Source organism: Triturus cristatus, chromosome 7 (genome assembly GCF_964204655.1).
Source record: "Triturus cristatus chromosome 7, aTriCri1.1, whole genome shotgun sequence".
NCBI lineage: Eukaryota > Metazoa > Chordata > Amphibia > Caudata > Salamandridae > Triturus > Triturus cristatus.
Window position 1 is genome coordinate 781,906,887 of NC_140590.1, and position 60,948 is coordinate 781,967,834.

A 60,948-nucleotide genomic window follows, 5' to 3' on the forward strand; every position below is an offset into this window, starting at 1 on the left:
GTTTCAAAATTGCAATTGACTTTGCTGGTCCATTCTATCTTCTTCCCAACAGTGAACGCTACATTGTTGCACTTATTGACTATCACTCTAAGTGGGTTGATTTCGATTTTTGTGATTCTCCTAATTCTCTTGCTGTTATAAATTTCCTCAATAGAGTTTTTCAATCAGAAGGATCTCCCAAAGAAGTTGTTACAGACAATGGCTCACACTTTTGTTCCACAACTATGCAAGATTACTTTATAGCTCACGATATCAAACATTTTAAGGTGGCTCTTCACTCCCCTTCATCGAATGGTCTCATTGATAGGATGAACAGATTTCTAAAAGAAGGTATACAATCAGTTTTAGCTTGCATCCTTCCTGTTGAATTATTTTTAAGGAAGAAAATTTGGTCTTATCTAGTTTCCCCTACAACAGGGATTTCTCCTTTCAGGCTGCTTAAAAAGAGATATCCAAATGGAAACATTTGTCCAAACTGGATAAAGCTTCTCAAGAAAGATGATAATTCCTGTCTGGCTTGTCATGACAAAGTCATCCTTAAGAAAAATGTAGTCATCAAACGGAATGTTCAAAATAAATATTTTGATTCGTCATGTTCTTCAATCACAAAGGACTTTCAAATTGGAGATTGGGTTTTGCTTAAGAACCCAACATGGTTAAGAAAGGGGACTCTAAATTTTCTTCGCCTATTCAAGTTGTCAAAACCTCAAAAGGTTCACTTTTCTTGGAAAGGAAAGGGTGGTGGAGTAGGAGAGCTGTTGTTAAGATTTCACATGCACAGACCAATAGAATGCTTAGTTGCAAGAGTTCTACTACAGATGACTATGACTGTTCACATTTTCCTTTAGGTTCTTCATCTGACAACGCTTTCACTCCTGATTTATCCTCTTCAATTGTCACATCTACTTCTTCACAAGCGTCACCTGTGATTCAACCTATTGTTCCTTCTTCAACTACGACTTCTGACTTACATAAACCATATCACAATTGTTCTATTCCTGTAAGATTCAAAGATTACTATATGTCTTAACAATTCCTTTTATTTTTAGACTTTCTTTTCATTTTATGGGAAGGGAGATGATGTAAAGGGGTTGGTCATATTCTTTTGTTGTTATATGTGTCATGATTATTGCAGTGTTTCTTTTATGTTAATTACTGTACCAAGGTTCTACATTCCACGTTGTTGTAACGCTGCTGGAGAGTGTATCTTCAAACTTGTTTATGTTTGAAGATGCATCTCTTGTGCTGCGGTTTCTCAGCGAGGTATACAACTGTTTAATCGCCATTCAGCAGTTGAACTTCGTCGATAACAGCGGTACTCCTGTGATCTACTGATTTACAGAATAAAACTCTTCCTGGATTAAATTCAATCCTCTTCTTAATTACTCAGAATTCATTGGATTATTCTCCTCTTTACAGTTCATAAGTCTTGGGCTCAATAGAGGGCCCTGGGGAGATGGAAGCCCCCCTGCGCCACAGGGCCCTGTGTTACGCTCCTTTGAATAGTAAAGGAAAAAGCAGAGAACGGAACTGTAGGGTAGAGTAGGTGTTAAGGTAACAAGTCGCTCTTTCCCTTTAAGAGCGACTTGTTATTCACGTGCTGATACTTATGTTCCTCGAGCGTCTTCCCCATGCTTTGTATATGTTTAATGTGTCCCGTTCATTCCACGGTTCTCGTTGCGGCTGCCTGTCACTGTTCATTCAGGCAGTTGCTTCGAGAGCTGTTGAATGACCGGTTGTGGGCTGCTTTTCTCCACGCTACGCTACTTCAAATAAACACTTAATTAATTAAGTGCATCTATTCAAGAGTGTTTCCTTGAACTTCACACTTGGCAATGACGGATTCATCAAAGCCCACTGATCGTAAACAAGATTTAACACCTTTTTAAGCGGAAAAGTCACTGTGTTTTTATGACGCTGCAGCAACCTCTCGCTTCCATCTCATGAAGACTGATCCCTCACCCGATGCTGGATTTGGCACCTCCCCTTTGACGTCGTGACGCTACTCGCGTACACGGCTAGAGGGGTGTTATCAAGCATTTCCTCTGTTTTGGGATGAAGTGCGCTCCGTATACCAAACGGAGGAGTAGGTTGCCTAGCAACACTACCAACAAACGTTGTTTCTCCGTTTTTCAGGCGATTTGCATAGGAGCTTCATCCTGTTTTCAACGTGAAGATGATTTCAAAGGCGGTAAGACTTGCCTATTCATCGGTGATGGGCACACCATTTATTTAATTCATTTTACGAGAAGTTTGGCAGGAGTTCTAACCCATATAAGCTAAAAACATAAAAATTTGGGGTTAACAGCATCTATGCATTCATCTCTGCCTGTACTTTCAGTGACAGGCACTCTTTAAAGATATTCAGTTGGGAGTTTGGAATTAACATTCACAATGGCATCAAACAATCACCTGCTGAATATTTCTGACTTCTTACCTTCACCAGGTAAACCAACTATTCCCTGGAAACATTGGCTGAATCTATTTCACAACTACCTAGTGGCTAATGACCCAAATGAATTTGATGCAAAAAGAAAGTTTGTGCTCCTGTATGGTCATTTGGGGTTTGAAGGTCAAAAAGTATTTAACAACCTACCACAAATGCAACCCCCAGCAGGAGCTCAAGAAGGTTGGAATGTGTATTCTGAAGGTTTTGTGAGACTCTCAAGAAAGTTCACCGAGGAACCTAGTATACTTCTTGAACGTTTTAATTTTATGAAAAGAAAGCAACATATAGATGAAACTGTAGAAGATTACATTTCATTGTTGAGACATTTAGCATCCACATGTAACTTTGGAGCCGTATTAGACACATGCTTAAGAGATCAATTTGTGTATCATTGCTCGTCTAAAAAAATACAAGAAAGACTATTAGGGTGTAGAGACCCAACGTTGAGTGAAACAATTGAAATAGCAAAAGGGAAAGAAAGGTCCATGATCTCTTCAAAGGTTATCTCTAATGATCTTCCTTCTCCAAGCCCATCAATAGCAATAGTTTCAAATGATGTTGTTCAAATTTCAGCCATTGACACCAGAAACAGATTTAACAAGGTTCTCTTCAGAAAACCTAATAATTTTTGTTTCAGATGTGGATCTTGAAATCACCTAGGCAATAACCCCAGTTGTCCAGCCTCATTTAAACATTGTACAAAATGTGGTAAATTAGTGCATTTTATGTCAGTATGCAAATCTGGTAAAAACATTGTCAGAGTAAGTTCAGTTGAAGTCACACCCAACACGTGTGCTCAAGATTTGGGTAAGATACTTCTTACAATTTCAGATAACGACATAGAAGATATTTCTATAAAGGGACCATTTTGTCAAGCAATTGTATCTGATGTTCCCATTGAGATGATGGCTGACTCAGGTGCACCCATCACGATCATTTCTGATGATTTATTCGAAGAAAAGTACAAAGATAGACAACTCACTCAGTCTTACGTTCATCCTAAAGCATTTGGAGGTCAAAATATTGATATATCAGGTTATTTTATTGATATTCTTTCATGTTTAGGTAGAAAAATTACAGCAAAAATATATGTAGCTATTAGAGGAAAAAACATAATTGGTTGAAAGGACCTAGCTAGACTAGGTATTATGCTTATTCCTGGTGCCGAGAACCCAATTGTCCTTGCAGAACAATCTATCAACTTTATTGAGAGTGAAGTTGAAACCAATGTTGTTAATGTAATCAACTAGTTTAGTGAAGTATTTTGCGATGTCATTGGCAACATAAAACAATTTGAGCACCTGATTAAACTTAAAGAGAATGCATCTCCGGTGGTACACAAAGTAAGGTCTGTCCCTCTTAGTGTCAGGCAGGATCTCAAGATCCTAATTGACAAACTTTGCAAGGAGGGTATTATTACAGCTACTGATTCATCAGAGTGGGTCAGTCCAATTGTCATCGTTAAGAAATAGACAAACGAGATCCGCTTATGTGTGGACCTTCGCACTCTCAACAAAAATATCATCATTGATTGTCATCCTTTACCCAAGGTTCAGGATCTTTTAGCAAATCTGGGCAAAGCAAAAATATTTTCACTATTTGATCTTAGATCAGCGTATCACCAAATACCACTTGCCAAAGAGAGCCAAGACCTGACAACTTTTATCTCACCTTTTGGCGCATTCAAATATTTGCGCATGCCATTCGGTCTTGCCTCTGCGACGAGTGTATTTCAAAAATTCATGGATACCATTCTCAAGGGCATGTCTGGGGTACAAGCATTTCAGGACAATGTTCTCATTTTTGCAGAAACTAATAGGGAGCATAATCTTATTTTAGAGAGAGTGTTGTCTGTGTTCAAAAATGTTGGCATTACTCTTAGGAAGGAGAAGTGCAGATTCATGGTTGACAAATTAGATTACCTAGGTCATAGTATCTCAAAAGATGGCATAAGACCCAAACTCTCTCTTATTTCTGCTATCAGAGATAGTACTCCCCCAAAAAACAAGGACACTCTCCGATCATTCTTGGGACTTTGCGAGTATTACTCTCGGTTCATTCAAGGTTATTCTCTGATAGTTCAGCCACTGAGAGAATTGTTGCGCAAGGGAAATGTTTTTGTTTGGTCTGAGGAAGCACACAAATCTTTTTGTGAAATCAAAACTTTAATTACCTCTGCACCTATTTTAGCACCCTTCATTTCTGGTCAACCTTGCTATGTAACTGTAGATGCTAGCCAATTAGGTTTAGGTGCTGTCTTGTCACAGGCAAAGAACACACTATTGCTTATGCTTTGAGATCTCTCCTTTCATCAGAAAAAAATTACAGCACCATTGAAAAAGAAGCACTTGCTTGTACATGGGCAATTGAGAAATACAAAACATTTCTTTGGGGAACTCATTTTTATATTTTCACTTCCATAAGCCTCTTATTTATATGCTCAATGGAAATGGCTCAGGCAAGGCTTCAGCTAGATTAGTGAGAATTCTTTCAAAATTGCATGAGTACAATTTCTCCATCAAATACTTACCTTGTGGTAAGAATGGACGGGCAGATTGCCTCTCGAGAATGCCCATTGATGATACTTCATCAAGTATTCATGATGAAGTGGAGTGTGTTGTGGCTCTTATTGGTGACATTTTAGATGAGAACTCTTTGGTCACTAAAGACTCATGGTTGGCCGCACTTTCTGATGACACTGTTCTTCAAACTGTCATGTCTTATATTAGATCAGGTTGGCCTCATGAAAGAAATCTACCTGCGAACATTAAACCGTTTTCTCAGGTATCAGATGAATTGTCCATTGTCAATGAGTGTTTACTTCGACATGACTCTTTGGTTCCTCCCATCAATCTTAGATATCTTCTGTTTAAGAAGAGTCATGAAGGACATATGGGTGTGTCTGCCACCATTCGTAATCTTAAACAGTTTTATTGATGTCATGGTCTGGATTCGCAGGTGAGAACGTGGATTTCAGACTGTAGTACCTGTCTTATCTCTGATAAGCATTGGAGGACATTTGAGCCTAACATTCATATGGTCCCATTACCTGATTCGCCCTGGGAAAAGGTTGCTTTAGACTTTGCGGGCCCATTTGATCTTCTTCCTGCAAGTAAAAGACATCTTTTGGTGCTGATTGATTATTTTTCAAAGTGGGTCTACTTTGATTTTGTGTCTTCTCCTGATACTAACGCTGTCATCAAACTCTTGAGAAACGTGTTTGATATTGAGGGTCCTCCAAGACAAATTGTGATGGATAATGGAACACATTTCAGGTCTCATCAGATGTTAAAATTTGTGGAGGATTTTCAAATCAAACACCTTACTGTGGCACTCTATTCTCCTTCCTCTAATGGTCTAGTTGAACGCATCAACAGATTCTTGAAGGAAGGAGTTCAGACTGCTCTGTCTGCTGGTTTACAAGTTGAGGAATTCTTAAAACAAAAACTGTGGACCTATCATAACACCCCTCACAGTACTACAAACATATCTCCTTTTAAGCTACTACGCAACAGAGTACCAATTTCACATCTGTGTCCCCATTGGGTTAAAGACATTACTAATGCTGATGTTGCTCATCAAGGGAATTTACAGAAAATTCAAGAAGGTGTCAAATGTAAACATGATGCTATTTCATTACATCATCACGATTCAAAGCACACCAAAGACATTCCATTTTTTGTTGGTGATTGGGTCCTCATTAAAAAACCCAAGAGAGTAAAGAAAGGAGAGTCCAGATTCACACTACCTGTCAAGGTTATTCAAGTGGCAAAAAGTGCTATTTTATTAAATGGAAGGGGGGGTGGAATAGGAGAAGTCTTGTTAAAATTACACATGATCAGGCTTTAAAAATTATCTTTACAAAGAAGAAAAGTTTTTGCGCTTCAGACTTTGATGGACTTAACTCTGGCATGGACTTCTTCTGTGACAACTTTCCCTCAACCACTTTGGACAGAAACAACATTGCATCTGGAAATTTTATACATAATGATTGTCCCACTGTTATTGGTTCAGAAACCTCTTTATGTCATGACCCCTTACCCAGTTTGCAATCTTCACCCAACATTCCTTCTGCAACGGTCTCTCCTAAAATTATACATCGTAATGTTTCTGTTCCTCAAAGATTTAAAGATTATTACTTAATGTAAGTTAGTTCGCAAAGTAATAGGTCTTTTACTGCATTAGTCCAATGTTTGGTTCCTTTATGTTAATTATCTTTTTTCTTATTCTTTTTGTGATTTGTTATCTTTCTTGTTTTTGTTTAATAAAGGGAAATGATGTTAAGGTAACAAGTCGCTCTTTCCCTTTAAGAGCGACTTGTTATTCACGTGCTGATACTTATGTTCCTCGAGCGCCTTCCCCATGCTTTGTATATGTTTAATGTGTCCCGTTCATTCCACGGTTCTCGTTGCGGCTGCCTGTAACTGTTCATTCAGGCAGTGGCTTCGTGAGCTGTTGAATGACCGGTTGTGGGCTGCTTTTCTCCACGCTACGCTACTTCAAATAAACACTTAACCCCTTGCGTGCTCATCACGGAACCACGCCGTCATGAGCCACGGGCGGCGTGTGCTCATGACGGCGTGGTTCTGTCATGCTGCGGCCGTTGGCGGCCGCTCCTCCCACGCGGCACTGATTCCCCACCTGTGCGGGCGGAATAGAGAGTGGGCGGAGTCGTGACGGAACCACGCCGTCATGAGCACAGCTCGCCCGTAACTCATGATGGCGTGGTTCCGTCATGAGCATGGCGGCGCAGCACTCACCCCGCACCCCCCCAGCGCTGCGGCGGAATTCGCGCCGCAGCAAAGGGGTTAATTAAGTGCATCTATTCAAGAGTGTTTCCTTGAACTTTACAGTAGGGTAGGACAGGGCACGTCATGCTAAGCTACATGGCGTTCGTAGTGGAACTGAAGGGTGATGCAGGTAAGGACTGAGGTGCCTCGGCAGGGTTACCTGTGACCCTAATCCTGGACCAGCAGTGGATGAGGCAAGTCAGGACTGAGTGCATTAGCAGGGCTGAATGAAACCTTAGTATTGAATGAGTGGGGCGCTGGGTCAGCAGTGCACTGGTAGGTCTGTGTTGTAGGTTTCAGGGCTGGGACAGCAGGGGCTGTGGCAGGTGACAGTAAAGATGCGCTGGAAGGGTTGCGTGTGAGGTCAGTGTGAGTTTACCACGCTTATTACGTTACTTTCAGTGCGCGACACAACCTCACAATGGAAAGCACGCTCACGTGTACGTGGTTATTGACATCAATTCATAATCACCTGAGGTGACGAGGTCCTGTTGTCTGCACCTAAAGCAGAAGATGAAAGGGGAAGAAGAACTATTGAAACCCGGCTCTTCCTCAAACAGAGCTCAGTTCGACCTTCCTTCATACCATGGAGATTTTCACTTTTAACCTCGTGATGTCACGCGCGGGCATCCCCGGCCTGTCTGGTTCTGAGAGATGAAGGCAAAGCCCAGCCCGCCCCGCCCCGCCCCGCCCCGCCTGGGTTCAAGTCTGCCTCAGACATGGCCAGGTATAAAACCAGCTCAGCCGGGGCTGGCACGGGGAGTTTGAGGAGGGCGAGGTAAGCGCCATAGCCTATGAGGTAACACCACGAGCTATCCTGAGACACAGAGGACGGACTGACACAGCCTGTCAGGTCCTAGTTCGCAGACACCGTGACAGCACACACCTGCAGGGTATGTTCTGTTGTCGCTACGATAAGTTTACATTTGACATTGATATATGTTATTATTGTTACTTTTTCCATAACGTGAACCCCATTATTACGCATGTTTTCTTTTCACTATGTAACATGTATTTGTATACCGTATGTGTACCATTTAATGGTCCCGCGTTATTTATTTAATAATTCTATAAAAAGGGAGCCCGTCCATTCAGGTAGCGTGGCATTGAAGAAAGTATTATATACAGCAAGAGAAAGTGGTGAGCTCTGTGTATGAAATGCTAGCGCGCTCTCAGTCTGTTAAAATGCGGGCACTTTGTTTTTCCATACATTAATACACATACCGATGGGTCCGATTCAGGCGGGAGTCTACCGAGCTTTGAAGCTAAAAAAAGCTTAACTTTAGCCGCCTCCCGCCCCAAATTGCCTGGAAAACTTAATACCCCGATTTTTTTTCAAAATCTCCTATTTTCCAGTTTTGAAATGTTGGCTTGTTTGTACATTGTAAATTAATTCAGAGTGTATTGCAGAAAGAAAAAGCAGATGGGAGCAGTTAACGCTGTGAGCAGTGGCTAAAAGTCTGAATGAAACCAAATATCTCGTCTGCTGTTCTGCAAATTAGGCAGTGTTTGACACATGAAGGGCCAGATGTATGTGCAATGTATTTGGTAAAAAAGTGGTCGCAATTTGCGCACCAACTTTTATAGAATTATTTGCAATTTTGAGGTCCCTAGGGTATTATTTCAGTTGGGGAATGGGGGTACCATCACCTTTGAGGTGTTGGTAAAGTATTAATGTTTTACAACCGAATATCGGTCTCAAAACATTAATACATACCGTATGGAATTGGTATTTTGAGGGGACACTCTAAACCAGGCTTCTCCAATGAGTAGCTTGTGAGCTACTTGTAGCTCTCCAGCTCCCTGAAAGGAGCTCTCCTGTGTGCATCCTAGTTATCTAAATCCGAAGCATATGATGATTTGAATTTACCATATGTATACCAAATCTGGAAATCGTGTGTTGGAAATGAAAATGTGTGTAATTTGGGAATTCATAAGTTGATGTTTGAACATCCAAATTTCCAAACTATAAGCTGATATGTGAGAGATAAAAATCAAATAAACACACACAAACAGGAGATGACTATTCATGTTTTTCCCTTGGTGCCAAGGCGTTGCCGTTATGGCTTTTATCTACCATCCATGTGACGAAGCATTTTTTACATTATTGCTGGCAACCACGCCTGAAGCACAGAGGTGATCTTCCATACGGTGGTCACCTATGAAATCTCGTCTGATGTGGTTACTACGGCATCTCTAATAATATCGAAAGCTCAGGACAATTTTCATTGAACACAAGTAGGTCTTACTACAGAAAAGGTCGGAGACCCTGGCTCTAAACACACATCTTCCAAATACCAATCCAGGATGGTTTCCTAAACCCATTTGGAAAAGCTTAGTAATGGGCTTCGTACATTTGGAAAAGGGTTTTACTGTTTGAACCCCTCTGATCTACTGATTCAGAGGGTATGTGATGCAAAAACACGTTTGTATGGCCCTTAGTTCCAGACTACATTCACCAGGGGTCTCATTTAGCGAATAAGGCGAATAGCAAGTAAAGTAGTTAAAGTGTCAATGTTGTCCCTGCAGTTGGGAGTTATGCAAATGCCACTTTATTTAAAGACCATGAGCCAAGCGGTGCTAAAATATGAGGTAAAATAATACAAGTGTTAATTCTGTGTCTCATTTTCTACATGTTCTCCCCAAGTGGTATTCTGTACTATCATCTAGTAATTACATTGACAACTGGTCAACAATAGCGGTGTCTTAGGACTTACTTGCGGAATTGTGAGATATTATGTTATGATATTTTCATTTGTATACCTCTATCTACCGTTGTTGTGCGTGAAACTTGCTTCTTGCTGGAAAGCTGGCCGACAAACATTCCAATAGCAGTTGAGTGCATGCTACGCCTGTAGCACCCTGACCCGTAGGCCTCGCAGCCATAATCCAGAGCAGTATGGCCCGTGAGAGGGCCACCTTCCCCTGGGCTTCACAGCCAGGGGCCACTGCTGCAAGGCCCAAAGAAGTAGGGTGGCAGAGAGTAGTATTGCTACTCCTTGCTTTTTGTGCATTCTGCAGTGAGCTACTGTGGGACGCCTAATGTCCAACATCTTGCTCACCAAGGAATTTATGGGTGCTAACAGGCTAATCGTTAGGTGATGTAAAACAAAAAGCATGCTGGGAAGTCTGGAGCTGTCCTGCCAGTGGGATGTCCTAGCACTGGCACTGGGAACAACCAATGTGCAGCGGTGCAATGGGCCAGAGTTTGATAACATAGTAACTAGAAGGGAGAACTTGCAGCATCAGAGGTGACCTAAACAGGCCACGTTAGCAAAATGTTTACCTTTAGAGGTGCTAAAAAAGAGGATCATAAAAGCTGAGAATGAAGCAGCACTAAACCAGAGGCACCCACGCAAAAAACTTTAGGCAGATTCAGATAATAGCCATTCAGCCCGTGATTTCATGGCAGATAAGGGGACAAAGGTCCTGGGAGAAAGGGATTTGTCCAAGATCAAACAATTTGGTCAAGTAGGAGAACCAAGACTACAATACAGGACTTCGTGGTTTTAACCCTGTTACTATCCCACTATACCTAATTTTTCTATTTAAAGATGATAAGGGATTAAACCCCCAAAACAACTTTTGCTAACCCCCATAAGAATCTCTTCTTGGTGAAACCAGGAGTATGCAGTGTTCTTCAAAGTGATAACTGAAAGTGTGCTGTTCCACAGGGAAGAAAGCCTTAGGACTAGGGTGGGCGAGGTTTTGAACCTGTTAGTCACTTTTAGATCTTAGTGACAGAAGGCCCTGGGGTGATTTGTGTAATTAAGGGGTTTTGCCTTGGCACAGCACCCCCAGACCCAGTGGAAGGAGCTCTCTCCCTGAGGTTGGATAGCCATGGTCAAGCACTGCGAGAGCCAGGAGTGGGGACGCTAGGGGGGCCTTTGATTACTTCTGAAGTTCAAAGAATTGTTGCTTCCCCATCCAATTGGTGCACAAAATGCCTCCAACTGTTGGCTGCAAAGTGACTTTTCAGATTGTACAGGGCCAATTTCTGTTCAACAAAAATCCTTTTGCGTGAAGGAGTATCTAATCATTTGCTATATGCTTTAACAACCCACATGCTTTTACTGCAAATGATTGACTGAAATTGTGCAATATATAACTTATTGAACCTAGCATGTTATCTGGCTTTAGTTGATGGCATGGATTGAACAGCAGAACTATCCAGTCTTCCACTTCCCAACTTTCTTAATATACTTTTCCTACATGGTCTTCAGCTTTACCCTTGAGTTCTCACTACTACTGCACCACGTTCTTATTACTTGAGATTTTTGTTGTACTGAGAAAAACGAAAAGTAAAGTGAGGAATGCTTAACTGGTATTTACCTGGCCAGACTTCCAGCCCATATTTGGGTTCACTGTGTCACTACTGTCAGGTACAAGCCTTATACAAAGCAGTCTTTGTCCTGTCCAGATAGCAGCAGTCCACCGGGACTGCTATGTCAGATCCCCTCTCAATGGGTACACAAGCATCTACTCATTGAGGTGCAGAAAGTGTCCCATCTCCCAGTGAGCTGCAGGGCCCCTGCATGGGCACGTCCACTATATTTCAGGGGTTTTACTGAGAAGAAGAAAGAGGTGAAGGCTGGAATGCTTGACTTAATTTCAGCCGGTGGTAATTATTAAGGTTGCCATCTTTCTCAGAGAAGATTACTGGGCATTTGTGAATGTTTGGAGTTTGGGTCGGTCAAAGAGCCGATACTGGAACAACGGTTGCTGTAAAGCGTGTACGGCTGCAATCCTGCCTCGACTTGCTTTAAAGGCCATTTCGGAATAGTGTAAGCAGCATTCATATTCTTTGCCATGTTTTCATCTTGTATTGTTGCTATCAGTTTATATTTCAAAGGGAGGAAATATTATATTCCAATGAATTTTGTGAAATGTTTACCTATCTTTGCATGAGAATAGTAGCCAGGCCAGTAAAATTCTAGTCAGGTGGCAACCTAGGTAGTTACTTTACTTACTCTAGTATACACTCCAGTCGTTGTTTGTTAGTGCTAATTCTGCCACAGACTATGGACAACCATATCCGCATCAGCCTTGGTCCCCATGTATAAACATATCGGCTTCTGCTGCTGCTTCCATACTTTGTGCTGGTTTAGATATGGAAATACTGGCCATGTCGTTAAACCACTGGAAGATGGAAAGTCTACGAGGCTGGCCTTCCTCTCCTGTGCCTCAAAGCCATGGGCCAGCATCGTTAACCGTACAGAAGGGGTCCAGCTAGTCAGGCAGGCTCGCAGTCGCATTTATTTGCACTGGACTCGTGCTTTCCAGGTGAACTGTAAAATTGGAAAAAATCATTGTTTCGAAGTTAATTGAATCTGCATTATGCTAATTTACAAAAGAAAATGCACATTAGAACCACCTAAATGTATGCTAATAGTTTTAAAACTTGTAAAGGCCACAGAGGGTTCAATAGGGAATGAGACCATGGCTCTGGGCATGTCACCAGGTACCCCTCTTCCAATACAACATTGTATTCTGGGAGATGGAGTTTCAAATTTAACAAAAAAATCCAGAATGGAAATCATTGTTAAAGGAAACCCTACCTAACAACACTTTGTTTCTACAACATTGTAGTGCGCTGTTGATTGGCCTGTGCTCCATAATACTTTCAATTTAAAAGGTACATGTATCAGAATTCAGATGTATCTCGTTACATCCTGTTCCTTAATTGTACAGTGACCTGAGTGATGCCTTTAATAGAAATCATGGATTTTTATGCTGTTACTTGATCTGCTTTCATATCCTCAGGGTTCAAATATCTTCTGCACTGCTTCCTTATCTTGATTTGGGTATCTGGGAAACCCTCCCATTCCAGGACTGTGTACCATGCTCCATTTTAGCATGTTAATCTTGCACTAATCTGCAAACAATTAGTTCAGATTTGAGTAGAGATGTCAGTTTTGAACAGACCTGGGGCTGGTTTGTTTTTCACTCAGTGTGAGTAATGTAATGTTTTTGCACTTAATAGCGTTTCAAAATGTATGTACTTCTTTTATTAGGGTTATTAATTATGTTTTCAACTTTTTACTGATAACCGCTTACAAAGTTGCTTTAACCACGTCAGAGGATTAATGGTCAAGTGCTGTCACTTACTCTAAAGTTTCATCCCTGGAAAATTAGAGAAGTCACAAACATCCCCTTTCTGCCCAGGACTCCAAAAAACCTACAACCCTGTTATGAAGTACCCTCGAACCCTGGGTATATGGAGTGGGGGAAGCTTAGGAATGAGACTTTGCTGAGTTGGGGTAGAAAGCTAGGAAGACAGGGTATGTGTGACTGGCGGGCGGGATAGGGTGGGCAAGCCAGCAAATTAATAGGGCGAGCCAAGTGGGTATTTCGGCTTGACTCTGAAAGCCAAAGTGGAGCTGACCCATCAAGTCATTTCGCATGTAAATTATGCAATGAATGGCGCACAAAAATATGATAAAAACTATAATAATTTAAAGGATGTTTATTTAAAATTTGAAAGTGTTTCAATCAAGTATGTGGCCTAACGACTAGGGTGGTCGACCTCAAATCTGGGGAACCAGGTTCGAGTTTTGGCAACAAAGCTCAACATCCTGTGATTCTGGGCAAATCACTTAATCTCCCCGTGCCTAACAAAAATAAATGTGTCCTTGAGTAACACAACTGGTGCTCATGTAAGGCGCTCTGATACCGATACCTTAGGGGCAAGTTCGCGCTATATAAAACACTGCAAAAAAAATAAAAGTACTTTAGATTATATCAATGAATTTGGAGACACTGATGAAAAGTGAACGCTTCTAAGCCTGATTTTAAAAATGTTCATGACCCCTGGTTAAATAGTGTGCAGTTTAATCATCAGATTGATATCAGCGCCTTTCCTTGGCTTAATAAATAGAAGCATTTGGAGAGTGGCTCAGGCAGCACCTCACTAAAGGCAGCTACACAGAGAAGCAAGCAGGGGTATGCTGGAGAGCCCACAGATGTGGCTGCCCTCTTCTTCAATGAGACACATAGAGGTGCTCCTTTGCGGACAGTAGTTTGTTTACATGTATGTGTATGTACTGTCGAAAAAAGCTAAAACATGCCCTTTTAAATTTTATGTTTGCAATCACCAGCCCTATGCATAGCAATTTGCGCTCACCTCTTGATTCCCATGCCTGGTTGACAGTTGGGGAAACCGCAGGATTTCCCACAGTGCGGCCTCAGTCAGCTTCTCTCTGGAAAATCCTTAGCCAGCCACCCACATCACACTGACTCATCAAACTACAGGGGGAGGTGGGGGGTTAACCAGTACTGGTTACCATGATTCTGAGGAAGACCCAGTGTTTTTAAGCCTGTCTACAAAACAATTACATTATATTCAAAGTCCGCTAGATAGAATGATGCCGCTATTTTTAAAATGCATCATCCAATCTTGGGGATGTCATGTATGGTGTAGTCAAGCCCAATGAATGAGAGGTGTTGACGTTTCAACTCGACTTAGGCGATGAGGGTGTTTTTAAACCTCCACATGCGGGTCTTCATCAGGGCAGTGGAAATTAAAGAGACAACCATGGTGGTTGCCTGACCAGGCAAAGCGGGTCCATTAAAAGCTACAGTAGCATCATTCTATAAAGCAGACTTTGAATATAATGTAATTGTTTTGTAGACAGGCTTAAAAACACTCAGATCATGGTAACCAGTACTGTTTTTGCAAAGTTATGATATTAAGACCTATTACTGTTTTCTTTCTGATTTTCCCTTCCTCTATTCACCTTGCACCTGAGCACTTTTCCTTGAATATCCTATTAGAGCAACTGTCTATTTGATATCTTTTCATATGTTTCACTGAATATGCTATTTGCATAAGTAGAAGAATATAAAGAGGATTCCTTTCTCCAGGATTTTAGTTGTTGTCTCTCTCTCTCTCTCTCTCTGGTGTATTGTTGAAGAGTATTCATTCTCTGGTATTTGGTGATTATGAGAAATCCTTCTTAGTAACATAGGGCCTCATGTAGGAAGCCAAATACCGGTCGGTAACGGCCGATTTTCGGTAATTATACCGTTACCGACCGGTATTTTGGCCATTGGTATGTAGGGGGACAAACTTTGCTTTCGGAATTTACCGAATCGGTAAAATTACCGATTCGGTAATAATACCGAATCGGTAATGTTACCGAATCGGTAACTTTTCCGAATCGGTAATTTTACCGATTCGGTAAATTCCGAAAGCAAAATCGAGATGTAGGGGGAGTGTGTGTGTGTGTTTAAGAGTCGGTATTTACCACCAACTTATAGTTGGTGGTAAATAATGAATGTATGTGTAAATGCATTTTCACGCGCGTAGCAGTGTGCAATGTGGCATACATACATGCCCTTAGGGCATGTATGTGTGCCACATGTGCACACATGGCCGAATCAGGGGTGCAACAGGGTGTCAATGTGACACCCTGCCACCCTTGTATGTGTTCCCCCCATTACCGAATCGGTATTTACCGATTCGGTAATGAGGCATACCTTCCCATCAATGGGAAGGTATGCCTCATTACTGAATCGGTAAATACCGATTCGGTAATTGCCGACTAGTAACGATTCGGTAAAAAATACCGACTCATTACCTACATACCAGTTACCACTTCTAAAATACCGATTCGGTATCGTTCGGTATTTTAGAAGTGGTAACTGGTATGCTACCTACATGAGGCCCATAGTGAGTTAACTCCAAAAGTAATTTCCTCTCTGGTTCTTCCATAGAGGTTCGTCAGGACCAATTGTTGTTCTAACTGCATTGTACCCAGGTCCTTTGACGTGTTCTGGGCTACCCCATTAGTTTGTAATGATCAAAATACATCAACACAAGGCTAACATCAATTAGTACAGTACTGTAACCCTGTAAAATTTTGCAATGAAATATTAGTGCATCCCTAATGTATAAGTCCATTCATAATACAATATAAACAAGCACTGGCAAAGTAAACATTTCTGGCCTTCATTTGTGTAATGGTTATGTTTTTCCAATGCACGCATATGTCACAAAATAAAGTACAAAAAATGCTGCCACCTAAACATGGCTGCGATATGCTCATAATGCATAGCAATTTGGTGTTTACAAAAACCGCATTAGGTAAGTTAAGAGTCCGTATTTGGGATTTCTGTCTGGCTGTCTTTAGATGAGCCAATCACCATGGTCAAACGACAAGCTAGAGCAAGACAATTGGCTCAAGTCTGTCTCGATCCTTGCTAGGCCCACCCACTAAAAGGTGGAGTGCAACGGATGTGTCCGCTACTCTGACTGCAATGGTTGAAGCTGCCTTTAACCCTGTGAAGCTCACACATTTTCATAAAAACTGAAGTTAGGAGTCTAATGACTTCACAATTGTGTCCATGCCTTCGTATAGGATTAGTACCTCCCATACAAATACAATCTACAATAACAATTAAATGGCAAATTATTTTTCACAAGTCACATCTCCTGGTTGTAAAGGCGGCTGCAGCTGCTCTGCCCTGCCTGGGGTTATACAGAGTGGAACCTTCCACACCTACAGGCGAGGGAGGGCTCGGCTGGGATGCTCAGCTGGGGCTGGCTCAAGGGACAGCCAGTCTCGGACTCATAGGAAGCTGGAGATGGGGTTGGCCAGCCGAATGAGGTTGGTAGAAGGTTAGGTTGTTGATTGTGTCTTGTTCATTGAAGAGAGGCATCGTTTGTGGCTACAGCTTTGATGACATCATCCACCAAACATTAAATAGCTTCTAGACTCTCTGCCTATTCGATTGTCTCATCTGAAGCAAGGTCAAGCAGTTGATGTATCTGGGATATTTTTAGAAATTCACGAATGGGAATTAAAGATAGCGGCGGCTCCTCCATTAGGGCGGAGACGCGCCGCTTCCCCGACACCACCCTCGAACAAAACGATAATAAAACGGGTTTTATTTTAATCCCCTGGACCCGCCCCCAGGACTCTGATGAGTTTTGGGCAGTGGTGGCTGGTGACATTTGAAAGTGGTGGGGCGTAAAAAAAGGGTCTAAATGTGTTTTGTGTCATAGCGAGCCTGATTGACTAAAGGGGAACTGCAGGACCCTCACGCCAAGGAAATTTTGAAGAACAAAAAAAAAAGGCCCAAAGGATGCAGGTTAAACCACATTTCAGAAAGCAAGAATATTTATAAAAGTAGGTAGGATATGTAGACTTGAAATAATTAAACACATTTAAAACTGTCCCATATCGTGCTTCATTCCTGCTTGCACCCGTGCCATCCATTTAGCCTGACTGCATTATTTTAAAAGAATAGGGAACATTGGCGTTAGCCGCCTGACCTTATTGCCAAAGAAAGATGAACTATATGTCACCTCAGGTCTCCATTAGGGCCAAAGATTGGGTGGCGAAAACAGTGACCAAGTCTCCATAACCACACTCTCTCAGATGCATTGAATTAGTTATATAGCGCCACTCATACCAGTGCAGGGTGTCTGAGCACTTTGCATCACACGCATATTACACACAGACATTCAATCATACATGTGTAAATCACTGTGTAGGAAATGTTACGTAAGCCAAAGGACTAAAAGTGTAGGAGTCACATGTCATCCATACTGGTAGGCAGCATAGTTTAAGAGTGCTTGGTGTGGAGAAGCACAAACTCAGAGTCGAAAAAGAAACAGCATAGTTGGGAGTTTTCTTTAATAATAAGAATCGATTTCTAGCCAAATTAACCCTTTTTGCAACATTGATCAATGTTCTGTACTTTGCAGCGTGTATGCAGTTCTAGGATGAAAGTTAATACCTCACTATTCTATATTAGGACTAAGGACTTTAAATTATACATTGCAAGTAACCTGCTGATCTGTTTACATCTGTAATCTACATGGTACACGTTCTCTGCAGCAGGCATATTAACCCTCTGCACTAACTTCACCTAAGTCAAAACCACAACTATACAAAATGCTGATCTCTCTCTCCAGGAAGATAATTAATCACACGAGTTATCTTGACATTTATGTGAGGCCTGGTAATTGCGGGGTGAAAGAAACGCTGCAGCAGGTACTTTAAAGGCATAATAAACTTTCAAACACGGCGCCCCCAGGATTCCAGCACCCGGTGCGGTGGCACCGATCGCAACGCCCTAAAGCCAGCCCTGACTGGCATTGATACGGCACCGGAGGGTCTAAAATAGTAATGAATGTACATAACTATTTTAGGCCTAAGGAGGGCCTAAAATAGTTTTGTACATTCATAACTTCACAGTAACGGCCGGCATGATGGGGGTCGTCACGGGGGGTGGAGGCGGGTGGGTAAATGAAAGAAGATTATAAAACTTACCATCCTCGTCCTGCAACATCTTCTGGATGCGTTCCAACTCCCGCTCCGTCCTGCAACACCGCAGCTTCTGGATGCGTCCAAACTGCCGCTCCCGCCGTCCTGAAGCTCTCGTCGTCATGTCGTCATGAATGAAAGGCAGCCTCCCTCCCTCCGCTCTGCCAATCACAACGCTGAGGCGCAGTAGAGAGCGCCCCAGCCGGGACCATTTTCGCTATGTAGAGTGGGCGCCGTGGGCGGTGCTGCTCGAGGGCATGGGGGGAGTGGCTTGCCCAGTGTTGTGCATACGGACTGTTTGATCGGCCCCAGGGCCGGCCAAACAGTCCCTATGCACAACACTGGGCAAGCCACTCCCCCCTGCCCTCAAGCAGGACCGCCCACCCCCGATCAGGCACTTCTGCTTTCTCGCAGTGCGAGAAGGCAGAAACATAAATGGTAGTTATTACCATTTATGTTTCTGCCTTCTCGCACTGCGAGAAAGCAGGGGGGCGGCGCCCAAACGCCCGTATGGAGGAGCCGCCACTGGTTTTGGGGGCGGGTCCAGGGGGATGACACTGCTGGTTTGGGACTGGTGGGCATTGTTACAGTGTGCATGGCGGTCTGGCTGGTCCGATGTTTGGCCGGCCGTCTCAGGCCGGCCAAATCGTCATGCTCACTGAAGCTCCCTCCAGCCCCAGCTGCGTTGCTCGGGCTGGAGGAAGCAGGCAGGGGCTCCCAGTCTGCCTGGGAGCGCAAGTTGACAGCGCTCAGGCCAATCCTGGCGCTGCTTTCATGCAGCATCAGGATTGGCCGCAGTGCGGTCGGGAGCCTGTGCCCAGAAGAAGACTGAAAGTGCGCAACTCGGCTAGGCGGCTTTTGGGTAAGATATTTTCCTTGCTCTCGCTGCATAGGCCAACTCGGCGATGCAGCGAGCGCAAGGTAAATAGTTTTATTTATTTATTTACTTACTTAACTCCTGGTCGTCGTATGTCTGACTTCACTATCCCCCACCCTGCCCCTCCCCCGCCCACCTCACCGCCCCGCAGCACTCCCTCTGCGAGCCGCCACTGCCTGCAAAGTACAGAGGATAGTGGGGGAGACGACCGGAGGCTGCGGTGGAGGGCCTGGAGCACCATCACCAGGGCCGCTGAAACAAGTGGAAGACCAAATCATGCAGCAGCAATGCGAAACGATGTGCCAAGGAATGGTTGAGTCTTGCATTGAGGCAAATAAACAGCATATTATTATTACTACCCTTTCCAACTCCCAAAGTGAAATAGTTTGCATAAATTATATGCTGTGTTCAGAAGAAAACTCATCTAAACATACACACTTATTGTAACATGAGAATAAAATAAATTTCTCTTTTATTCTTTCTTAAACTGTTCTTCAGTTTCCGGTTATTCTCTTTTAACACTATTGGCCCTATGAAAGCAGCTCTTCCAAGCAAGAAACAGTGCAGCAGAACAGTGCTGTACACTACTTGCACATTACGCAAATGCCTATCTTAGAAGCACTGCAATACCTTGAAAAGAGATTTAAAATATTTGGATTTTTTATGATATTACTGCTACTTCTGGAACATAATAGTAGTTGTGGAACAAGTAAAATTTGCATAAATAATGGAAAAAATTCTCCACAAAGACTAATACTCTTAAGCAGGGGTGAATTATATTTTTATATCTAAGGATATGTTTCTTGCTGCAGGCAAATGTCTTTCGCCCAATCAACCCACAGAGGACGTCAACTATATGTGGCAAATTGTTACCTCCCTAGTATTTAAACGGAGCTATACACAGCTAAAAAAGGACAATTTCAGTTATGCAAAGTGTCTACCACTGCATTATTTGCATGTTAATTTTTATTAATTACTTTTAATCTGTTGAAGCTAAAAGCAATATTTTTCGCTTAAATCTATAAATTGGACACTGTATGCTGGGTTATGTGGCAAATACGTCTACATCATATTTTCACAAATCTCTCTCTCTCTCTCGTTTCCCACAGATGCATTTTTTTGTGCGTTTTTTGCTCGCTTTGGGCCTTTCTGCTGTTTCACTGGAAGGAAAATGGGAACTGAGAGAGAACGGTAAGAAACCTCATTAATGTTAATATGTTAAAAGTGCATTAACAGTACAGAAACTTTATAAGCATTGTGGGGCCCTGGACCGATATATCTAACGGAAAGACTCCACCAATGCATTCCCAATCGTGAACTGAGATCATGCTCTAAATCCCTGCTACTCATTCCGAGGATAAAGAGAGCACGGATGGGAGGTAGATCTTTCTCCTACCAAGCTCCGCTGGTCTGGAATCAGCTCCCCCTTCCGCTCAGACAATGTTCTGACTACCTCATGTTCAGGAAGATTCTGAAAACCACTATGTTCACAGAATAACATCTCTTTTATGCTCTTGCACAGCCCTGCCAGCGCTGAGAGACCCCCTTGGGGGTGATTCACGCGCTCTACAAACTATTTAACATAACATAACATAACATAATGCGGGTTGCGAACAGATTACATGTACATTACCCACAGAATTTGTGTGCATTACCTTTTTGCGCATATAAAAGATAATTTCGTGCCCAAAAATTTCATCTGGCCAAGTAAATTAAATATAATGCCTCACACAATCAGGATTCCCAAATATTTATGGGAGAAGGCGACAACTGTAATTGTGGCGGTTGCACCCAGTGCCTGAAGTTTGTGTAGTCCTACGCAAAGGTACAGGTGAAAATGGGTGCAAAGGTGCCAAACAGTCAGAAAGGCACAAGTTTCTCGGTGTACACAAACATTTTCAGTTCATTTCCCACCCCAACAGCCCCTCTAAAAAATGGGTGCAGGGGGTGCAGTTTGTGTATGAATAGGCTTGGAACCCCTCAATATTTTCAAAGTTTCTCAGAGAAAAAAGGGGGAAATGTGCAGTGCTTTAAATGAATATATAGAAGTGCATGTACTGACTATTAAGAGAACCTGTTTGCTATTGAAATGTGCTGGTATACTCCCATTAAAAGCACTGGAGCAGTGCTGGTAAGTGCAGGTACTCTCCCATTAAAATCACTGGAACAGTGCTGGTAAGTGCAAGTACTCTCCCTTTCAGATTAAAGAAGTGCAGGTACTCAGTGCCGGACTGCTCCTGCCCATTTAAAGCATCAGAAATGTGCAAATACACTTTTCGCCTACACCCACACCAGTGGACCATCCACAGACATAAAGCTGGGGCTTGGGAGTGTATACAAGAGAATACATGAAAGACAGATTCTCTCATTTACAGGTGAGTGTTAACGGGACTCCCACTGTAAATATGTACATGTATGTACCACTGCGCTCACCTCTTGATTCCCATGCCTGGTTGACAGTTGGGGAAACCGCAGGATTTCCCACAGTGCGACCTCAGTCAGCTTCTCTCTGGAAAATCCTTAGCCAGCCACCCACATCACACTGACTCATCAAACTACATGGGGAGGTGGGGGGTTAACCAGTACTGGTTACCATGATTCTGAGGAAGACCCAGTGTTTTTAAGCCTGTCTACAAAACAATTACATTATATTCAAAGTCCGCTATATAGAATTATGCTGCTATTTTTAAAATGCATCATCCAATCTTGGGGATGCCATGTATGGTGTAGTCAAGGGCAATGAATGAGAGGCGTCGACGTTTCAACTCAACTTAGGCGATGAGGGTGTTTTTAAACCTCCACATACGGGTCTTCATCAGGGCAGTGGAAATTAAAGAGACAACCGTGGTGGTTGCCTGACCAGGCAAAGCGGGTCAATCCAAAGCTACAGTAGCATCATTTTATAAATCAGACCTTGAATATAATGTAATTGTTTTGTAGACAGGCTTAAAAACACTGGGTTACCTTCCTCAGATCATGGTAACCAGTACTGTTTATGCAAAGTTATGATATTAAGACCTATTACTGTTTTCTTTCTGATTTTCCCTTCCTCTGTTCACCTTGCACCTGAGCACTTTTCCTTGCATATCCTATTAGAGCAACTGTCTATTTGATATCTTTTCAGATGTTTCACTGAATATGTTATTTGCATAAGTAAAAGAATATAAAGAGGATTCCTTTCTCCAGGATTTTAGTTGTTGTGTCTCTCTCTCTCTCTGGTGTATTGTTGAAGAGTATTCATTCTCTGGTATTTGGTGATTATGAGAAAACCTTCTTAGTGACATAGTAAATAAACTCCAAAAGCCATTTCCTCTCTGGTCCTTCCATAGCGGTTCATCAGTACCAATTGTTGTTCTTACCGCATTGTACCCAGGTCCTTTGACGTGTTCTGGGCTACCCCATTAGTTTGTAATGATCAATATACATCAACACAAGGCTAACATCAATTAGTACAGTACTGTAACCCTGTAAAATTTTGCAATGAAATATTAGTGCATCCCTAATGTATACGTCCATTCGGTAAACAGACATAATATCGAATTCAAAATATCGATAGGACAGAATATCGAGTTTTTAATATAGAATGGACAGAATATCGAATTGCCAAAATATAGTGGTGAAGAATATCGGAAATCAGGTGAGAAATAAAATATCGATTTAAATAATATAGAAGTAAGTAATATCGACAGTCATAATATAGTTGTTCAAAATATCCAATTTTTTTTATAGTGTTTTAAGTGTTAGTATATGTGTTAAAAGTATGTATACATTTTGGAATGTATGTTTGAATATTTTTAAAGTAATGAATTTTATGTTATTTAATTTTTGTGTAATTTAATTCCGTAGCGGGTTGTGGGTTTGTAGGGGATTAGGGTGGGAAGTAATTTAATTATAGTACATTACATAATAATTTTTAGGAACTATTAATTATTTTTAATTTAATTTTTAGTTTTACTTCTGTAGCGGGTTGTGGGTTTATAGGGGAATAGGGTGGGAAGTAATTTAATTGTTATTAGGTAATTATTAATTGGTATTGAAAATTAATTGGTTGTTGATTAATTATTAATTGGTAAATAATTAGTATTAATTGGTAATTAATTAGTATTAATTGTTTAATTGATAATTATGTTAATTGTATTAATTTATTATTTGTAGCGGGTTGTGGGTTTATAGGGGAATATGGTGGGAATTAATTTAATTGTAAATAATTAATTATTGAAATAATTTTTGAATATTGCTAATTAATTTATTCTTAATTAATTATTAATTGGTATTAATTTTATTTATTAATTTTTGGTATTGAAAATTAATTGGTTGTTAATTAATTATTAATAGGTTATTAATAAATAAAAACATTGGTATTTATAATAAATTAATTATTAAATAGTGTGTGATTGGTAATTAATTTTAATTTTTTTATTTGTTATTAATAATTTATTTATTTTTAATAAAATATTAAATTATTATTGTCCCTACTATTGCACTCACTGGAGTGTGAATAGTAATTCTTACCCCTACGCTATCCAACGCTTTCCCTACTATTGCACTCACTGGAGTGGGAATAATAATTTTTACCCCTACGGTATCCAACGCTTACCCTAGAGTTGCACTCACTGGAGTGGGAATAGTAAATTTTACCCTCCCGCTATCCAACGCTTTCCCTACTGTTGCACTCTCTGGAGTGGGAATAGTAATTTTTACCCCTACGCTATCCAACGCTTTCCCTACTGTTGCACTCTTTGGAGTGGGAATAGTAATTTTTACCCCTACGCTATCCAACGCTTTCCCTACTGTTGCACTCTTTGGAGTGGGAATAGTAATTTTTACCCTCCCGCTATCCAACGCTTTCCCTACTGTTGCACTCTCTGGAGTGGGAATAGTAATTTTTACCCCTACGCTATCCAACGCTTACCCTACAGTTGCACTCACTGGAGTGGGAATAGTAATTTTGACCCCTACGCTATCCAACGCTTTCCCTACTGTTGCACTCTTTGGAGTGGGAATAGTAATTTTTACCCCTACGCTATCCAACGCTTTCTCTACTGTTGCACTCTCTGGAGTGGGAATAGTTTTACCCCTACGCTATCCAATGCTTTCCCTACTGTTGCACTCTTTGGAGTGGGAATAGTAATTTTTACCCCTACGCCATCTGACGTTTTCCCTACTGTTGCACTCTCTGAAGTGGGAATAGTAATTTTTACCCCTATGCTATCCAACCCTTTCCCTACTGTTGCACTCTCTGGAGTGGGAATAGTAATTTTTAGCCCTACTCTATCCAACGCTTTCCCTACTGTTGCACTCTTTGGAGTGGGAATAATAATTTTTACCCCTACGCTATCCAATGCTTTCCCTACTGGTGAACTCACTGGAGTGGGAATAATAAATTTTACCCTCCCGCTATCCAACGCTTTCCCTACTGTTGCACTCTCTGGAGTGTGAATTAAATTTTTACCCCTACGCTATCCAATGCTTTCCCTACTGTTGCACTCTCTGGAGTGGGAATAGTAATTTTTACCCTCCCGCTATCCAACGTTTTCCCTACTATTGCACTTACTGGAGTGGTAATAGTAAATTTTACCCGCCCGCTATCCTACGCAAAAAATATTGCTTTTTTAAAATAAATATTACGTTAATATATATGTATTATTATCTTTTTTTTTTACTTACATTAATTATTTATTAATTTTAAAGTAATTTAAGTATTTTTAAGTATGTTTCAGTTAATTATATGTTTTATTTCATTAATTTTACATTAATTTTAAGACATTTAAAAAAATTCGATATTGTGACTAACTATATTTTTAACAACGATATTTAGGATTCTATATTTTTGTACTTACCTGTTTGGAGATAGGGCTTCGATATTTTGGCATTCTATATTTTTCCTTCGATATTTTGGCAATTCGATATTCTTCTTCTCGATATTTCGTCAGTGATCCGTATATTCATAATACAATATAAACAAACACTGGAAAAGTAAACATGTCTGGCCTTCATTGGTGTAATGGTTATGTTTTTCCAATGCACGCATATGTCACAAAATAAAGTGCAAAAAATGCAGCCACCTAAACATGGCTGCCATATGCTCATAATAAAAAGTTTAAAATTAAAAAACATTCACTTAGGTGACAACTTTACTAGTAATTTTAAAAAAATAAAAAGCATGTCAGTTGTGCCATGCATTTTATTAATATTATTTGTGAAGAAGACAAGAACAAATAACCCCCCAAAATCAAATACCCAAATTGTAGGCAGCTACAATGTCACAGTATCACTCAAACACTTTACTACAGCAGCTTTAAAAGGAGACGTAAACTAAAGCGTTATCTAACTGGGCACCCAAAGTGCAGGCCAAATAAATGGCAAGTATTTAAAGGATTTAAAGTTAATATAAAACATTAAAAAAATAAAGTGCACTTTTGTCAATGCAGAGAAAGGAACGATTGCTAGGGGAATGTGAACAATGTGCACAGGCTTTTTGCTGTCACTCAAAGTGAAGGGAGCCAATGGATAAAAGGGACTGACCCACAGCCCATACTGTATGCTGCAAGTGGGCGGATGCAAAATGTGAATGACCATTTAAAGTACGTTTCAAGAGGGTGCTAGGACAAATATTGATTGTTTGTTGATATTTGCGGAGAAAATTCCAGAGACAGCAGTTGCAATTTTACGTGAATATGTTTTAATTGCGATTGCATGAGGTATTGTGACTTTCTTGTGGATGAGCAACAAGAGAAGTGCAGTTAACACGTGTTTCACCCCATTAAATTGGCCATCCGGCCTGGGGCTTCCTCAGGGCATATGTAAATCCGTATGGACTCCTGGGTCCTGTCAAAGTATTAATAAGCAAAACGTCCTTGTACCTATTGAAGGCGCATCACCTTGTGCAGTCTGTCCGGGCGGTCGGTAATGGCCATTGGGGCGGTGAGGCGGGGCGGGGCTGGGTGGGGGGGGTAGTGGAGTGTGACATACCATGGCAAAGGTGAACGTAAATAAATATCAGCCGTCGTATGTCGGAATCCACTACCCCCCCTACACCCACTCAGCCTCACCCCCGCCTCACCGCCCCACAGCGTTACTTCTGGCAGCCGCCATTTCCCTGAATTCTTATTGTTCATTTGCTTCCCAAGGTACAAGTGGGCCCAGTTAAGTGCAGCACAGAAAAGTTCAGTAGTAGCACACAATAGTGCAATACAGAGAGAGAGTGAGACTAAAAGAGTAAGAATGATTAGTAACACATTCTTAGCACACTATTAGGCAGGAATCAGATATTCAGGGAAAATGTAAATTAAATTTTGCTTACCAGGACACGATATTAGTGGTAACAGGACAGATGTGGCATTCTGACAATTTGCGTACATATAGGCCTGGATTACAAGTGCAGTGTTAAATTGAGGCACTCGTCCAAACCCCGTGTTGCACGGGTGTCACAATTACGACAGGATTGAAGTTTTCATGCAAATACTGGCAGGTCCAACTTGACGGTATTTACTATGGAAAAAGTCCAGAAAATATTTAGAGAACCAGATTTTGGTTAATAAGCATACACAAATCTGCATGTTGTCCTCTATTATTGCTGGAAAACAAAACTCGCAATAGTCACTATTTATTACACCCAATAAATACCCATCCCAAGGTCAGTGTTATTTATGGGGTGTGATAAGTATTGTACCAGTACCAAAACACACATAATCGGGGCCATTACTCTTTTTTTTTTTGCATTTGGCAGGGATGGAGTGTCTTCAAGGGGGAAATATTTATCCTGTGGGCAAAAAAGAAAATATATAATATATATACATATACATTTAGTCATGTGAAAATAGAATTCATAAAAGAATTTCTGAAGTACTCCTTGGAAAACCATGAGAGTCGCAGCTTCCCAGAAGTACTCGTGAAAACCTTAGTATGTAAAAAAATACATCTTGTCCAAACTTACGAGGAAACCTTGGGGAGTAGATCTATATTGTGTTTTGTGAATCGTGTATATTATGTATAAAGTAAGTGAACTTCAGAAATAACATAATACGAATCATCACGTTCCATGGCCACGTCTGCCTCCTTTGGAACCCCCAAAATGTTGAATCTGGCAGCATTGCTACTGGGTAGTGATTAGAGGTTGTGTTTCCATAGCAGAACCTGCCTCTTTCACCCTGTGTTTTGTTACTCGTTGGTTGCGTTCTTTGCATTAGTTTGAGTTCGGGTGGGTGTAGGTTTCTTTTATTGTTGGTCATCATGATACATTGGATTGAGGACTACAGTGTCTGGCAAAGGTAGGGTTGGGCGCTACAGGTGTAAATATATAGCCTTGACACTTCTGACCTTTCCCTCCACAATTCCAGTTTTTGTTGTAGATCTGGGTAAGCAGGACTACGAGAGTGTGGAACTTGTCTGTGGCGCTGCTGCAGAAGACACCGCGAGAGAGGTAGAGTGGAGGAATGGGCGGAAGTTTGTGGGGCACGGCAAGAAGCTGCACGTCACAATTAAGGAATTCCCTCATGCCGGAAACTACACCTGTCACATTGGCAAGGGACCGGCTGTCGGCTACACCTTTCTGTACATCAATGAACCATTCAACCAGCTGGGAGAAGCCAGCGGCATCTTGAACGAGTGGAGAGGTAGTAATGCATGTGTATGTGATTAAACACCGCTGGCATCTGCTGACACGCTTTGTTATGTGCATGTAACCTGGGTGTAGCTTACCATAGGGACTCTTGGGTAGAACCTTTTGATCTAGACCAGAAAATTGAAGTTAGTGGTGAGATAAACTTCCCTACCTTCACGACAGTTCACTCCCAGGGAAGGTGGATGAAATCTGAACAAAATCTGGAGAAGGAGAGTGTATGAGTAATGCCATAGACCCTAAACCAGAAAAATGACAGATAAAGCAGGGCCCATGGTACCTTAGTACAGCAGTGGTCTATGTGCCAGCAGGTGGCTGGATCTGAGCTTCCATAAGCTCAGCTTTTTCCAGGTAAAAGACAAGCTTGGAGCTGGAAATATCCTGATCCCACAGCAGGAATAAAGTCAAAACAGAAGGGCTGCAGGCGGTATAGAGTGTAATCCCCATCAACCAATCAGACGCAGGCACTCTTTACATGTTGGTCTTCCTCTACCACATCTTCCTCATATCTCGAGGCTGAAACAGAGCATGTGCATCTTTACATGAGGTTTGGAACAGAGGATGGAGTCACCAGCAAAGAAAGAGGAATGCAGTGACAACCACTGGCACAGTACATCAACTGCCAGGGAGGTGACCTTCAGTACAGGCCAGCAGGATGAGTCCAAAGGGTTAGGAAGCTCAAGAAAAAAAGGGTTAATATCATCATTGAAAAGTGAGGATGAGTAAGCCTCAGCTCCATTCCATGAGTACAGTGTGCAAGCTTCCTTCATAAACACTAGATCTGTGGTTCATAATCTGTGGACGATGAACCCTTGGGGGCCTACAACACCTCCTCCGGGGGTCTGCGACTATTTCAAAATTAAAGGACACGAGAAGATTAATAAAGTATACAGAATGAAGCAAAATCGAAAATGTTACTATGTTCTGCAAATGTGAAGGAATTTGAAATTGAAGGCTAAAAGTTAAGTTGGAGTCCTTTTGGGAGCAGCTCAAGTACATCAAAGAGAATATAGTACGGACGGAGATCAGCCTCAATTTAAATACAGACAAAAAGAGAGCATGCGTTAGGAGCAAAAAAGACAAACATATACTCCAGAGTCTAGCATATTCCTTCCTCATTTTGAATTAAAAATCAAAGTTAGAAATGCTCCAACTTTCCCTTTAAAATTAAAACTTTTTTTCTGTTTGGGGATTAAATAAAATATTTCAGAATTTGAGTATTGGTCTGATTTATGCTTTTTCAGTATTTCTGTGTATTGTTCTGAGGTTCAACTCATAGAAATTGCTTAGACTGGGGTCCTTGGCTTCCAGTAATGACTTAATGGGGGGAGGGGGTCCCTGGATTCCAGTAATGAGTCAATGGGGGTCCACAAATGTCAAAGGATTAAAGACGGCTGCACTAAATAGTTTAGGCAATGCTATTAAGCCATCAACGCCACGCACAGTGTTGGACAAGGTAGAGCCGTTTCATCAGGCTACTGGCAGTCTCCTAAGAGGGGTACATGAAACCACAGGAACGACGCCCCAGAGTTCAGGCTGGTACATGTCACCGATGTCAGCGCTTTTTACCATTAAAAGGGCAGATTGGATCGACCGGGCCATTTGTTAGTCCTATAGGACAAGAGCCCTAAGCATAAAAAACAAAATTACAAGTAAACCCAGAAAATTCACACAGGCAAATTCATACAGGAAAAGATTCCAAAGTGCAAATCATGAAGGTTTATTTAAAATTAAGAATCAATACTGAAGGCACAGTTAAATGGTTAGTCAATCATTTCAAATCAATGGGATAGTAACATAAGCTACACCATCTCCATGAATATTCTAAGTATAAGATCAATGAGCACTTTGACAAGGATTCTGCCTCCAAAAGTATATGGAAAAGCATTCAAAATCTTTAGGCATGAAATCAAACAACAGTCTACCATGGACTCTGTCTCTTTGAGGAGGGGGACAGGCATTGCACCCATCCCAAATACAACGGTTGTTATAACATTTTAGCAGCAGAGATTGAAGTCCTGGCCACGGTGTGAAGTAGCACCATGGGCTGGACTCCTAAAAGGGAAACAATACAAGCCAATCATCATTTAAGAAGTTTCCTTAGTGTAACAGGCTCTCTATGTAAACCCTCCCAAATGTAATAGACAAGTTGGACTTTTAACCAACATGCAGTGACAATGTCATTGCATTACTAAACAATAGTTGCTTGAAAATACGAATATGACACAGTACTACTAGTGAAGACATCAATAAGTGATGAAACATTATGTGTGCTTCTCCAGCAAGACAGGAAAATCTCCTCTGCCAGCTCACAAATGTTTACGGCAAAAATAATCATCTCCACAGAGCAAAGCATATTTCGACTATTTAATGAAGCAAAGGAAAAACACTGCGGGGCAAATTTATTAAGAAATTACGCAGCGCACCAAGTCATCTTGCTGCGCTGCGTGGTTGGGAAAGGGTAGGAATGTTTCGTATCTAACATTATGCGGCGCATTCCTGCCTTTTCCCTGTGCTGCTGCGCAATGTGCTGCCTAGCGCCAATGCAGGCACCCTTGCACCATGGTGCAAGAGTGCTGCCTGTGTTGTAAGCAGGATTGTTTTTGTGCAGGAAGGAAAACCTTCCTGCACAAAAACATTCCGGAGAGGCATTTTCCTCTTTCTATGAATGCTGCAGAAAGAAAGAGGAAGTAATGAGGAGAAATAAAGAAATGTCTTTCCCAGTTAATCCTCACCTGGGAAGGCGTAGCATTTTGATGCCTTCCCATAATGGTTAAATCTGGGAATGCACCAAATTCCATGGGTGGATGCGTGGGAACACCCAAGCTCCACCCGTGGAACGCCTCCCTGGGGATGAGTAACTCAAGACAGTGATTTGTGCTGCATTGCGTTACTCTAGATTTATTAAACCATGCAGGGCTTCATTAATCTAATTTAAGAGTTCCGTCACTCTTGTGCCCCATTGCGTGGCGCAAGGGCGATGCAAGTTTTTGGCATATTTGGCCCTGTATGTACGAACACATGAACACAGTGCACAGTGTAACTTTTAAAAGTCACATTTTCAATGCAACCAGCCTAGGCCCAGTAAACTAGTTTTGAGACCTATTTATGCCAGCTTAGACAAGTTTATTATGTTAAATACTTATATTTAAGCTATTTGTGAACCATCCATGTTAATTGAAAACATAAAATGTATTCATTCTCCATTAGCTTAATCACCAATTCTCTAGCCCACGTAGAGCAGAGATGGGCCCGCAGTCTTTAGATCACTGCTCCCAGAAGCCCTTGCGCCACTCCAACCCCAGGTGTAACTGTGCAGAGCAGAACCCACTCACACTTCTTCAGAAAACACAGGCTTTTGCTCCGTATATCGCTTCGATGGCTCACACACGTGTTTTTTCTATTGCTTATGGATCAGATGGACATTTCATTGACTGTGAGGCCAAGAATTACAACGGCACGTTCTACTGCTCGTGGCAGCTGAAGAGGCGAGAGGCGCCGCACTTCTCTTTCGAGGCGCAACATGGGTAAGAGACAGATTCTGGCAGTGATTGCTGCTGCCTATGTGAGAGCTGGCAGATACTGCTATGCAGCACAGGTGAGATCTAACCGATGCCGGCAGCGGATCCTGCAGCACAGGTGAGAGGGGACCGATACCTGCAGTGGTTCCTGCATTTCAGGTGAGAGCTGGTAGATACCAGCAGTGACTGCTGCAGCGCAGGTGAGATCTAACCGATGCCAGCAGCGGTTCCTGCAGCACAGGTGAGAGGGGACCAATACCAGCAGTGACTGCTGCAGCGCAGGTGAGATCTAACCGATGCCAGCAGCGGTTCCTGCAGCACAGGTGAGAGCGGACCGATACCTGCAGTGGTTCCTGCAGCACAGGTGAGAGCTAGTAGATACCAGCAGTGACTGCTGCAGCGCAGGTGAGATCTAACCGATGCCGACAGCGGTTCCTGCAGCACAGGTGAGAGGGGACCGATACCTGCAGCGCAGGTGAGATCTAACCGATGCCAGCAGCGGTTCCTGCAGCACAGGTGAGAGCTGGTAGATACCAGCAGTGACTGCTGCAGCGCAGGTGAGATCTAACCGATGCTGGCAGCGGTTCCTGCAGCACAGGTGAGAGGGGACCGATACCTGCAGTGGTTCCTGCAGCACAGGTGAGAGGGGACCGATACCTGCAGTGGTTCCTGCAGCACAGGTGAGAGCTGGTAGATACCAGCAGTGATTGCTGCAGCGCAGGTGAGATCTAACCGATGCCAGCAGCGGTTCCTGCAGCACAGGTGAGAGGGGACCGATACCTGCAGTGATTGCTGCAGAGCAGGTGAGAGCTGACAGATAGCGGCATTGATTGCTGCAGCACAGGTGAGAGCTGACAGATAGCGGCATTGATTGCTGCAGCACAGGCGAGAGCTGACAGATAGCAGCATTGATTGCTGCAGCACAGGCGAGAGCTGACAGATAGCGGCATTGATTGCTGCAGCACAGGCGAGAGCTGACAGATAGCGGCATTGATTGCTGCAGCACAGGCGAGAGCTGACAGATAGCGGCATTGATTGCTGCAGCACAGGCGAGAGCTGACAGATAGCGGCATTGATTGCTGCAGCACAGGCGAGATCTGACAGATAGCGGCATTGATTGCTGCAGCAGAGGCGAGAGCAGACAGATACCAGCAGCGATTGCTGCAGCACAGGCGAGAGCTGACAGATAGCGGCAGCGATTGCTGCAGCACAGGTGAGAGTTGACAGATACGAGCAGAGATTGATGCAGCGCAGGTGAGAGCTGACAGATACCAGCAGCGGTTGCTGCAGCGCAGGTGAGAGCTGACAGATACCAGCAGTGGTTGCTGCAGCGCAGGTGAGAGTTGACAGATACCAGCAGCGATTGCTGCAGCACAGGTGAGAGCTGACAGATACCAGCAGCGATTGCTGCAGCACAGGTGAGAGCTGACAGATACCAGCAGCGATTGCTGCAGCGCAGGCGAGAGCTGACAGGTATCAGCAGCGATTGCTGCAGCGCAGGCGAGAGCTGACAGGTATCAGCAGTGATTGCTGCAGCACAGGTAACATCTGGAAGAGTTGGCAGGTGCACCGAAAGTGCTATATGCATAACTGACTGGTGCATATTCCTTTGATCACTGCTGTACAGTACAGAGTGCCATGAAGTCTATTGTGATTCCTTGGATAGGTGATTTTGAAACCATGTCTCTGGAACCAATTTACTTCTAATGCAGCAACTATCAAGCCAGACTCTCCTCTGGATCACATTCCACCTAAGTTTTGGAATCAAGTGAGGTAGACTCTAGCTCAGCTTCTGTTGGAGGTTTGTAATAATTCTTTAATCAATGCTTGGATACCGACATAGTAGAAAGGGCATTCAATGTCTCATTTCGAAAAAACAGAATGCAGATCAATCCGTTCTTGTCAATTTTCGTCCTATCTTGTTAGTTCCTTTTGTGGCCAAAATCTTGGTGAAGTCTGTCCACTCGTTGCTTTCAGGTTTTCTGGAACAACACCATATTCTCAAGCCGGTACAGTCTGGCATCCGTCTTGCCCACAGTTCTGAATCTGCCTTATTTGCAGTTCTAGATGATCTGAGCTGCCAGCTGATAAGGCGGATCTGGTTGCTTTAGTTCTTTCAGACATTTCTGTGGCATTTGATACAGTTTTACATCCCACTCTCTTCACCAGGATCAGGGATTTTGGAATTGGAGGAACAGCCCTTAAATTGTTCAGATCGTATTTAGAGGACAGACACCAAGCTGTCTATCTTCCTCCTTTCAGGCCATTTTTCAGAGCTTTTGGCCAAGGAGTTCCCCAGGGGTCTGCCCTTACCCCCACCCTATGTAATATTTAAATACGTCCATTGGCTACTTTAATCACGTCTTTTAGTGTCACCTGTGTGAATTACGCCAATAACACTCAACTAATCATTGCCTTGGGCAAGACTGGGGCAGGCCCACTTGGAGTATTTCATCAGTATATGTCGCTGGTATCTTTTTGGCTTTAATCCAATGACTCGAAGTTTAATACTGACAAGACGGAGGTTCTGTGGGTATCTCCGTTCTTGTTGGCCAGACCTTTTCCCTTTATGTTTTAGCCTCCTACCGGATCCTACTCCCTTCTCCCAGTTCAGTCTGTGAAAAATTTTGGTTTTCAATTTTTACGAGAATCTGACGAAGCAGACAAATCATCTTGCCTCTTCCTGTTTCCTCCTCCTGAGGGCTCTCAGGAAAATTGTGTCGCTGCTATTGCCATCGACTCAATGGCTGGTGGTTCAGGCAACTATCCTCAGCCATCTTGATTATTTTAATCCTCTTTTCTTGGACGCTCCACAAGGTGTGCTGAATAAACTCCAGTATACTCAAAATATGGCAGCCAAGCTAGCTATTGTCGTCTACTTCTGCACTGTATACGTTACATTGGCTTCAGGTGGCTAAAAGTCTTCTTTTTTATCTCTTTAGATTATACACCATGCCATTCATAATTCTGTCCCACTCTATCTGAGGAAAAGGTTAAAGATCTATGGACCAGATGTACGACTATTTCATTTTGTGAGTCGCTAATTGTGATTTTTTGCGACTCGATATTAGAGACTCGCAAAATGAGATGTACTAATGTGTCTCAGACACATATAGCGATTCCCAACGGGGTCGCAAATGACCTGCCTCATCAATATTCATGAGGCAGGTCCTAATTTGCAACTCATTGTGAATGGCCTGCACTCACAGGGATGGTGGCCTGCTGGAGGAAAAACGGGATGCATTTAAAAAAGAAAAATGAATAGTTTCCTTTTCATTTTTTATAGGTAGGCAGCACTGCCTGTTCTTAAAAAGTGTTGGCGCCCACATTCAGAAAGGGAAAGGGGTTCATCAGGGACCACTTCCCGTTTGTGAATGGGTTACCACCTCCATCACGGAGTGGGTAAAATATAAATGTTTTGCAACCGCATTCCAGTTGCAAGACATTCATACATGCCACTGCGACTCGCTATTGGAAAGGGACGCCCTTGAAATGACACTTCCTAATAGCGACTTGCAAACCCTATCTTGCGAGTCTGTTAGGTTACTGAATTGCAAAATAGGGTTGGTACATACTGACAGCCGTTGTATCAGTTGCAAACGCCCGATTCTCAGTTTGCAACCGCTATAAACTTTCGTACACCTGGTTCTATATCCCAAACAGGTCCCTTCGCTCTCTGGGCGCCTCTCTTCTTACAGCCTCTGCATTATATTGCGATCATCCTGGCGGGAGGGCTTTTTGGTAAAAGCAGAATACTTTATCACTTTGTGGGAAACTTCTACTCATTTGCTTTTTAGGAAGGGTTTGAAAGCTCGGTTGTACAGCTTGGAACTATTTTCCAAATGGGAATTAGGTGATCAGCTGATTTTCTTGATGGGAGTTTGTGTTTTATCAGGCCTAGGAGTGATGAAGTAGCTGTAGTTTCTCTCAGCGCCAGGACACCTTTTTTAATTTAAAAATACTTTAGTGGTATTGGAAAATGCACAATGCCACGACATCTGTTTGGGTATTTGCACTCTTATAAACTCTTAACATACCATAACATAATTTGATGTCTGCACCTTCCTGTGGGCAATTCTGTGATGTTCATTTTCATGCATTTCAACTCCCTGGGAAGAAAATGTCATCTAGATGATAACTATTCATTTTATGCTGTAAAGGTGTCTGCCACCATCTCTCTGGATCTAGTCAGCGCTTTATAAAATTAAAAAAAGAAAACAAATACATCTGTTTACTTTTCTGTCTGTTGATTGTGGTCGAGCAGTCAAGAGTACTCTGGAAGATGGTTAATGGCTTGGGTCTATGTATATTCCTATATGATTAATTAGACGTAATAAAGGTCAGTGGTATTTCCTTAGAATGGAAAACAAATGTATTGCCCTGTTAGAAAAGTAGAGCTGTTAAGAATAAATGCAGCAAAAACTAAAAGTATCTCGTAATTACGGTCGAAATGTGGCCCAACAGGTCTTCTAGCTTTAACAAATTGAAGCAGGAGTAAACCACTCTTTTATATGGAAATAATAGCCTGATCATGTGAGGACTCATTCGTTTTCTGGATCTCCTAAGTCCTTTCTCAGTGGAACTTCGAGTGATAACAAGTAACCTTTGAACTTGATGCAGTCTTGATAACAATATGGGGTCACCTGGAAATGTTCATGGCTACTTGCCGCTAACAATTTTTAGTTCCACAGGACAGGCACTTATCTCGAAATGAGCCTGAAATTGTTATATTTTCTCACTGCCCCATAAGTATAGAGTGCCCTGTAGGCCAGCTGGGAATTGTAAGACCTACTGGAGAAATGTCAAAGCTCCCATTCCAAGGTTCTCGTTTATTGGTAGAGGGTTTGCTACCTTTGCTGGATCACCTTTATGGTTGTTATTGTTGCATCTCTTTTGCATCTTGGCACTGTTCCTCCACCATTTCTCCTTGCTCCTTGGCTGTATTAGCTCCCATCTGGGACAGGGCATGCAGCTGGTCTCCTTTACGTTTACTGGCTTCCTCTGGCTGGTGGTTTCAGCAGGTCCGCCAGCCAGCAGTAGGCACTCGAGCAGAGCTTACCGCAGTTTGGTGATAGGCTTAGCTATGGTGATGGGCGACTGCAATTTTTCATCGTGATAATAATCACGACAAAGAATATCCCCATGCTAAAAAGAAGTGAAGAGATCAAGGAGTGAAGGGTCTAGGTTCCAGTTTACATTTTGTTCTGCGACGCTGGGCAGGATTCAGCTTCTAATTAGTGGCGATGCCTATTTCAGATCTCTTGGCTGGGACCAGTCAGGCCAGAGATGCCAGCTGACCTTTGGATATCACAATATATCGCCTGTTCGCACCTTGCGGGCGCTTTTATCCTTACATGGGATGTTCATCAGAAATAGCTCTTTGCTAGCTTTTATGGTGTTGGAAAGGTCTAATGACCCGTCAGATGCTTATCAATCAAATCATGGTTTATCCTTCCTGCAATTTCTAGCTTATTTATTGTGTTTAGAATTGTAATTTGTAATGATGTTTAGGGGTTTTATTGACTAATAAAGGAATACTTAACTGTAATCATGGTTTATAGAGTAAATAAGAACAACTTCCCAATTTCCTGGTGTTGACCCACTTTCTTTCCCATTTATTCTCCGTTTCTCTCCACTTTAATCTGTTACATTGCTTTTCTGGTCAACCTGTATGATCTTCACTAAGGGACAGCAGAGCTGGCTCAGTCGAATGTTCTTTCAGGTGTGATTAGTTTAGGCGTTTTGTTACTTGCTAATGAATTGATGGGATTCGATGAATAATGCCACGCGATGCCGCATTCAACCGGAACTTGGTTTTTACTGGGACACTCTCATAACTCACGAAAGTCTTACAGACTGATCAAGCATTTGCACCTTACATTACCTCGCTCTGCTGATCTCATATTTTTATTATTCTCATTAAACTTCTTTTAATCTATGCGTGTATTATGTGGAATGAACTTGTGGAAATTTGTATGCACACTTTTTAGACAAATTCTTTTAACAATAACTGTTTTTAATGTTCTGTAGTATAATATAATGTCTAATATGCTGTGTCATCACATTCTTATTGAAATTTTGTATCCAAAGATTCATTACCGTCGAATACATGTTGTTTTTATCTTTTTGTACAACTGTCGAACAATGCTTTTATGATACATGCTATCGAAATAAAGCTATTGATTGATTGATTGATTGAATAATGCCACACCCTCCTTTGTATCTCGTTTCAACCAGAACAATAAAGTGCACGGATCACAAAATTATGGATGGTTCTATATACACCATCACGTGCATTCATGCTGAGGCCTGTCCTTATGGAGAAGACCACAAACACATCAAGGTCTTCCTGGAAGCTACCCAAGGGAAGAAGTACAGCAACTACACCACCACCTTCTTCATCAAAGACATCAGTAAGTACCAAGACCCGACCAGCAGACATCCTTGAATTAGGGTATGGAGGGAATACGAATATGCCACAGAGTCAGAAAGAGGTGGAAGGAAACATTAGACCACATCATAGTGGACAGTGTCATAGGGATCTGCAAGCGGTAGAAAGAAAATGACAATCCGAGAGTAATGTTACATGGAAGATAGTGTTAAGAAAGCGTCACGTATGATGAGGAAGGGCTGATATAGTTTGGGTGGGTGCAGAAAGTAACAAAGGTGTAACGGAGAGAGAGGCAAATTATCACCAGAATGAAAGGGTCCCTCCTGCATTAGGGTGACAGTAACAGGAGAATATCTCCCACCAACCCCACAGAAAAAGGAAAACCCTACAGATTTTATTTAATCATTTTGAGTTCCGTGCCTTCAGAATGGGGGTAACATGGTAATACCACACATTTCCCCCTCATTGAAAGATGCAAAATCAAATCACAGAATTATACGATTTTTCCCACATGATTTCCACCAGGTCTTAAATGGTCAAAATCACCCATGCAAAAACCTGGAAGATCCGTAATCGCCTCTGAATATGGATCCCCGATGAGGGGGAATTTCCTGTCTGCATTTGAATCATGATTCTATTGCGTCTAAAAAGAACAAGATATCTCTTTTGGGAAGGCTATAACTACTGTGTTAGAAGTTGGCACTGAAGTAGGGGCTTCAAAGTCTAACTTTTTCCTCTCAAGCTTCTTGACTACATGTTACTTTCACCTGTGCTCATTTCTTTTGAGGGTTCTCATTCTCTTTCTTTTTGAGTCTGGCATACAGCCTCAGCCTCATGTTTTCCACAAAAACATAATAAAATACATGAATACAGAGCTACATGCAGGTGCCTTTCGTTGGGCCTCTTCATCCATTGGTCTCTTCATGCACCAATCACATTTTGCATCCACGCACCACAGTACATATCATGGGGCAATTGGTTAACACACTTCAGTCATTGGGCCTTTTTAGAGTGAGTGATGGCATTTTCCTTGTGCACGTGTGCACATCCACCGGGAAAGTAGTCATCTTTAGTCTTAGGGCTGGTAGGTCAAACCTGCTTATATTTCTGCTTTAATTTCATATTTGTATTGATTTTTGCAGTGGGACATTATTTACGTCTTTCAAGCCTTCAGATTTCTTTTGTTAGTTTTACACTTTTAATGCCTATTGCATATGTTTGTAAAACTGATTTGCTGGCTTGCCAAGAGCAGACCTATTGACTTTGCCAGTGCTTGTTTTCTGAAGGCAGGGTTGCCTGTTATATCTGAATGACTGTCAGCCCTTTGTTTTTCTTTATTTATCTCACCACTGCCACCGATTGCTGTCCCTTCTCCAAGTTCTCAGTCACCCAGGAGTGATGGTCGTCTCAATGTTTGGTGGTTTTGATTCTTCCCACTGTCCCCGGGCCCTGAACATTGTTGCTTGCAATGAGTACTCAGATTCCATTCCTTTTTTTGACTCTCTCTAATGGAACTGTGGTGGAGCAGTTAAGGCTTATTCTAGACGGCGTTAAGAGATGTTGATAAACATCTCAAAGGAATGGGAAAGAGGTTGCACCTCAAACACTCCCAACTAATACTGCTGTCAATACGCTACCAGGGAGGTCACACCGTAGCAGGATGGAACACAGGCACGTTTGGTGCTCCCTGACTGTGCAGAGTTTATCTTTTCATCTGGATGCACCTCTGAGGTGCCACCTGGGTTGTCTTTGATGTCTATGCCACCGGTGAAAAGCTTTAGAAGCAGGAGAGCCCAGAGGTGAAGAAAGTGACTCGTGTCAACAATATGGTGGATGGTAGGGCAATAATATCCCATTAACCATCACTACTTTTTTGTTTTCTTTTAACCCTGTGATGGTGGTTCTGAATAAAATGTAGAGCACCTCCAAACACTATTTGGTGTTTTGGGTGTGGGAAAAGTCCCATGATGAAGCATTCCACAAATTGTGGGTGAGGGCTGAGTTTTCCTAACTGAGGGGTCTCTGTCATCCGTTGGCTCATATTTTCTATTAGCTTTTGGCACTCTCTAATCAACATGTGTACTGTATGGGTTGGTAAACCTCTCAAAAGTACATTAAAGAAGTTGTATCTCAACTACTTCCAACTGATACTGCTGCCAGTCCCCTGCCCGAGAGAGTACTCCGTGGGAGCATGAAAGGAGAGCGCTCTGGGCTCTCCTTGACCATGCAGAGTCTAACTTTCCATCTGGCAGCACTGTGGAGGTGCCACCTGGATGGTGTGTGGCACAGATACCACCAGGTGAAAAGCTTTACGAGTAGGAGAATTCAAAAGTGAAAAGGGTGCAGGACAGTAAGGCTGTGACCGGGAGCCCCGGGCTTCTATCCTTACACTTGCATTGGGTGAAGAGTGGATGAAGCTGATAGAGAATAAATTCTGGTCCATCAGCGTGCAGGTCTGTCTCAACCATGTAGAGTACAAGTCATAGATTGCTGTAAATCACCCAGTACTGTAGCTCACAGAGGGAGGGCAGCCCTAGATGGCAGCTGATGTTGCCTCCTTATTGGTACAATTTGTCGAGCACATTTTCTTGTCACATGAGGTGTCTTTCTTTTTTATTTCTAGTAAAACCAGACCCACCCGAAAATCTGCAGAAAGAGGGAGACTCCATAACATGGCATTATCCTGCATCCTGGAGCAACTGCCCCTCGTTCTTCCCTCTGTTGTTTAATGTTTCAGTGTCTGAAGCAGAGCAAGGGCAGCGCCACAAAAAGAAACACAGTAACCTGCCCTGGGTAAGTCAAGGTGCAAGGAAGTGATGCCCTGCAAACAGAGCCTAGTGGAAACCAAAACCAGCCCTGGCAAAGGAATTCAAACCAGCCCCATGCTGCAAGACTAGAGGGGGGCATGATTGGGTCATGGAGGCGCCTTGTACTCTGAAAACAGCTCCCAAGTCTGCAGCCCACCAGGGGATTGCCAGAGTGCCTGTCCCCTGCGGCAGATAATCTGAGCCACTCTGTGCCAGGCACACACTGCTCAAGCTGCTGGTCACCATACATATACAGTGCCACGTACACACACGCTAAGGCATATACTCATGCAGGCATTAATGCACACTACTACTACTGGCATACCCCTAGTCACCACAAGCACACATTGAACCAAGTCTCCGAGATACACAACCAAACTTTTGGGCATCATGCACAGAGGTTACTTCAACCACACAAACACACACACATATAACCATATGCATACATTTAAGACTCTAGTTCCAAGGATCCTTCGGGTGTTCATTTCCGTTCTAAGAATATTAAACGTAAATAAGTAAATACATGCACAGACGGATAGGTATGAACATTTTCTGTGCCCTCTTCCTCCACACGAAAGTACGCTGATAGGCATCAGACACTGTGGGACCCATGCCCTGAGGAACATCTGACACATGGGGGCATATTTAGAAGGGGATATCGCCACCATAATATTCTGGTGCCGATATCCTGGCGATATCCCCTTAACGCCGCTTTGTAAATAAGGCCCCTTTTCACGCTTCAATTAGTGTGAAAAGGGCGTGCAATGGCTGTTACCAATGTTGGCATAACATCACGTTCCGACATGTTATTGTGAATATATCCCTAGTGTGCCATACACAAACGCACACAAAGTTCTGGGCATCACACATACAGGGGCTTATTTACAAGCCCCTTGCACCGCCCGTATGTCACATTTTCCCCATGTTAAAAGTGACGCACTGACTGCGCACGGGGCTTGTAAATAAGCCCCACAGTGTCCCACATTCTGCTTGTGCGGCAGTTGTAGTTTTCTGGCTGTCTTCTGATTTCTCTTTGCTTTGCAGACCCTCGCCAACAGCACCAGCCTGCGCATGCCGCACGTGAAGAAGTTCTGCATCCAGGCCCGGGATAAGTTCCACACCTCGTCCTGGAGTGAGAGGAGCTGCCTCTCCGTGTAGGTACGAGACTCTAGCCTCAGCGGCAGAAAGAGCCGCGGGTACCCTGTACTCGTGGGCATTCAAGAGTTGCCAGAAGGGGAGGGAATGGGGGGCTCCAGTGACATAAGAGCACCAGTTACAGGGAGGGGGCTGCAGGTATAAGTGGCTCTGTGCTCCACCCTTGGAGATGCTACACGCAGGCAATGGAACGGGAAAGCTGCAGTGTCTGCGAGGTGCAGGCGGGCGGGGGCTGCTGCTGCTGGGGAGCTCTGACACTGGGCACGTGCACATATCTGGGAGCTGCTGCTGCTGGGGAGCTCTGGCACTGGGCACGTGCACATACCTGGGAGCTGCCGCTGCTGGGGAGCTCTGGCACTGGGCACGTGCACATACCTGGGAGCTGCCGCTGCTGGGGAGCTCTGGCACAGGGCACGTGCACATACCTGGGAGCTGCCGCTGCTGGGGAGCTCTGGCACTGGGCACGTGCACATACCTGGGAGCTGCCGCTGCTGGGGAGCTCTGGCACTGGGCACGTGCACATACCTGGGAACTGCTGCGGAGCTCTGGCACCGGTCACGTGCACATACCTGGGAGCCGCTGCTGGGGAGCTCTGGCACTGGGCACGTGCACATACCTGGGAGCTGCTGCTGCTGGGGAGCTCTGGCACTGGGCACGTGCACATACCTGGGAGCTGCCGCTGCTGGGGAGCTCTGGCACTGGGCACGTGCACATACCTGGGAGCTGCCGCTGCTGGGGAGCTCTGGCACTGGGCACGTGCACATACCTGGGAGCTGCTGCTGCTGGGGAGCTCTGGCATTGGGCACGTGCACATACCTGGGAGCTGCTGCTGCTGGGGAGCTCTGGCATTGGGCACGTGCACATACCTGGGAGCTGCCGCTGCTGGGGAGCTCTGGCACAGGGCACGTGCACATACCTGGGAACTGCCGCTGCTGGGGAGCTCTGGCACTGGGCACGTGCACATACCTGGGAGCTGCTGCTGCTGGGGAGCTCTGGCACTGGGCATGTGCACATACCTGGGAACTGCTGCTGCTGGGGAGCTCTGGCACTGGGCACGTGCACATACCTGGGAGCTGCTGCTGCTGGGGAGCTCTGGCACAGGGCACGTGCACATACCTGGGAGCTGCCGCTGCTGGGGAGCTCTGGAACTGGGTACGTGCACATACCTGGGAGCTGCCGCTGCTGGGGAGCTCTGGCACCGGGCACGTGCACATACCTGGGAACTGCCGCTGCTGGGGAGCACTGGCACTGGGCACATGTACATACCTGGGAGCTGCCGCTGCTGGGGAGCTCTGGTACTGGGCACGTGCACATACCTGGGAGATGCCGCTGCTGGGGAGCTCTGGCACAGGGCACGTGCACATACCTGGGAGCTGCCGCTGCTGGGGAGCTCTGGCACTGGGCACGTGCATATACCTGGGAGCTGCCGCTGCTGGGAAGCTCTGGCACAGGGCACGTGCACATACCTGGGAACTGCGGCTGCTGGGGAGCTCTGGCACTGGGCACGTGCACATATCTGGGAGCTGCTGCTGCTGGGGAGCTCTGGCAGAGCTCTGGCACAGGGCACGTGCACATACCTGGGAGCTACTGCTGCTGGGGAGCTCTGGCACTGGGCACGTGCACATACCTGGGAGCTGCTGCTGCTGGGGAGCTCTGGCATAGGGCACGTGCACATACCTGGGGGCTGCTGCTGCTGGGGAGCTCTGGCACTGGGCACGTGCACGTACCTGGGATCTGAGGACGGTGCGGGCTCTGAGTAGCTGCAGATACTGGAGAGCTGTGTGCAGCAGTGAGCCCCAGGCCGATACAAGAACCACACAAATGCTGGCACCGTGGCCCAGCTTCTGTCTTTGCAGCATGCAGTACAATACCGATGATATTGAATTAGTGGACACCTTCACAAGCAGCGTTTTTGTAACCAGCCACCAGCATTGACCAATGCCCCTCGCACACAGGGTAGAACTTAATGCATCATACTAATTCCAATCTGAGCACTTTTCTTATGGAGTAGAGGCTTTACGGTGGTCAAGGTACTACTACTGATGTAGACCCTTTTAATCATTGGATCACCACCACCTCTCCCAGCAACTTCATAGATCTTTATAAATTGGGTGTACAAAAAATTAATGGGCCAACAGACAATGTGTCCAACACCACTAAGGCTACGCAGGGCATAGCCTGCTTTCTCCACTATTATCCCCTCAGGAGTCACCCTCTGTGGTAATTTTTCAGATTTATTTTACAATAAATTAGACTCTGTTAGTAAATTTTTCCAAATCAGTGCTTAATTTGAAACGGTGGTTTCTGGTGCTCCGCGCAGGCACTTAATTATCAGCACTGGTACTTTTGACCAGGCGCGCAACACCCATTGGGCTCACCGGGCTTCAGCCCCGCCCGTCATGTTTGTCAGCCCGGCTGAGACAGCCTCGCGGGCTGGCGTCCGTCTAATTGTAGCCGCACCCGAGTACTTCACAGGTCTTTAAAAGACCATTTACTCGTTAATTAGGCTTTTGTTGTGTTTTCACCCCTTCTTACAGCCACTCTGCCTATGGCTGGAAGACTTAGCCCCCCCCGAAATCTTTTTCAGCCCCCCCCCGAAATTTGGCTCTAGTTGCCCGCCTGCTTTTGACAGTCTACCACACAGTGGATCTGCTTGTCTAATTTTGAAACAAGCACAACAACAGTTGTTTATTAATTCAATAAATCCACAATCACCTGAAGATACCCGGCTCCATTTCAAAGTCATATAAGGTTAGAACCCTAGGAGTGTCGCCCTGTATAATGGACAAACCAAGTGTTTGTTTGTTAGACCATCACCCACTTTAGCAGTGGTATGCTTCACCATCGGGTCTCAGACTAGTCCCTACAAACCAGAATGGGCTCGATCATACTCCAGGAAGCATTTATGGTATGAATTGCACCCTTATTCTCAGAATAAAAATCCCTAGGGCAACCAAGGTATCCCTTTTATTGACTGTTGTTCAGATACGGTTAACAACCAATAGGAAGGGGTAAGCAATGGGATGTAATGCTCCTATTACACTAATATGTTTTTTACCCATGTTTCAGCCCATAACAATTGGCCTCTATTGGTCCAGGGCTTTCATCAGGACAAACAAGTGCCCCAGAAACTGTTAATCATGCTAATCCAGGGGGGGCATGCAATCATGCAACACAAAAGTTCTTGTGTATGATAGCTCATGAGAAATGTTCAAACTTGATTCCTGTAAGAGAAGGGCACAGCATAATGTATAGCATGTATACATATGTTCAGGTGAACTCATCATCCACTGTGAATCATGTGCTTTCTAGGGGTGGGCGAAGAATTCCCCTTCACTGGTGGAGATCGCAGAGTTTTGCCCGCTCCGTGCGGAGTTCCGAGAAACTCTGCGAAGTGAAGCGGAGCTGAGTTTTTTCTCTCAAGTTGCTCGCCAACGTTAAGTTGCAAAGCACTTGGGAGGAAAGAAATCGCTTGCTAGGACTCCTCCCAGCGAGATTGCTGCTCGCATTGAGGAAACTGTCACTTGAATAGAATGTCTACTCGAGCAGCAAAAAGCAGCAGCGCCCACTAGTGTGACGCGTAGTGCCGTTCGTGCTGATTTTACAGCATGGGACAAACTACCGGCACTAAAAATCAGTGCAAGAAGCGTGAGTTAATAGACTCCGCTGCTGGCAGAACTCTGTGGAGTACGTGGAGTTTTTCCAGCACTTCGCTGAGTTCCGCGGAGTAAAACTCTGTGAACTCCGCCCAGGCCTAGTGCTTTCCCACTGGGATTCTGCAGGTACACGTGACACTCTTAAACCGTAGCACACACATTAGTCTTCTATTAACCAAAATTGCTGGATTTGTAACTCAAGTGTAGCCAGTGGTTCCATACTGTGAACAGGTACATAGACATGTGCTGAGACCAAATTTGTAGGCAAACGTGAGATAGAGACATACAGTGCACACTGTTATATGACACACATGAGAAAACACAACAGACATCCATTCTTACCCATTCAAACCTCCTGTATGACCTGTAGAGACATTTAACCTTTCTTCTGTCCGCCCTGATTTGGTCCTAAAACTCCCCCAAGCAGCTCTTAGAGGCCATCGGGGTGCCCTCAGAAACCTTCTACAGACCCTCGAAAGACCCTTGTTTCATCCTCAGAGACACTCAGAACCAAACATTAAAGTTTGCCTCCTTGCACAACCCGCTGCCCTTCCAGCCAGTCTTCAGAGCCCCCTTCTAGCTATTCTGCTTCTCTTCCAGCTGAGGGAAAACCTATCCAGGAAAAGATCACATCCATCGACTCTGGCCCCCCTTGCCACCCCTGTCCTAGAACATGCAAAGGAGCTGGTGACTAACGCCTCAACCACTCTGCGTGGCCATTGCTTTCCTACTGGGAAAAAATGGATTGGTTGCTGGCCTTGAGAAAGGAAGAACACCGAGGAGTTCTCTGTATTCTCTTATGATCACCCCATCTCTCTCATGCCTGGTCTCTTAGCCCCGCACAGTGTGGTCTCTACCAAATCCCCCAAGTTACACATTCACTAGATGAATCCCTGGCTGACCTAGGAGCGTCCCCTGACACCGGAGCTGTCCTGGTCTCAGTTTTAGTCTGTCAGGTGAGGGTGGGACCACTACCCGGCTGAGGAGGGGACTAGCACCCTCACGCTGCTGGACTTTTTAATGGCTTTTTACATGGTATTTCTCCTCATTTTCTGATACCATCTTCACGTGAAGGGGGTAAGGGAATGGGCCCTTTTCTGGTTTCACTCCTTTTGTCAAACTGTCTAAGCTGTCTCCCTTCTGCTGTTGTTAAAATCCACCTTTAAAATCCCCTCGTGGCGTTCGCCAAGGCATGGCTCATACCTTTTTTTCTTTTTAATATTGCTTTTTCCTTCTTAATTAGGTCATGTGGTTTCGCTTTCTTTGTATATGTGGATGACATGAAGTCCATATGTCAGTTACAGCCTCAGCAACCCATGTTCCAATTAATGTATACTGAATTATGAAAAAATGAAGGTGCTGCTTGTTGGGGTTCGCCTAGTCTCTGGTTATTGAGTCAACGACAGACCATAACCCCGAAGCATTACCTCAACCTGTCACCAATGTCCGCAATGTAGGCTTCATTTTTTAACCCTGTCTATCAGAAGAAAACACAATCAACATGTTCACCTCTACTTGCATTTTCCTTATTGACATCTTCCAGACATGCATGCTCTTCTCTGTACTTCCTTCTATAAAACCACGATCCAGGCTTTGTTATTTTCCTGCTTGCCCTAATGCAATTCCCTTGACCTCAGGCTACCTTTGGATCTCCTGTACAGGCACCTTGAGGGTGCAAAATGCTGACTTGAAACAACTTTTCGCTCAACCACAGATAATTTATTCTTAATTTCCTTGTGTCGCCACTCCCGTCTAGACAGGCAGGCCTTTCCTTGCTTAACTATAATAATGTGAAATGATTTCCTCCTCCACTTAGATCTGTGTACAATCACTCTATGTTTTGCAAGAAACTTAAAACTAGGATATTTGCTTCCCCTAACTACCCCGTCCCAGTTTTTAGCGTCTCCCTCAGCTCCTCCTCTGATAATTGAAGTCAGCGTCAAGAACCCTAATGAGGACCGGGATCAGCCAAGACCTTATGAAGTTACTATAATTACATATAATATGCTGAATTCTGGGGATCTCAGTGAGTCCTATTCATCCATTGGTCTGTTGTTCTGCCATTCACATTTTTCTTTCGCCCACTACAACAATCAGAATGGGGCAATGACTGTTATGTTATGTTATGCCGATATGTATAGTGCACCACTAACCTGTGATGGTACCCAGGCACTTTGACAGGTTTGTAGATGTGTGATCTTCGGGTCTTCATCTTCTTGTGGAATTCAAAAAGTGTGGGGGGGCTCTGATGTGTTGAGGGAGGTCATTTTGGCCGCAATGTAGGAGAAAGAGAGACCTCCTGCTCTGCTTTTGCAGATACGGGGAATGTGTGAGTGAGAGTGAGGCAGGGCGTGGGTGACTCAGCCCACTTAAGCCACTTGCTAACTTCACAGATTAGTGACCTCATTCTGCTCTTTCAAAACCAAACTAAATAAACCAAAACAAAGATCAACATAGCCCAAAGGCTGGCAGTTAAAGCCCAACTTATTGGGGTTTCCATTGTTTGTTCAATTAAGCAATGGTGGAATACTGCTGTCTTACATTTTTAGATCTGGCATGAGCCAGGCCCTTTTGTTTTTATTAAAAATATATACACAATACGTACTTACAGAGGTTTTCAGCCAGCCCTCTTTATCCTTTTGTAAACTGTAATGTAATTAAGGGGAGGATGTGGCATAACAGCCTTAGCTGCTGACTTCAACGCTGGTAGTAACCAGGTTCAAGTATCGGCGTTGGCATCAACATCCTGTGATTCTGGGCAAATCACTTAGGGCCTTAGAATGATAGTTGTAGGACAACGGCCGCCCCCGCCAACAACTCACAGCACTGGCGGTCCAAAGACCGCCATATTAGGAGTTGACCACGGGGCCGGCGGTGTGGAGGCAGCGCAGCAGCGTTAAATACTGTTAGATGCACACATATGCATATTATATGTGGAAGAATACCATATACCCATTACCGAGGTTCAGACCACATGTGGCCAGTCCTGACAATGAATATATGGTTCGAAAAGGACTCACCTGTAGATCACCACAAACAGGATTGTAATCCTCGACATGAAGGTCCTGCTGTGAATGGGGGTCCTGGAGAAAGGGATTCACATCGGAATCTGCCTGGAAGAAGAAGAAAGGGGTGAAAACGCACCCTAAAACCTTAGTCACCACCACCTTGAAGCAGGCCGTTGTCCGATCGTTGAAGTGTTAACTCATAATACGGATAGCGGTGCAGCTCCCCTGTACCACCCGATGGTGGCTGCCTTTCCCCGACCGCAAACCCTGCGGTCGGCAGACCGTTGGAGGTCTCAGCGGTCCAGCGACAGTCTTCGCAAAGCCGATTCGCCCAACTTGTAATATGGAGTTTGGTCCGCCGAGCTTACCGCGTTCGGACCGCCAACACCGATACGGCAGTCCATGGAACCGCCAAACTTGTAATAAGGCTCTTAATCTCCCCATGCCTACAATTCAGCGCCTTGAGACCCTCGCGGGTGATTTGCCGTGCTTTACCAATCCTGAATTTATTTATTCATATTTTCTTCCACCCTAGCATGTATCATTGGGTACAGGTCAGCCCACTTCAGTCATTGGCTTACCTGACTGTGAGTAATGGCGTTCTGCTCTTGCACAATGTGCACATCTGCAGAATACTAATCCCTTTCAATTCAAATATTTATTGGGGCAATGTGTGCTTTTACACTACAAAATTTGTAAATATAGTTTGGCTTTTAGACAAAGCTTGTTTGAGGGTCAAGGAAGTGGTAGCTCCCCCAACATTGCTAGCAGGCTGCTTGTGTGACGCATGTCAAACAAAACCATTCACAAACAAATTAAGCATTTGCAAAGTCGAAAGGTCGACAGCCAACATCAGGCCTATTGGTTTTGACACTGCTTGTTCTTTGTTAAAGTCAGGCTTTTTAATTTATATCATAGCAGAATAAAAAAATTATTTACTATTTAAGTAAATAGAATAAAAAAGGGAAAACTGAAAAGGACAATTTACAATTTATCCAGTCACCACACAGCACCCAGTTGACCTGCATCAAGGAGTTTACCTCGAAGGAGTGCTCTTGCAGAAAGAAGTCTGCAAACTCCCATTCCCAAGGTGCCTTGACTCTTCAGTGAGAACCCCAGTAGTTGCCTGCAGGGCTCATTGTGCTGAGATGATCTTGGGGAGTGTTTTTTTATGTTTAAATTAAGACTCACTCGGCAAAGCCAAGAGAGGCTACAGCAGTAAATGCTTAATAGGTTTAAGAAGAGTTGGATGCATTCTGTGACAACAGTTACATGGTTCTAGGTTATGACTCAATACATCAGTATTCCACCAAATATCGACTCAAAAATATCATCTGATCATCATATTGTCATCAAAATATAATAATTACAAAAATATAGCGGACAAAAATATCAAAGGTAAGTATTCCATTTTTACTGTTTCATGAAAATATTGAAGTTTAAAATAGTGTTGACTAGTATTTGTTTTATTATATTGTTTTATTGCATTATGGTTTCATTTAATTATTTACGTTTTTATGAAAATTTATTTGTAATTGTTTTTTTTAAATATGAAAGTAATGTATATTTTTTAAGTTCTGTTTATTGGGGGTTTAGGTAGGTAGTGGTATTTAAAATTATGTAATATTTTAAATAATTAAAGTCAATTATTATGTTTTAATTGATATGTATTTGTTTATGTTTAATTTCTTTTTTAAATGATGCAATAAATTTACATTTTTGGTTGTGGATTTTATTGGTGGATTGTGGAGGCACTCTGCTAAATAAAATGCATATACATGTATTAATTATGTAAACATTTTAAATTTTAACATAATTTTATATTTGTTAATTATAATAGAAAACTTCATTAAAGGTCATGAGGTGTACTGGGGTTTGGGTGAGTGGTGTTCTTTTTTAAGTATAGTAATTATTGCTAATTGCTTAGATTTTTAACTCTGTAATGTTTGGCATTGTTATTTTTTGTTTTCCTGCTTTATAAATTTCATTGATTTACTTTTATTTTTGGGTATGTGGAGATTAATGTTGGATTAAGTGAGTAGTCATTAAATAAATTATATAATAGTTGATATTAATCTATAAATTATGTTGATTTTTAAATAAAAAGATTTCATTTAGCCTGTATATTTTTTTAACTTATTGATGTATGTGATAAAGCAATCATTTTATATAAAATTATTATTGCATTATTAATATGGGTTGTGGGATACAATAGGGGAATGGGTTGGTTATGTTTTCTTAAACAAAATATGAAGTTATAAGTAACCAAAAACTTTAATATGTAAAATGTCAACATTGTAAATTTATTTTTGGTTTTGAAACTCATTTTTCATTATCCTCTGAGCTTTTTTTGGTTTTGATTTATGTTTTTTATGTGGGAGGTTAGGGATATTGTTTATTAAAACTAAATATGTAATAGTTTGGATAGTTTTGTAAGACCACTAATATATTTATAGCATTTTCAACTGTATTTTAATAATTGTTAAAGATTATATGTTTCTTTATTTGAAATGAGGTTTTTTAAAGTTTTATTGATATTTTCAAATAATAGTAAATATGCCCTTATATTATTTAGATGTATTAAATATGACCTCTCCAATATGTGCTCTTTCCCAAGTATTTGTTGGACTGGAGTTAGACTAGTAAATCTGCCCTCCTCCCCCAAGTATGCCCTTTCCTCAATGTGTCTTATACTGGAGTTAGGAAAGAAAATGTGACCCCTTCCCAAATGTATGCACTTTGCCCAGTGTTTGATAGATTGGAGTTTGAATATTACCCCAAAGCATGCACTTTCTTCATTTATTTAAAGGTAATACATTAATGTTTATATATTATTTTTTAAATAAAGTAATGTATTAAAAATGACCATTTATTTTAAATTATAATAATATCAATTGCAATGAAATCCATAAACCCATCAGTATAATGTTGATATTTTGGACTAAGATATTTTGACAGTTGATATTTTTGTACTTTGCATTATAAGTAGGGCTCCCGGTTTTATGGTATTTATTTTTTATCCTTTTCCGTCTGTATTTATCGATATTGTTTTGGGGCAAATTTTATCTGTATTTATCCATATTTATTTTGGGTTTTGTGGAAAAATTATCTGAAAAAAGTATATTTCCACATTTATTTTAAACGATAAATATGAACTCATGCTTGAATGACCGACAGGTTTCTGTGCTGTGAACACCCGCCGAAGAAAAATCAGAGCAGCTATATGAAAATATGCAAATTTCTGTATCACCCTTGTGCATATCTACTGCTGTTAAATCCTCTTTACTAAAATTCCTGATCTATTAATCCAAACATCTATTGGCCTGGCAGTCATGGCAGACAGTATTTAGAATTACCCAAAAAGCAACCCAATTTCCGTTCTTATCCACATTTAAAAATAAATACAGACAAGAAAATTAATGTATTCTGGCTGTATTTATCTGTAAAAATCAGTAAAAACTGAAAACAGGGAGCCTTAATTATTAGTATGTAAAATCGATATTTTGGCTGTTGGTATTTTGACAACAATATGTTATTTACCACAGTGTTTTTGTAGTTGATATTCTGTAATGCAACAGAGTGAGTGAGTGTGTGTGTGTGTGTGTGTGTGTGATAGAGTGAGTGTGAGAGTATGTGCTTGTGAGGGGGAGTGAGAGTGACTGAGAGAATGAAAGTTAGTGTGTTTGTGGGAAGAAGCAACTGAGAGTGAGAGAGCTAAAGAGTGTAAGAGCGCATAAGTGAGATTGAACTGGTAACAGAGTGGTTAACTGAGTCAATGAGTAAGAGATTGTCTGTAAACATGAATGTATTGGAGAGTGTGTGAAGGGGTGTGAAAGTGACAGAGAAAGTGAGTGTGAGTGAATGTGAGATTGCGAGTGAAAGTCAGAGTGACTGATAGTGAGTGTGAGTGAATGTGATATTAAGTAAGAGTGAGTGATGAGTATAGGTGAACCTGAGATTAGGTGTGAGTGTTTGTATATGTGTGATTGAGTGAATGTGAGTGTATGTGCAATTGAGTGAGTGTTAGTGTGTGCATGTGACAGTGTGTCTGTGTGTGTGTGTATTATGCTTGTGAGTGTGGAGCTGGACCTTGCACTCTGGAGATAATTATTGGTCAGTGGAGGAAGCCATTTCAAAATGCTGGCCCAGGCATACTGAAGGTAATTCTTTGTACAAGTGAGAGTATGTGTGGTATACGGCAGAGTGGGTATCCCTGTCAAAATGATGGCCCTGGTATACTGGAGTTAATTTTTGGCATATGAGGCAACTCTTGGCAAAATGCTAGCCCTTGCATAGTGGAGTTAATTCATGGCATAAGGGAGATTAACCATTGTATATGAGCAGTGTCAAGACCAATTTGCATATGGATGGGTTTAAACTGGAATGCCATGGTTAGCAAAAGAACTATGGATTTAGGCCAAGGTCTCTGTACTAGGGTGAATGTTTGACAATGTTCAGCATTCTGTCCATCAATTGTTCTTTTTGCATGTGTCACCCTGAGTTGGACGGGTATCCGTGCCACTGGAGTCAAGATAGCCTGGCTGATGAGGGGTGATACCCTGAAACCGGTCCTAGGATGCTTGTTTCCGGTCCAAGGAAGACCTGGCCTGGCAGTTCGTGCTGGACTGTTCCCATGGGGAGAAGGATCACGACTGATTTGCATATGGCTGGGTTCAAACTGGTATGGCACGGGGAGCAAAAAAACGATGGACATAGGCCCAGGCCTCTGTACTGGGGTGAATGTTTGACATTGTACAGCATTCTGTCCATCAATTGTTCTTTTTGCAAAATACTGACCCTGGAATACTAGATGTAATTTTTCACATGTGGGCCACACATTGTATATGATGATTCTAAACATAAGGGGATACCTTTGACTGAATATTGGCCCTGGCATACTCAAGATAATTCTTCACATTAGGAGTAGATCCATGCCATAAACATGTACGTTTACAGTTTTATATAGCACGATTGAAGCGCTTTACATGAGCACAAGTTGCATTACACATGGACACAATCATTTTGGTTTTTTAGGCATGGGGAGATGAGGTGATTTCCCCAGACTAACTGGATGTTGAGTCAACTCCAAGACTCGAACCTGGTTCCCCACTTCCAAAGTTGGCTGTCCTGGCCATTACACAATATCCTCTCCCCTCCATGGGAACACCCATGGCAAAATTCGGGCCCTGACACACTAAAGGAAATGTTTCAAATACAGATGGGGCCCGTGGAAAATATTTGAAAATAACAGTCACCTGCTGCGATTTGTAATATTTCCTTGGCACACTATTAAAATGCTGGAAATTCACTAGCTCCCTTTAAGAGTTCATGGCTTTTTAGCAAGTTAATCTGAAAACAAAGCCTAAAAATGCATTGTTTTTTAAAAAACAAATCTTGTGGGGAAACCTCTAACCCTCCGCTGACCCTTCCACTTCACTCGCTGGAATTTTGGGTAAGTATTATGCTCCATCTTTTTGTTTTTACTCCTCACACTTGCAACAGTATTTTTTCATTTGAAAGAGCAAGAGCTGAAGGTGTAAGCTTTTTAGGGGAAGGATAATACTGTGACCATGTATTATAAGGAACAAAGTACCCTCTGCCGTACTTTACAAGGATATTGCAGGTCACCCCGTAGTTCTGTGACCGTGTGAAGGCATTTGGCTTCAGAACTCTTTCCTTGTCACTGAACTCCTCGGTGACTTGCTATGTTATCATAGTGTATGGCAGATGCCACTTCGTCCCATGTATCATCACCTCTGGAAGGGTTGTACAGTGATGCAGACCCCCGACTGGCTACTATTCCCGCTGATGGTGGAATTTACAGAAGACCAGGTGTGAAAGGGTTCGGTGCATCGAGTTGTAGCATTTGGACACTGGACTCTTGGGGCAGAACGAAAAAACAAAGACGTTATCGACGTTATAAAAATAAAATAGGGACCAAAATGCGCAACAAGAGACAACAATCAACACAAAAAGCAGCAGACTGGAAATGTATTCGTTGTTGGGCACTGTATGTCAAGAATCAACCCTGCCCTTCCGGCTGGATTTAGTGTACAGCGTTTGTAAATGGGGACCTGAAATGCCCCTCCCGGCTACCAGTGTGGTTTAAGAAACACATATACAAAATGTGCTCTTGGAAATTAAGTATCAGTCACTCTGTATTGTACAGCGCTCTGATGCTTTCTAGCTTGGATCGCTCTATAAATACCAATTACATTACCTTGGTCAAGCCTCAAGTCCAGGGAGCCCCGTAAATATTCACTGCTGTCCTCTGGTTCCACCTAGCGGTATTTTAGGATGATGACATTTCAGTGTAGTATCTGCGTATATTTTTCTCAAGCAGCCTAGTAAAGAACGCCGCTAATGGAGTTATCTCAGATATCCACCGGCGCCCCTGAAATTGTTGCACTTTCGTAGTAGGCCGGGGTTTATAGGCTCATCTGGCCACCAGTCATGCGGGGGAATAATACACAGGCTTTTTGGAAAGATGGGCAAAGCAGGAAACTAACAGGGAGAGCCAGAGCCAAGCTACAGGTCTGATCTGGTATTTAATAGCCAAAGCTCGATCTGAGTCATTGACATTTAGCATCCGAGTCATGCAAAAAATGACTGAGAAACGCAGAATAGGGTCTTTAATGCACGCTTATTTCTTCAATGTGTGTGTTTCAATCTAGCAATATATATATTATAACTCTGCATCGAGTGACGTTTATTGTACTGGTTAATGTTTCCGAATATGAAGTTTAAAACATTAGTTGACCCGCAACGACGACGATGACACCACTATAGCCAGGGAGTTTCTCAAGTGAACTGTATAGAAGGCCAGGTAGGTATATTTTGAGCGACATTGTAGAGCTTTAAACCTAAACGAGTAAGGCGTTTGTGCAGCGCCTGGAGTCAACTGGATCACTTCAAGGTGCGGGGGCGTGGCTTGGTCAGTATGACTTAGTGCGGGGTGAGCTTTAGATTTCACAACAATCGCGCTGGGACATCTCTTTGAAACACATTACACGAGAAGCAGGGTACGGGGGGGGGAATAAAGGGCAGTGGGAGGAGGGACGAGTATGAATAATTAGGGGTACTTAAAACGCAATATTTCCCAAACTAATCAACGTTGTTTAAGGCCTTCAAACAAAAGACAAAAGAGAGAGTGTGTGTGTGTTGTCAATGTGGCCATATAAAAATCCCAGGTGATATCCATCAGACACCTCACATTGACTGACTGAAAGCACTTCTACCCAACTATTTTCTGAAAAATAAATTTTTGTGTGTGAGGAGTGGGCTTCTATTGGAATTCTCAAGGGCATATTATCAAGCCCATTATCGATGCTTTAGCGGCAGTTTCCTGCCGCTAAAGCGGCGATAATTTTAACGCCGTTCTTGATACTATGCCCCACTGTCTTGTGCTTCAGCTCCTTAGATCAGTGCGCTTGTGGTTGTCTCTTGTGCATTGTTGCACGCTTCCAGAGCCTCGTGCGGGCCAGCCACAGTCCATAGTCTGACTCCTTGCTGATCCTGTCCTTCAGTTTTAAAGAACAGACAGAGCATCGTCCCATGGGAAAGTACGCCCTCAGCGGTGCTGCGTCTGGCAGTTTTTGTCTTTCAGGGACTGGGCAGTGCCTTGGGTGCTTGGCCCAGTCCTCTTTTGACTCGCTAGTCCCATGGGAAAGGGGTTCGGACAGAACTTGATACTCGCCCTAGCCGCGCCGATGCCTTGGCTCTCCCTCCTGTAGGTCCTTGTAGCAGTGCCAGTCAGGGGTTTGCATGCTGCCCAGGGGTGCCAGGTTTACAGAGTGGGGAGAGTGACACAGGACTTTACAGTGCCCAGCCTGTAGAGGCCCAGCCCGGCTCATGTAGGCCCTTATCCTAACATGTGCAGCGTTCAGCTGCTCTTAGCAGTTGTAGCATCCAAGAATGGATTCCAGTGGCACTGGTTTTCAGGCCTCGTCCCAGCAGCTGCAGTGTCAGGTGCAGACCCTGCCAGTTGCAGAGATTCCCACAGAGAAGATACTATGGCCATGTGTTAGCTAAATAATGTCCTACGTCATGTATCATGCAATTGACCTCTGATGCCTTCTTTTCTGTTTCTGGCAGATGATTGACCCAGGAGACTCCAAAAAAAGGATGAAGAAAATAAAAATACAGAAGCAAAGATCTTGTGCCTGACGAAGCAACTGAACCATCACAATTCTATTCGACCCCAGCAAGGTGGTCATAACTGAAACCACAACCAGTATTCTCACCCCCTCTGTCTCATGATGTTCACCCCCACAATACGGGGCCAATACTGCCAGCAATCCATTGATCCCAAAAAAGAGAAGCGGACCTCCCAGCATTAAAGGCAGTGGTGGCAAGCAATGAGAGGCCATGGCCATGAGCAGAGTAAGAACCCCTAACATGAGACCATGGCACAGAGCAGTGCATTGACATGCAGTGACAGGCCATGGCCGCTGCAGTGTTTAACTTCCAAAGGCAATGACCCAGATCAAGGTGACGACTCTTAGAAATGTTGACCAAGACCAAGAATTTGACACCATCAACAGAGCCTGTGGATTTCAGTACTTCCTCATCCCCTACAGTGATGCCATGGCATGCAACACTTTATCAACTCCAACAAGAAACCAAAATCCAGAGCATTAGATGAATTTCCAATGAACAGTCACCCCCTGAGCAATGATGAGCCCCCAGTAAGAGACCATGACCCAGAACTAGGTATTTGCACCCAGTGGAGAAGTGTGGCTCAATGGTTAGAGCGGCAGACCCTGATGCAGAGGTCTGGCCTGGGACCAGGGTTCAATTCCCGCCTCGGTGGGTCTTGGGCTCAATTTCCTCAGACCTGTTAATTCTCGCCTCGGTGCCTATTCTAATCATGGGTGCCACTCTGGGCAATAGCTTGCTTAATCTCCACAAGAGCCCCAACAGCGCCGGGATGCCTGGCTTCACCTTGGGGGTGCCCAGGAGTGGACATTTCACAGGGAAAAGCCAGGAAGGGTTCCACAGTGGTATGAGTACAGTGCAAGGACACCTTAGGGTAACAGTGCGCTATACAAGTACAACACATTTACATTTACATTGAGGGGCCCAGAGTAGGGAGACATCCTTTACATCGCATGCCATTACAACGTGGTCGTTACAATGACCGCGTTGTTACACAGCAAACCATTACAACGCAAGTCATTACAACGACTTGCAGAAGGTGTTGGATTTAAAATCCAACACCTTCCCTACTGTTGCACAGACTGGAGTTGGAATAGTAAATTATAGTATTCCAACCTCCAGCGCCCCCTACAGCTAATCATAAATGACTTGTGTTGTAATGGTATGTGATGTAACAATGCGGTGGTTGTAACAACCGTGTTGTAATGGCATGCGATGTATCGCATGCGTTGTAACATCTCATATTCCCCAGAGTAGGAGCAAAGTAACAACCCAAATGAGAAAGTGTGACCACAATCAATTTATCAATTTACATGTGAGACCAAAGTGTAACATTATTTGTGAACAGCACACAGATAATGCTCCTATATCTTTTTCACAAGATCAATGGGGTTTCCTGGTGGTGATCTGTTTATTCCTAGTGAATTTATTTAGAGCGTTTAGTTACCCCATATGAAATCCCACCCAGTATGGTCAGTGTAGATGTTGAAAAATATTTTTTAGGAAAGAGTTGGAGTTTGCCCAGGGCAACAGATTGGAGTTAGGATCAAGATTATACAGCAGTTAAATCATTATATGTTTATACAGCAACTATGAGCATTGTTGTAAGCAATTATCAGAAATTGGGGTAATTTATTTTGAAAGCAGGCACCATACCAACTTAACAAACACAATCTGAATATATTATAATACAGTGTTAAGTGGATATCTGACCAACTCCTGGTAGCACCGACACACACACCCTGTCATTTTCTAGAAAGCCGCATCATACAACATGTTAAATGTTAAAAAACAAAACATATTATAAAATTCAATGCCGATTTAGAAAAAGCAAGAAAAGAGTTTATGCAAAGCATGTAAAATTTGAGAAACTCAAACTGAATAAATGAATGTTTCAAGTTTTAAGACAAAGTGGTAAAAATATTCACATGAACAAGAGATGACCCTTAGTCACTTTAGGTCCCAAAAACAGCCACCAAAGGCTGATCTTGCGCTTGAATGGGAAAAAGTGAGGGGCAGACTCAGTATTCTTTCACGTTGATACACTTTGGTGCTTGCAGTCTTCTGGTTCCTTCTCTGAAGGATTTCAGTAACAGCTCTAGGTGGGAGATAGACCTCCATTCCCCTACCTCCTTCTACAACAAAGAGTCCCAAAAAGTTTTCTCATGTTGGGAAAGTGACTTATGGTCTTTCCTACAGCCCTCAGTTCCACTGGACAGACTTCAAAGCACAATGTCCCTTCTTCCTTTTGTGTCCCTATAAAAACAACTCCTGAGAGTAGTTCAAGTCTCTGGATGCCGCAGGAGTCAGGATTCCTCCAGTCTTTTTTGTCCAGTAGGCAGGCAGAAGCTTTTTTTCTCCCAGATGTTTCTTCACAGGGCAAGGACTTTTCTGAGGAAGTGGCGGTGAGGTGCCAATTTTATTGTGTGCATTAGTAAATGATTGGAGAATTCCCTACACCCAATTTTGACTACTTTCTCTGAGAACTCCAGTCTCCTTTTTTAAATATTTCTGAAAAGCCCTGGTTCTGCAAAATCAATCCTTAATCGGCCATTATCATCCCCAACAAAATAGCCCTGCCCACCCACAGGCCAAGATGGTGAATAATATACTGATAAAGGTAATGACTAAGAAAGGTGTCAACCTCTAATTAGAAGCCATAATCCTAATCAATCTATCGGTCTCCATTGGGAGGCCGTGGATCAGCCTTACCAAAATATCTTGATCCAGAAACAAGACATTCCAGCATCCATCTCTCATCAACAGCCCACATGAGTCGCTGTAGTCACAGAGGGCCAAACTTTGATTCCATCATTCCTTTCCACTGTGCCTCCATCATGGTCCATGCCACCATCTGCCTAAATCTAGTTGACGGATCACGAATAAATGACATCATTTTCACGTAAAAGCTATATTTTTAAAGTATCAAATATTTTATTTCTAATATATTCTAATATGTATTTAATAATATTTAATGTACAAATGTTGCCAAAGAAAAAATAAAATATATATCAAACATTTACATTTGATTTGTGGGATCAAGCATTTTGTTGCACTATCAGAACTATGGCTGTGTGGATGGAGTGGCAGCCAGAGGTTGAAACATGTAGCTTGATTTAAGGTTGGCGGTAATGGGAAAGCCTTTAACATCTGAGAGGAGTGCTAAATCCAGGGAAGTATCTACAGCTCAGTGGTGAGCATCCGACCGTCAGTGATCCCACCCTGTCAATATGACATTTAACACATGATGCTACAGTATGACCGCTGCTAAGTAAACGGTGGTGGGAACACCATTACAATACTTCTACAAAGAGACATCCCCCATGTGATGTACATCTCACTCTCAGATACGCATTCAAAAAGGTGGGGCATAACTCTGCTCAAGTAATGAAGGAATTCAACCTGCCATTGTGGCATAGAGAAGATCACAAGTAAACAATAGGACTACTCAGCATTATACAAAATTAGTCTTTGTAGGTAGAGATATAAGCAGTGGCGGCTGGCACAGGTAAGAACGGTGAGCAGTGGGGTGGGGCAACAGGGAAGTCGACAGACGATGGGACAGAAAAAAAAAGAAAAAAAATAATAAAACTACTTACCTTGCGCTCGCCGCATCGCCGAGTTCTGGAAGTTGAATTCTTGTAACTCTATGGGAGTAATGTGCCTTATACCGTTATAAGCAGTGGAAATGTGTGCCCTTCATGGAATCTGAAGAATAGGAAATACTAACTGAGGAACCCACAAGCCATGCAACAGCACAACAGTGCAGACTTACCTGACGGTGGATGCACTAGTCATAAATACACTCATGAAGAGAATCCTTGTATCACTGCTGTTCAAATGTTGATACGTAAAATTGATGTGACATCTAATGTCATTGTGTACTGGTTGCAGTACAGCTAGCTTTCAGATTGGGGTTGGCACATTGCCTAAGAGGCTGATTTAGACTTTGGCTGTCAGAGATAAGTCGTCGATTTGGCAGAGTACTTTAAACACGCCACACCGAGAATCCTTCACCCCCCAAAATTAGAATTTTTCCGTCAGTTCCTGACAACTCTAAACATTGGCAGGAACCGCTGTCACTGTGGTTCCTGACAATTAATTAATTAAAAGTTTGCCAGATCGTGAAATCAAAAAGATGGTACCATCCGTCAAACTTATAACATGCTTTTGTTTTTCAAAACTTAAAACCCAAAGTAGGATTTTGTCTTTCAAAAAAAGAAAAAACGGATGACCCTGTTCTC

The 60,948-nt window shown here is 43.1% G+C and overlaps 1 protein-coding gene across 1 annotated transcript; it reads left to right on the forward strand.

The window, feature by feature from the left end:
* Positions 1–7,928: 7,928 nt before the first annotated feature.
* Positions 7,929–59,728, forward strand: IL12B (interleukin 12B). Its single transcript, XM_085617585.1, has 8 exons — positions 7,929–8,132; positions 20,499–20,580; positions 27,729–28,004; positions 31,428–31,536; positions 37,768–37,943; positions 40,545–40,714; positions 41,773–41,886; positions 56,642–59,728. Exons 2-7 carry the CDS (start codon positions 20,499–20,501, stop codon positions 41,884–41,886), a joined length of 927 nt encoding a protein of 308 aa, XP_085473711.1. The 5' UTR covers positions 7,929–8,132; the 3' UTR covers positions 56,642–59,728.
* Positions 59,729–60,948: the final 1,220 nt, after the last annotated feature.

What these genes read in the sequence shown, in the direction of transcription:
- IL12B (XM_085617585.1), top strand. Translation starts at nt 20,499, where the DNA reads ATGCATTTTTTTGTGCGTTTTTTGCTCGCTTTGGGCCTTTCTGCTGTT. An exon ending in ATGGGAACTGAGAGAGAACG is followed by an intron (nt 20,581 to 27,728) that starts GTAAGAAACCTC and finishes CCACAATTCCAG; the next exon opens with TTTTTGTTGTAGATCTGGGT. An exon ending in CATCTTGAACGAGTGGAGAG is followed by an intron (nt 28,005 to 31,427) that starts GTAGTAATGCAT and finishes CTTATGGATCAG; the next exon opens with ATGGACATTTCATTGACTGT.